At 31.3% G+C, this 69928-nt stretch overlaps 9 protein-coding genes across 18 annotated transcripts; 3 read left to right on the top strand and 6 right to left on the bottom strand.

The window, feature by feature from the left end:
• The first annotated feature begins 16959 nt into the window (after window positions 1-16959).
• On the top strand, window positions 16960-19768 carry LOC112802826 (RHOMBOID-like protein 2). The gene is made up of 5 exons (XM_025846182.3): window positions 16960-17462; window positions 17895-18058; window positions 18204-18367; window positions 18531-18781; window positions 19464-19768. The coding sequence occupies exons 1-5, from the start codon at window positions 17128-17130 to the stop codon at window positions 19576-19578; spliced, it is 1029 nt and encodes a 342-aa protein (XP_025701967.1). The 5' UTR covers window positions 16960-17127; the 3' UTR covers window positions 19579-19768.
• Window positions 19769-21974: 2206 nt separating this feature from the next.
• LOC112802825 (cytoplasmic tRNA 2-thiolation protein 1) lies at window positions 21975-24782 on the top strand. 3 transcript variants are annotated; one of them, XM_025846177.2, is made up of 7 exons: window positions 21975-22170; window positions 22823-23416; window positions 23490-23582; window positions 23708-23748; window positions 23837-23903; window positions 24001-24112; window positions 24424-24782. In XM_025846177.2, exons 2-7 carry the CDS (start codon window positions 22839-22841, stop codon window positions 24583-24585), a joined length of 1053 nt encoding a protein of 350 aa, XP_025701962.1. In that variant the 5' UTR covers window positions 21975-22170; window positions 22823-22838; the 3' UTR covers window positions 24586-24782. The 3 variants fall into 3 exon arrangements, with proteins under 3 accessions (XP_025701962.1, XP_025701963.1, XP_025701965.1); XM_025846178.3 differs by having other exon boundaries at window positions 21978-22170; window positions 22820-23416; XM_025846180.3 differs by having other exon boundaries at window positions 21996-22170; window positions 22828-23416.
• A 45-nt stretch (window positions 24783-24827) lies between these two features.
• LOC112802824 (protein IQ-DOMAIN 24) lies at window positions 24828-29618 on the bottom strand. Its single transcript, XM_025846176.3, has 4 exons — window positions 28975-29618; window positions 26226-26423; window positions 25871-25939; window positions 24828-25780 (listed from the first exon to the last, which is right to left on the bottom strand). Exons 1-4 carry the CDS (start codon window positions 29332-29334, stop codon window positions 25097-25099), a joined length of 1311 nt encoding a protein of 436 aa, XP_025701961.1. The 5' UTR covers window positions 29335-29618; the 3' UTR covers window positions 24828-25096.
• Window positions 29619-33123: 3505 nt separating this feature from the next.
• Window positions 33124-35067, bottom strand: LOC112802820 (probable methyltransferase PMT15). Its single transcript, XM_025846173.3, has 4 exons — window positions 34930-35067; window positions 33852-34656; window positions 33686-33763; window positions 33124-33530 (listed from the first exon to the last, which is right to left on the bottom strand). The coding sequence occupies exons 2-4, from the start codon at window positions 34121-34123 to the stop codon at window positions 33302-33304; spliced, it is 579 nt and encodes a 192-aa protein (XP_025701958.1). The 5' UTR covers window positions 34124-34656; window positions 34930-35067; the 3' UTR covers window positions 33124-33301.
• On the top strand, window positions 34918-42138 carry LOC112802823 (uncharacterized). 4 transcript variants are annotated; one of them, XM_072236381.1, is made up of 6 exons: window positions 34918-35107; window positions 35205-35768; window positions 35873-35980; window positions 36230-36317; window positions 40979-41090; window positions 41480-42138. In XM_072236381.1, the coding sequence occupies exons 3-6, from the start codon at window positions 35881-35883 to the stop codon at window positions 41483-41485; spliced, it is 306 nt and encodes a 101-aa protein (XP_072092482.1). In that variant the 5' UTR covers window positions 34918-35107; window positions 35205-35768; window positions 35873-35880; the 3' UTR covers window positions 41486-42138. The 4 variants fall into 4 exon arrangements, 3 of the variants coding, with proteins under 3 accessions (XP_072092482.1, XP_072092483.1, XP_072092481.1); XR_011881580.1 differs by lacking the exon at window positions 40979-41090 and having other exon boundaries at window positions 41501-42138; XM_072236382.1 differs by lacking the exon at window positions 40979-41090.
• Window positions 42139-44857: 2719 nt separating this feature from the next.
• Window positions 44858-47983, bottom strand: LOC112802818 (putative F-box protein At5g60060). Of its 2 annotated transcripts, none has more exons than XM_025846170.3 (2): window positions 47627-47983; window positions 44858-46291 (listed from the first exon to the last, which is right to left on the bottom strand). In XM_025846170.3, exon 2 carries the CDS (start codon window positions 46275-46277, stop codon window positions 45072-45074), a length of 1206 nt encoding a protein of 401 aa, XP_025701955.1. In that variant the 5' UTR covers window positions 46278-46291; window positions 47627-47983; the 3' UTR covers window positions 44858-45071. The 2 variants fall into 2 exon arrangements, with proteins under 2 accessions (XP_025701955.1, XP_025701956.1); XM_025846171.3 differs by having other exon boundaries at window positions 47634-47983.
• A 2174-nt stretch (window positions 47984-50157) lies between these two features.
• Window positions 50158-52870, bottom strand: LOC112802821 (uncharacterized). 4 transcript variants are annotated; one of them, XR_003202550.3, is made up of 6 exons: window positions 52421-52741; window positions 52069-52177; window positions 51265-51301; window positions 51082-51160; window positions 50702-50753; window positions 50158-50570 (listed from the first exon to the last, which is right to left on the bottom strand). XR_003202550.3 is itself a non-coding variant. In XM_025846174.3 (6 exons), exons 1-6 carry the CDS (start codon window positions 52621-52623, stop codon window positions 50552-50554), a joined length of 465 nt encoding a protein of 154 aa, XP_025701959.1. In that variant the 5' UTR covers window positions 52624-52741; the 3' UTR covers window positions 50158-50551. The 4 variants fall into 4 exon arrangements, 2 of the variants coding, with proteins under 2 accessions (XP_025701959.1, XP_025701960.1); XM_025846174.3 differs by having other exon boundaries at window positions 51082-51126; XR_011881579.1 differs by lacking the exon at window positions 50702-50753.
• A 1312-nt stretch (window positions 52871-54182) lies between these two features.
• On the bottom strand, window positions 54183-56330 carry LOC112802819 (phosphopantothenoylcysteine decarboxylase). Its single transcript, XM_025846172.3, has 4 exons — window positions 55978-56330; window positions 55507-55584; window positions 55209-55401; window positions 54183-54641 (listed from the first exon to the last, which is right to left on the bottom strand). Exons 1-4 carry the CDS (start codon window positions 56190-56192, stop codon window positions 54468-54470), a joined length of 660 nt encoding a protein of 219 aa, XP_025701957.1. The 5' UTR covers window positions 56193-56330; the 3' UTR covers window positions 54183-54467.
• Window positions 56331-56607: 277 nt separating this feature from the next.
• Window positions 56608-62899, bottom strand: LOC112802816 (probable methyltransferase PMT16). Its single transcript, XM_025846169.3, has 6 exons — window positions 62060-62899; window positions 58329-58539; window positions 57957-58242; window positions 57338-57730; window positions 57168-57245; window positions 56608-57014 (listed from the first exon to the last, which is right to left on the bottom strand). Exons 1-6 carry the CDS (start codon window positions 62801-62803, stop codon window positions 56786-56788), a joined length of 1941 nt encoding a protein of 646 aa, XP_025701954.1. The 5' UTR covers window positions 62804-62899; the 3' UTR covers window positions 56608-56785.
• Window positions 62900-69928: the final 7029 nt, after the last annotated feature.

Below are 69928 nucleotides of genomic sequence, written 5' to 3'. Positions count from 1 at the left end.
GGATAAAAACAAACGAAGAAATAGAAAAAAAATTAATTAATTATAATTATCATTATTATTATTATCATCAACAATCAAATATATATATATATCGTTTTTAAAGAAATCACTCATCAAATAATTTGGCTTATTGTGTGAAATTATTTAACATTATCAATAATCAAAATTATATTAAATAATTTTTTGTCATAAGCGATATCTTTAAATATTTGTTTATTAATTTCCGTTTAGGAGGATCATAATTCTTTGGAATAGTATAATCAACCTCAACAATTCCATGAATGATCCAAAAGCACTTCCTTGGCTTGATGATTGTTCAACACAGCATCTCAAATATCACAATCCAATTTAATGATTTATTGTTCAAATCTATCTATCTAACATGTTTAAATATATTTTTTTACCTATTTACAGATTAATTTTCCCTTCCCTCAGCTTCTTTTTTATAGATTTGGATCCTCTAAAATTAGAATTTCACTTTAGACTTTAGAGAGTAAAGTGTGATCTTTTACTCTTGAATAGTTTTTCTTTTATATTTATTATTAGTCCAACTTATGAAATTAATAATGAGAGATCATACTTTACTCTTTAAAATAAAATTCAGACTTTAAAAGATTCAAATCCCCTTTTTATATTATGGACTATGGAGTGTAAAGTAATAACTAAGCCAATCCATTTTAACACATGAGAACATAAATTAATAAGAATAATGCATGCCTAAAATTAGCTAATACAATAACTCTTACCTAATATAGACATACAAAACTGCATATAAAAAAAATCATAATATCAAAGAAACAATAATTTAAAATTATTTTATTTATATATAACTGTATATATGTCATAATTTTTGTATGATTACATATTTATTATGCCTAATATTATGTATTTATTATAACAGTAATTAATAGATGTAAAATACGATAATTTTGGATTGATTTTTATTATCTATTAAATATTTTTTTAAAAATAGAAATCGGTATATGTATGTTTGTATGTTTAATAGATAAAGGTTATCGCCTTCCATTCAAAAGTATCATATACAATTTTTGCATGATATGGTTGTGTATGTATATATATCTACTTTCTATTATGAACAAAACATTAGAATCTTTACAAGATAGATATATATATATGATAGAAGTGGAATATTCGGGTGTCTATATATATGTATACAAAAATTGTTATTTGTTTTTTAAAATTTAATGTTTTGTCAATTTTTTAAGAATTTATTATTATTTAATAAATTTAAATATCTATTTTTACGATATTAATTATTTAAAAATAAAAATATTTAGGGTTAGAGTTCTTGAGTCACACTCTAATACTACTGAAAGTTCTATCTATGATGTTACAAAATCCCTAATCTCTCACTCTGATAAAAAATAAATAAATAAATAAATAAAAATATGTTTTTATTTTTTTTAAACAAAACGTTATCATACCCTATTACTTCACAATAGTTAGAATTAAAAAGCATAATTATGATACACGACACAATATGATATACAATACAATATGATATTTTTAATTAAGATGAACTTTGTTAGAGAGACAATAAAAAATATTGACAATGTATACAATGCGCTGTAATTTTGATCCAATACAAAAAAAATAAAAATAAAAAATTTTCAAAGTAAACATCCCTAACCTTAATTTATCGGTACCATTTACCCAAGGATCCTCTTTCTTCCAAAACTGCCACCATCACCCTCAGCAATCATCTCACTCATCGGCGGTAGAAGCTCTGCCACCGTCAACCATCGTCGGCCCCCCGTAGTCCCTCCCCCCTCCCCTTGCGTCTCTCTGTCACCGGTAGTCGTCAATGCGGAAGGTAGGTCATCCCGCTCTCTACCGCACCAAAAGCCATCCTCGGGTCGTTTCAACTACCGCAGTATCTCTCTCCATTAGTCTTATTCCTGGTCGATTAATGCCTCAGACCAGTAGCTGCTACGGCACCCATCCTCGTCTGGCGTCGACCTTTCAGCAACCACGCGGCCAACCTTATTCGTGCGTCCCAAGTTTGGCCAGAAGCCCCCGCACCCAACGGCATCGCTATCCTCTTCAACGCATATCTACATCACCGCACAGCTTCTTCGTACCCACACAACTTTCTAGTGGCATTGCCGTCATTCCCAAAATTTTTCTATCAGTGGAGCTCTCCACCCTCATCGGTGTATCAAAAGGTTAAGTGGTGACTAAGAGTTTAGTTGATAACTAGATGTTTATTCAATGAATTTTGATGCCTTACTTGATTGTTCTGGTTCTGTACACCAAAATTAAATGTTGTTGCTGGTTTACTTGATTTTTGCTTAGTTAGTACAGTAATTTTGGTATGTGGTACGGACTTCTGAATACGAAGTCACTTAATTAGTTGACCGTAGTCAATCTTTGTTTGATTCAACATGGATGATTACTTTACTACGTATTCGGATGGTTAGTTTTCACTCTAGCGATTCCATTTTTTTTTGCATCATATACTCTATGGAGTGTGAGTTTGTTGAATATTTGAGCACATATTTAGTTTGCGCACAGATTACTAATTATTCTCTTAAATTGTTTAAATTGGTGATCGAAAATTCTATACTTGATGACTAAGGGTTTAGGTGATAACTAGATGTTCATGCAATGAATTTGGCTGAGTTACTTGATTGATATGCTTGTGTATACAATGATTGGATTTTTAAATATTGGATTTATGTCAACAGATTATGGATGTGGCTAGTTTCCTTCCTTCTTGTATTGTAGCCTTCAAATTTTTAAATATCGATTTAGTTAGTACCATAATGTGGATGATTACTTTACTATGTATTTAGATGGTTGGTTTTCATGCTAGTGATTGTTGTTTGTTTTGAATTGTGAGTTTATTGAACACTTGAGCACATATTTAGTTGAGCACAAATTACTGATTATTTTCTTAAATTGCTTAGATTGGTGATTGAAATTTTTTATACTTGATGACTAAGGGTTTAGCTGATAACTAGATGTTCATGCAATGAATTTGGCTGAGTTACTTGATTGTTCTGCTTCTGTGCACCATGGTTAGAGTTTGAAATATTGGACTGATTTAAACAGATTTCTCATATTAGTTGACCTAGTGAATGGTTATTCGAAATAAGACGAATGATTATATTACAATGTATATGGATGGTTGAGTTTCATTCAATAAATTAATGTTTGTTTCAGTTGAGTGATTGATCTTTTGCTTGTTTTACTTTATGGATTTGTGAATAACCATTGGTTTACTGAGCATTTCACTCTGTAGTTACTTTCAATTATGTGAAAATGTGTGAAATGAACATGTAAAGGAATTTTCTTGTCTTGTAAGTGGTTATGTTTTTTTTAGCTTAAATTATTGATTGAAATTAATTGTTGTTGATCTAGAGACAAGCTATATCTATATGTTTGTGAATTTGGGTTAGGTTTTGTTAATTTGGGTTGGGTTTTTTTAATTCGCAGGTATGGTTCCATAGAATTTCAGTAATTATTTCTTGGTATAAGATTTTTAATGGTCTCTATTTGTGAAAAAAAAGATGAAAAAGACAGCCTTTTGGTTCTTTTCTCTGGGAATTTATCTTCTCCTATTAGTGCAGTTGGAGAAAAGTCTGTTTCTGAACCAAGTATTAAATTTGATCAACATTCTGATGTAGTTTTATCTGGTGATACATGTTTTGCAATGCATTATGAATCTCCTGAAATTGATTACTGTGTCACAAGTGTATTATGTACCTAAATAATACTGACATCCGCTGCTACCCACATATTGTGGGATTTTTTGTTGGATTCTTCAATAAGTTATCTTTTTATAATATCAATTTTGAGAACTTTGCTTCTAGTAATACTTTTGAGGTTTCAAATATTTTGTCAACTTTTGGGTCACATAAGTTTGACTTCTCAAATTATTTTAAATTTGGTTCCTCTGATTCTGCATGCATTTCACTGGATCATTTTTCATTTGTTATAATTTACACTACTGACTTTTTTCATAATATAAAGTGCACTTATATATGCTCTTCTTAAGTGGAGAAAATATTTTATTATGGAGACAAAAAAATTAAAAGTTCCAAAATTAACATGAAACATGTCAAAATTTTTCCACGTTTCACCCTCAAAGTCCAGATCCAAACGTATGGATGCTTCATTATTTTTTTTTATTTGGATGATTTTATTGTTGCAAGATTAGACAAAATTATGTTAAATTCAGTCCAAATCAAATAAACATTTAAATTAGAATAAAAATAATCATCTGCCTAACTAGTAAAATGAACACCTGGCCTATTTTAGATTGACCACAAGTTCTAAACACACCAATTATTTTTTTTATTTATTAGACACTTAATTTAATAGTCACATATATTTTATAATTTATTAATTTATATTTTAAGAAAATGACTAACTTAAATAGGATTAAGCATGTTAGTGAAATTTCAGTTTATAATAGGCACCATGCTCACAATATTTTTAAACAAAATCTTCTAATCAAGCAAAATTATATTAAATTCAATCAAAATCAAATAAATATCCAAATTAGAATGAAACTAGCTATCAACCTACCTAGTAAAATGAACATCCGGCCTATTTTAGTTTTTCTTTTAATTTTTTTGTTTACATCAACACAGCAAGATAATAAATTGTATTACAAATAGTATATCCAAAATAATCATCTACTTTAAAAGAAAAAAACCATCCGCAATTATAGTAAAATGAACATCCGATTTAGTTTAAATGGCTTAAAAAAAATACAATTTAATATTTGTTTTACAAACCTAAATGTCACAAAATATTGTTATTTATGTCATTGTCTCAACCAACATAGAAGGAAGGAGCCAGTCAAGATCAAATGAGTATTTAATATGAATTAACATCAATATCACAGTATAAAATATCACATCAGAAAATGTTGAATAAATAAAATTAGGTGAAAAAAGAGTAGCCAAAGATAATTAACAATAAAATTAAAGATCAAAGTGCAAAAATATCACACTAGAAAAAACAATGTACTAAAATTAGGTGATAATAAATCTCATGTCTATATCAATTTGAATAGATCCAAACACAGAAAAATAACATGAAAAAATAATGTGTAACTATCTTAAGTGATAATGAAAATATAAACTAATTAGGACTGATTTTGTTTTCATGACACAAGAGAAATAAATACAATAGTCATACTTTATACATGTACATGAACACACTAAAAACAACAAATGATATGTTTATGTTCTCAACTTCTCATATTCTCTTGGAGAAAAATGTTGGTAACGAAAAGCTAATATAAGCTTTACATAAAATTAAATTGAACTAATTTTCGCATAATTACTTGGAATTTTTTGCTTTGAATTTCTCAGCTGCAGCTTTAACACCAGTTTTGGGCAAGGAGATAGGTTTAAGAACACTTTTAGAATTAAGAGCCTTCCTAATCTTAACAGCAGTCCAAGCAGCACTCAAAGCATGACCAACAGTACCAAACCCTTTTTTTGTCGCCTCAGCAGCCTGATCTCCATATCCGCAATATAAAAATGTCCAATATCACTTTTGAACTGTTAGAGAATGAATGAGAATTCAACCACACATCTAATGTATATTTATTTAGACAAAGTTTTGTATTATCTGTTGACTACTTACTAACACAATCTTCTTTTATGTATTATGTAAAAGTTTGCTACGAAATGCAACTTAAAAAGAGACATTAAGCATTAACTATAAATAATTCCCAATTGGTTTAGTTAGGGGTTATTACTTTTAGTTACTAACCATATTATTCTACCAGACAACTCTTGACGAACGTGATGTATATACTATCTATCTCATTCGCTCAATAAACAATCCATATTACTCTACACATGATTAGTTTGCAATAGGTATTTTTAATAGGTATTTTTAATGATTAGTTAATCGCTTCATCAATGAATATTCAACCATAAAATAAACAAACAATCCTGATTCGATACCTGTTGGAGACCAAGAGGATCCAAAGACCTTGACTCTTCTTCAATATCATCCCAAAAACTTTGGTCTTCTAAAAGCCACAAAATAATAGTTTCTATAAGTCTCATCTATGGGAAAAAAATTCAACATGAGTAAATTAAACACCCAACCTCATGAAAAAAAACCTCCAAAACATAAAAAAATACAAAATATCCAATACAGTTTTATTCAAACTTGAAAAATTAATGACACGAAGAACATAAAAATTGAAACAGCACTGCAAAGAGGAGATTACCGTGTTGGTGGGCATCAGTCGGGGAGAACAGGATCGCAACAAGTCCAGTAGCGAGCAGAGAGGAGGCGGTCGGGCAGTGTGGGGTGGCGAAGTTCAACGGTTGCACTAACATTGGCCGGTGTCACGACAGTATGGTGGAGGGCGACATGAGGGAGGACGCGCCCGTTGAGGTGCGATTGAGGAAGGCGACGTGAGGGGGGCTTGGTGCAATGGAGGGTGGCAATGCGAAGGAGGAAGAGAGGATGCCGGCGCTGAGAGGAAAGAAGAAAAAGAACGGCGCTGAGAAAGAATTAGAATTCAAAATGGGTAATTATTAAAAATTAATTAAATTAATTATCATATCATTTTAATCTCTTTTTTACCTTTATTATACACATTGTACACTAATATTATTATCTCTCCATACTTTCTCTTTTAAAATACATCATATAACATAAAATATCTCATAGATAATATTTTTAACAAGCAATCTTAATATTTAGTTTGAGTAAGTCATGAAATCTAAGTCAGTTGCTACACATCCATGTAATTTTGTATCCAAATTCATCTAAGTTGACGCAACACTAAAAAAATCCAATACCATTAAATGAAACGTGAAATACACGCGCCCAACACATACGAAATCGCTCTTGCCCAACGCTTCTTCTTCTTCTTCTTCTTCTTCTTCTTCTTCTTCTTCTTCTTCTTCTTCTTCTTCTTCTTCTTCTTCTTCTTCTTCTCATGCTCGTTGATGCACGGAGCGTCTTCTTCTTCTTCGCCTTCCTCCTCCTCCTCCTCCACCTCCTCCTCATTCCCTTCCTTCTTTTTCGCGTTCCTTCTTCTTCATGTGTTTTCTCTTTATCATCATTCTTTTGAATTGTACAGAATAGAAATGAACTGAACATGTTATTATGATAAAATAATTGTATAATACTAAATACATGGAACATTATCCATTATATAAATTCAAATTCAAACATCTTTCTGCATAATAAACCAAAACACGTACTCATGGTGAAATAATTGTATAGTACTAAGTGAATGAAATATAATCTATCATATAAAATCAAATTCAAACAGCTTTCTGTATAATGAATCGAACACGTACTAGTGATGAAACAATTGTATAGTGCTGAGTGAACGAAACATAATCCATTATATAAAATCAAATTCGAATAGTCTTCTGCATAATGAACTGAACGCGTACTCATAGCGAAATAATTGTATAGTACTAGGTGAACGAAACATAATCAATTATATAAAATCAAATTCAAATAGCTCTGCCTACAATTTATAGATTATCAATTCAATTCAATTCAATTCAGTACACATCCGTCCATTCAGTTCAAATTAGCAATTGCATTCCATTCAATTCGATTCAAAATTGAATAATCCAAACTTTGTTAGTTTGATTCGTTTCAGAAGAAGAATCCAAATCGCTCTCATTCAACTGATTTGAAGTTGAGTCATTCATTGTTTTGATTCAGAAGTGCAGATTGAAGAAGAAAACGAAGAAGAATAGAAAGAAGATAAATGCAATGTAACCAGATCGAAAGAAGTAAACGAGAAGATGAACGCGACCAGAGGAGAACGACGAAGAAAATGCAGATTAATAAGGAAGAACGCAAGCAGATAAGAAGAAGAAAATGCGAGTAGAGAATAAGGGTTACGTTGCAGCAAAAAATTTACGCTGAGCAAAGCTTTAGGTTGCAGCACGTTATATGTAGCGCGTGTTGTAATACCCTAACTTTTAGCAGCTCATGATCGTACTAAAAGTTCAGACGTTACTTACCTCTAAACCTTTTTTTTCTATACTATTTTTATTTAATATTGAGCATTCGCGAATACGAACCGAAACTTTCACCAAGAAAACGAAGAGTCGGTACTTTAAATCATTTAATCATAAAATTATATATATCCATGTAGCATTATATACATAAACTTACTCAAAGATCCTCAAGTACAATTTCTACCCCTCTAAAAACCAAAACAGTAAATGACGAGGGGAAAACAAAATCTAACAACTCAACTTGTAAACAGAATCTTCTATGTTCTTGTAGTTCTGCACTAAACCTTCGCACATGTAGCTGAAAGGGGGTGAAAATAGGGGGTAAAAATTGGAGAGTTCTTAATAGGGTTGGGGTTAGAAGTTTAATTCATTTTATATATACTTGGTCAGCAATAACAATCAACAAAAGACAATCTAATCCAACATTATAGAACACAGAATTCGAATAGCTATTTAGCACACCTACATTCATAGAAAATACACTCACAAATAAATATGCGCAAACAAGCATGATGAATGTCTATTCCTATTGCAGGCCATGAGCTCATGTGTCGGTTGACTACCTGCTCCCGACATTACCCAGACACAAGTCCTAGATATGGCTTTCCAGATGCATACAATGTGCATATAAGTCTTACGGCCAGGCCGCATACAATGTGACTTTTAAGTGTTTTTCAATATGCTTACATCTGGAAAATAGTTTTCAATGTGTGGGTGTCCCCACTATACATTTGGCACTAAGGCCCAAATAAGGTCACATATGCTCTCTTATGACAGACGGTCCTTTAAAGTTTTTTCTTTATCTTCGTCCTCTGTTCTCATGTGGCAGAGATCACTTTACTTAATACATTCTTTTTTTTTCATTCTCTGCTCTCCTATGACAAAGGTTTTTTAGATTCTTTTAATATTTGCTCTCTACTCTTCTGTGGCAGAGGTTCTTTAATATTTTTCTTTCCTTTTCTTTTCTTTCATCTTTCTTTCTTTTCTATAATTCCATAATATAATTTAGCTTCGCATTATTCCCTCGCCTTTCCCTAAGTGTCTTATAAAAAAGAATTATAAAATACTTTAATTAAATCTGCATTCTCTAAAGCTTTTAAGAATACTTTGCTTGCTTGCTTTCTCATTAATATTACACATTATAATATTCTTACAAAATAATACATTTGATAAATACTAATTATAATAATATTTTATTTTAATATAAATGAGTAATTTTAAAGAAGTATTTAAAATAATATTTATAATCTTCTTTTAAAACTTAGTTTATAAAACCTTATTTTTAAACTTTTATTAATTACTTTTTAAATCACGATCTTTTTAATATTCTATTTTCAACCTTAATATATTTAAAATTATATTTAAATCCTCACTTATTTTCATATTTATATAAAAAAATAACTTGAACTTTTATAAAATACCTATTTTACTCCTAAACTTTATTTATTACCCAAAATACCCGAAAACTTATACAATTACAAATTATACCTCAATTTTTATATACAAATACAATATTACTTTCGTACGAAATCAAAACGATAGAAGCTTCGAAAAAGTTTTCTGACCGAACTGCTGAAAAAAAAAATGTCAGAAATCACTTGTACCTCCTAAAACTCCAATTGACCAAACTCAAAGAGAAGAGGAGCTACGCCACAGTCAATTTCTATCAAACAAAAATGATACCAATACGTAAAAGAGGAAGATACGAACACTTTTATCAAATTAGATTTTTTATTAAAATTACGAATCATAAAAAATTGGAGTAAAAAACTCACGGTTTCCACGGAAGCATCATTTTATTTTTTTTTATTTTTTAAAAATAAAAAATAATTATTTTACACACATATATATATATATATATATATATATAAACAAGTCACGTTGGCTTTTTTTTTTCTTAATGGCTTAAGTCAAAGAAAGGAATCAAGGAAATTAATGTTAAACAATAATTATAATCAAAGTATCATAAATTAATAAGATAAAAGTGGCATGTGTTCTCATTGTATATATATTTATGGAAAAATTATCATTTGTACTCGTAAATTTTGCGAACGCTAACAAAAGTACTTATTAAATAAGAAAATTAACGTTGTACCTATGAAAGATGGGTTTCGTGTGACAATAGTATCCAAACCGTGATATTTTGTTGATTTTTTAATAAAATTCTCAAATTACCTCTTTTATCTTCTTCCGCAAATTCTAAATTTTACAATCCTCATCCTTCGTCTTCCTCTGCCATCGCCAGTCACCATTCCCTCCAGACCTAAGTACCTGATGTTTTCCTCCAACCTTTATCCTCAACTTCCATCTCTCTTTATTCCAATCCTAATTTGTTCTCCAAATCTAAATCCAAATCAACTTTAACATCATTACCCTTGTTGTTTCTTTCTTCTTCAGATGTAACAACAACACTAAGAAAGCACACCCTTGTCAAACTCTTCAACCTCTTCAACCTGAATATTGTTGTTCTTCTTATTCCAAAGCAATAAGTAGCAGAATTCAGCAACCAGAGCCAACAAGAGGCCGGTGGCCACGTTCTCTTTCCAACGGTGACTCCAAACAATTCAGCGCCATCGATCTGTAGAAAAAATGACTGCTGTTAAAGTATCTTCATGCCATTTGGTGGACTGATATTCACATTGCAACGGTGACTCCAAACACTGCTGAGTGCCGTCGATCTGTAGAAAAAGGGGCTGCTGTTAGAGTATCTTCATGCCATTTGGTGGACTGATATTCACATCGCAGTAGTCGCCGCTGCTCAGGCTAGGCTTTCGAGGCCACCGCAGAACTCTCTAGAAGGTTGTGGTGGTAGTAACGTTATTGTTGAAAGATCTTGTTTCACTTTGAGTACTGGAGAACAAGGAGGGATGATGGTGGCGGGTACATTGATGAGGATGAGCTTCTGAACATGCCGAGTATGATCGAAGACATGGCCAGGGAAATGTAGGGTGAAGAAGGACCCACATCCCAAGCAACCTTCGACGACGACATCATCAGCAAGTGCTGCTCCTCTGGTGAGTTCCCAACAAAGCTTCTCCTCTGCAATAAATGCGACCGAGACTATCTCATCTTCTATACCAGATCTACAAATCCATAATATTTGAACAATAACCTCAGATAATTAATAATCCACAGTTTTCAATCTTTTTAATTTTTGGTGGCTGACAGCAGCAGAAGAAGACGAAAGATGAGGGTTGTAAAATTTAGAATTTGGAGAAGAAAATAGAAAGAGTAATTTGAGAAAGAAGATAGAAGGGATAATTTAAAAATTTTATTAAAAAGTCAACTAAAAATCACGATTTGGTACTATTTTCACACATAATTCATCTTTTATGGATACAACGTTAATTTTCTTGTTTAATAGATACTTTTGTCAACATTCACAAAATTCATGAGTACAAATGATAGTTTTTTCTATATTTATACATGCATATAAAACCACATTTCAAAATTTTTTTCTTTCATATTGGCTTCCGCCAAGAATGAATACACGTTTTATATATATATATATATATATATATATTAGCCAAGTTTCAAATCTCTTTCTTCATTCCCTTAAAGGCTTCGGCCACTTTCTTTTCTTTTATTTTTTAACTTTAATAATAATAATAATAATAATAATAATAAATTTAATTTTTATCTAATTAAAATATATTTTGATAAATAATTTAAATTTAATAAAATAAATAATAATTAAATTAAATTTCAATAATCATAAAATTTTATGTAATTATTTTTATTAAAAATAAGTTTTTTAAAAATTACATTTTAATATAATATAATAGTTTATAAATAATTAATTATTTACTTTAAAAAATCCAAAATTTTACACATGTATAACAAACAAGTGAGAAAAGAAGAGAACGCGTCTGGTCAATATTATTTGAATAACTTAAATATATTTTTTATATAAATATAAAATATTATTGAATGTAATTAAGCTATATATTACAAGAATATATGATACGTGAATTATTTATTTAATTAATTATATTATCATTGGGGTCACAAATGGAGCAATAATCACATGCATGCCCAAATCATCAATTTGCATTGGAATATGGACGGAACTACTAATTTGTTCTCTATCATGTTTTAGAATGATAGTGTGATCTCTAAAAAAAGGATCTATTTCAGTTCTTATTTTTTATTTTGTGACACAACGTAATTTTTGTGATCGTTTCTCCGTCAACTCTAAACGAAAAATGTTAAAAAATGTTAAAAAATAGACGTAAACCTATTTATTTCTAAATTTAAATTAATTAGGAGTTTATTTATTTTTATTTTTTAAACAATATCTTTTTTAAATGATTTTTTTATTTATTATATTAATATTTTTTAATAAATTATTAAATATTTGGTATAATAAATACAAATTAATTAATAAATTATTCAAATTTAAAAATATTATTTATTATGAAACTAAATAAATAACTTCAAATATAATTTTTAAATATATAAATAATAAATATTAAAATATGGTTAATACATTAATAATAATTCTATAAGATTAGGGTTATTAATCTAATGCAAAGATATCAAATAGAATTATTAATTTAGTTTAAAGAGATAAAAAATTAAATTTATTATTACTCAAAATTTTTTTTACTATATATCAAATAATATGTTTATTAGTTTTTACTTTATTGTAAAAATTATCTACATCATAATACTTGATTTTGAGTAAAATATATGTAAATTTAATTGAATTTTAATATACGTAAAATTTTAATCAATCCACAGTATTCTTATATTGATAAATCTCTATCGATCTGTAGCCTTATGATGACAATATGTACTATTAATAGATTAATAATATTATTGATGCTTTAAGTTTATTGTATATATTTTCATTTCATTTAGTATTAGTAGCCTACTCATAGTATATTTTAGTACAAAAATATCAAATAGAATTATTAATTTAGTTTAGAGAGATAAAAAATTAAAGTTATTATTACTAAAAAAAATATTATATATTAAATAATGTCTTCATTAGTTTCTAATTTATTTTAAAAATACTCTAGATCATAATACTAATAATATATCATAAGATTATTATTATTATTAATGTATTAATTATATTTAATATATATTATTTATATATTTAAAAATTATATTTAAAAATTATTTATTTTTATAATAAATAATATTTTTAAATTTAAATAATTTATTAATTAGTTTGTATTTAATACCATATATTCAATAATGCATCTAATAATATACCCATAGGAGATCCAAGATTGCTCTTCACAATAATATGCACCTTACATCTTAATAATTAATAATAACCTGGCCTTGAATAACAAAGTTTCATCAATCTTATCTTGTATTTAAATTAATAATATCCAAAAATCTAATAAGAATACACTGTGAATAATCATTAAAAATTTTAATTCACCCTCTTAATTCAAGGTTATAACTCAAGTTAATAATTAATGTCCAGCAAAGATAAAGCTCTTTCTACTTTAGTTTGTAAATTCATGGGACTCAAACTTATGTTTAATTATTTAGAGCAAATAAGTAATTTATTTAAATCAACCAAATCTATTTAAAATCGTACAAAATGAGTAGTATATATATAATGTTAGCTAATTTTGCTGAATTAATCTAATTTTCATAAGTATTAAATTAATTTGTATCATTTATAATTAGAACTGTAGATGTTGCAACCTTTTTATGATAAAAAATAACAATTTATCCAATTATGACAAAAAAAAGTACATTAATTTTTAGAAATTAGATTATGACCAAAATCTAAGTACACCCCATCATCAAGCAAATGACAATGGTACCATGCTATTGGATGCAAGACAGAAGTTTAAGTTTCATAGTATTTCCCTTTGAAGAACTTGATCCACATAATTTAGCAAAAGATTTGGATCCTCTAAAATTTGAATTTTACTTTAAAAAGTAAAGTGTGATCTCTCATAATTCATTTCATAGATTGGACCAAGAATAAATATGAGAGAAAAACTATTCAAAGGTAGAAGATCACACTTTACTCTCTAAAGTGAAATTCAAACTTTAGAGAATTTAAGGCCCACTTTGGATAAATAACTTAAATAAGTTCTTTTGGAGGAAGAGCTTAAAACATAAGGACTTTTATTAAAAGCAATTTATAAATAAGTTATTTTGTGTTTGATTTTTTAGTTATAAAAGTACTTATTTTAAAGTTGTAGTGTTTGGATAAATAACACAAAAGATAATTTTTTTATAAAAGAGAATGAATATTAAAATAACCATGATAACAAATATTTTCCAATATTAAATGTTGATTTTATATAACCTAATCACTAATATTGTGTATGATATGGTAGGTGAAAATAAAAAATAAATATAAAATGTGTGTCAATGTATATTTTATTGCTGTTTTTTATTTTTTATTTTTACTCATATTAGAACTCTCTTCTCCTTTATTGAGGTCAAGAACTTGTTATAATTAACTATGAAAATAATAATAAGCTATAAAATTACATATGAAAAAATAAAATTAAAACTGAAATTTCATACCACACTTAAATACAAATTTAATAATAAAAAATAGTGATAAAATGATAAAAAAATACTTAGAATGAATATATACAGTAAGTTGTTCAGATGTAATATTGTCTAAAAATGTTGTGGAGGATCAATATTTCCATCAGATGTTTCATTACGTAAAAATGGTGAGACTTGGAATATTGCGTGAGAATGATGGTGGAAAGCCAGTATTTCTAGCAGACCTTGCGTGAAAATGGTGATGAAGGGTCAATATTTTTCATAAAGTCAAGAAGGAAAGTAGATTTTTTTTGTTTTAAAATTAATTTTTTTAAGTAAGTGGTAGAATGACTTCTATTTCAACTTCTTCAAAAACTACAAATTAACTTTTTGAGAAGTTAAAAGTTTTTTTTTAAAATAGTGCCAAACACATAGATTGTGACTTTTTATAATCCAAAAGTAAAAAGAGTAACTTCTGCTACTTTCCAAACGGGCTCTAAATTCTTTAGCAAAACATCATTAGAGAAACGAATTAATAATTCAAGTGGTTAAATTTTATAACAAGAATTATATATTTTTTTAATAGTATAAAATTTAATTAACTTTAAATTAATATAATTTTAATTAATTTTAAATTTAAATTAAATTAAGAAACAATTTAATTTAGATTAATTTGAATTTGCACCAACCACACCGAATCCTGTTTGCTGTAGAGTGAAAGGAGTTTTTCCTACACTTTGATTAGAATAACAAACAATGTAGCTTTCCCGGAAAGTGAAACACATTACAATCTCTGTTGACGTTGTTACACTCAACAAACCTCCAAACTTGAACCCAATCACCATTTGCCACGTCACTATGATGACCAACGAAGACAAGGACTCCTTAGTAAACACCACAAATCCTCGTAAATAATTGAAAAGAATAATTCTCTAAATACAAACATTTTTTTTATATAAATCTTTATAAGTCATTTATATTAATGCGTTTTGAATAGTTACTGTACATTTTTATTATATCTTCTTTTTCTTGTTGCACGTTATTCTTTCTCTTTCTTTTTCTCTTTTTTTTCTTTTCTTTTGTTTCTTGTATTTTTTTTTCTTTTTCATTTACGCATTTTTCTCTTTGTTTTATTTTTTAGTTATTCTCGATTTCCATTGTTTTTTGACATTAAGATCTGAAATTATTTTTGAAGAAGAAGAAGCAGCAGAAGATGAAGAGGAGAAATAGAAAGAGTTCTGAATTATGCATAAAGTGTACTTCAACAAATTTGAGGTGTATTTCTTAAATCTTTTGGCTGTAATTTTGTAATCTTTGGGTGAATTCCTGTAACCGTTTGGGTGTATTTCTGTAATTCTTTATGTGTATTTCTATAATCGTTTGGGTGTATTTCTGAAGTTCCATTATCTTTAAATTTGGCAAGAAACTCGTTTTGATGGAGGAAGAAGAATAAGAGTCGTTCATAATGCATGGTGAGTAGGGCGTTTTGGAAACATGAAGTGGTTGAATAATGTGCATTTATTTACTCTTGAATGTAGGAATATAATGTGTGTGTTTTATTAAACTTGTGCCAACTTATAAGACTTATAAGCCAAAAAAACTTGTATATATAATAGAGCTCAATTGAAAATTAGTCATCTAAGCCTCTGTTTGGAACGAGAATTAAGATGAGATAGGACATTGAACTTTATGTCTAAAATAGAAATCTTAGCATCTTCCTTTTTAAATACAACTGAAATATTATATTTTAACTAATTATATATTTAAATACAACTAATTATATGGATTTTTTTCAGAAATAAAAAAAATAAAAATTTATATTTCTCTAAACACTATTTTTAAATTTTAATTCTCCAAATACGAATTTTTTTTTTGGTTTAGAGTAAGTTTGTCGTATCTCAACGAATTCTATAAAAATTATAGAGTTTGCTTTATTCCAGAGAATTCCCTTTAATTTTTTTTGAATCTTGCGTTTTTAATCCATTATCATTATCTCCAAATAGTATATAAATCTACAAAGTATATAAGAGTACATAAAAATACATAGATAACAAGTATGACTTTTTTAAGGATTTTTTTAATTATACATTAAAAAAATAAACCATATTTAATTATTATCATCATCTTCAGAAATACACAGATACACCGAAATAAGCCATATTTAATAAAAAAATTTTAATTATAAATCGTATTATGAGTCATATTTGGAGAATTAAAATTCAAAAATTGTATTTTATAATGTTAATAAACTAGAATTATAAATTAAAAAATAATAGCTTGAGATGGTTCAATATATTAGTTTGAAAATTTTGATATATTATCAACTTAAAATAATTTTATATGTACATTTAGTTATATAATAAAAATCAATAAAAAATTAATTTTTATATTAATTACATAAATAATTATTTAGAAAAATAAATATAATTACACATTTCTATACGGTTAGTGTATTAAAATTTGAGTGGAGTGGAGCACAGCACACAAAGCCACACACGTTTCTTAGAAGGTTTGATTTTAGTTACTTAGTTAATAGTTAATGGGGTGCAAGTTACAAACTTAACTAGTAAATAGTAACTCCCCCTCTTCCTCCAAATCTAATCTACCTCTACTTCCTCTTCCTCTCTCCAAATGAGAACTGAAAGACAACAACTTTAACATGTCTGGGAGTTACAGAGATCTAGAAGCTGGTGGGGCTAACAAGAACAACATGGCACCGATACGGAATTCCAACAGGAATTACTACTATGCTGCTCCTACTACTTCTACTACTGCATCTCATCTTTATCATTCAGAATCCACTTGGACATCCTGGCTTGTTCCTATCTTTGTTCTTGCCAATTCTCTTGTTTTCATTGTCGCTATGTACATCAACGATTGTCCCAACAAAAATTCTGCTATTCCGGTTCGGGGTCATTGTGTGGCTAGATTTCTCGGTAGATTCTCCTTTCAGCCTCTCTCTGAAAATCCATTGTTTGGACCTTCTTCCATAACGTAACAACTCTTATCACTGCTCTTCAATTTCAATGCTTTGTTCTTTCTCATTGTTTGTTGTTATTATTATTATTATTTTGGGAATTGTTGTGTTTTTGTTGATGTTGGTATTAATCTCATGATCTCAATTTGGTAGTATAGTCTAGCATTTCAGTTTAGATACAAGTTCCTCTGGTTGTGTTTTGGCTTTGAAGTAAACATTATGTTTAAGAGTTTATTAGTTTTCCCAAAATAATGGAATGTTGTCTTTTGCTGCTCAATCCTCTTGTGAAAACTTGAACAAAGAGGATTGGAATTTTCATGGCATAATAAGTTGCAGTTATCTGAATTACTGATAATAGTAGTTGTGGAGTAGTCTAGTTATCAGCTAATCATGTTCCTGAAGGACTTTTATTGATTGAAACTACTTTGTTTGCTTTTGATTTTTTGAAGGTTGACTAAGATGGGAGCCCTTCAATGGGATAGTGTTGTTAATCATCATCAGGGATGGAGACTTATCACTTGCATTTGGCTACATGCCGGAGTTATTCATTTGGCAGCAAACATGTTGAGCTTGGTCTTTATCGGCATTCGCCTCGAACAACAATTCGGGTTTGGTATGCTTCCTTTTCCCGAAAGGGTTATTTTGATCATCATGTTTCTAAAGAAAGACATAGATAAAACCATTGAACTTTAGTTTGTGTTATTCAAGATCAACACTATAGATGACTATATCCAACATTTTCATTTATAATTTCGCAGTGAGGATAGGAATCATTTACCTGTTGTCTGGATTTGGTGGGAGTGTACTCTCTTCTCTATTTATTAGAAACAATATTTCTGTTGGTGCTTCTGGTGCTCTTTTTGGACTTCTAGGAGCAATGCTTTCGGAACTTATTACTAACTGGACTATTTATACCAACAAGGTGATCACATTGGTCCCGTCTTATTTATCTGTTCTCTATGCTTAGGAGTTCTTTAATTTGAAGAGTTAATCAGATTTGAAGGACGTAGTTTTGAAACAATACTTGATTCTGTTTATAGTACAGTAAGCTCAATTTCATTTCTGACTCACTTTTTTTTTTGTAGGCTGCTGCATTGGTCTCACTTTTGGTCATTATTGTCATCAATCTTGCCATTGGCATTTTGCCCCATGTTGATAATTTTGCTCACATTGGGGGATTCCTAACAGGATTTCTCCTTGGCTTTATCTTTCTTCCTCGTCCTCAATACGGTTGGCTAGAGCAGCAGCGTCTTCCTTCTGGTGTTCGCTTCAAGTCAAAATACAAGGCTTACCAATATGCTCTATGGCTTATCTCTCTTGTTCTATTGATTGTTGGGTGAGCTCGTTTCTAAAATACTTAGCAATAATGTTATTGTTTTTAGTGGTTTAGGCGATATTACCTACAACATCGTTCTCTTTGGAAAAATACACACTAATCTCCTTAAGATTTAGGTTATAAAACACTTGGTACCCTTTTGTTTTGTAAAATATGACATTAACTTGCCTAATGCATGGCCACTACGCAATGACATCTTTGGATCTATGTAAAGTTGTGTTTGGCCTGCTACAACTAACGCAAAACTTCGTCACTTTCCAATGCATGGACACAACGTAGTGACGTCTTTGGTCCATGTAGCCGATGTCACTTAATGGGAAAAGGCTTCCCTAAGAAGATGACACTAACTTGCCCTCCGGTAAATTAGTATAGGCATGACAAATCAAGGGCAGTGCATGTAGTATTGCCTAACTTTACAAGAGATTAATGTAGTTTACCCATATTTTTATTTCTTTCTTGGAAAAGGAAGAACAAGTTCTATTTAGTAGAACATTGTGAAAGCTTGTTACTTGTTGCTTAATGTACTTTCTACCAATCAATGCTGATTCCATCATTGGCTTTGCTGTGATTTTAATAGTTTGTGATTGATCTAATTCATGCGCTTCTGTAGTTATATCACAAGTGGTTGTATTGTTATCTATGATTCTATATCTAACCATTGAATTCATTGGTTGGATTGCAGGTTATTGATTGCTTTGGTGATGCTATTCCGGGGTGACAATGGCTATGATCATTGCCATTGGTGTCACTACCTAACATGTGTTCCAACTTCTAAATGGAAATGCAATGACAGTTAATAATGAAGGTTGAAGGGGCATGATCCTGTTTCTGTTCTTCTTTGTATAGTTATATTAATAGCTTGGGAAATTCGTTTATTTTATTTTCTTTGCTAATGTCTTTAAAAATTGACTAATGGTTTGACTATTTGGACTTATGAATACTTCTACTCTTCTATTTTATATGCAAAGAAATTTATTTGTACATGAATTCATTTTCCAATAGTCTTCTGGGTCTTTAACTACAGAAAGCTGAAATTTACACTAGTAATGTGTATAATAGTTTTTCAGTTTGTTACTTAACAAGTAACTTAAACTTAATATCATGTAATCCAAGACTTATAACGTGTATGAACTTAAACAATCATGAAATCATGTCACCCTAAATTTATTACATATGTGAATCTTAAAATCGAACTGAATTGCACAAAATTCAAACCATAATAATCGATTCTTAAAACCAAAACCGTACACTACACTATAATTCGAATGTGAGTGTGAATGGTTTTGCTTGAAAGTGTGAGAGGTTATATGAGAGGTTTGGTTCAGTGAATGAAGAGCCTCTATTTTTTATCCCGTGTGAAATGAAGACAAGATGCTTGAATTATAGCCGCCAAAATATATCACTATAAAGTGTAAAAGTTGTGAAATATAAATAGGGTTTTATGTTTCAGGCTATATGTTAAGATTATAAATTAATTTTTTTCTTGTTAAAAATATAAAAAATATAAATTTTTAATATATTTATTTTATATTTATTAAAAAAAATTTAAAATTTTCTACTACTAATAAATTTATCATGTGTCTTTGAGACACGTATTAGTTAAATTCATATAAATAAAAAAAATTACATATTAATTTTATTGTTCTAAAAACTGAACCGAACTAGCCGGTTCAATCGGGTTAACCAGTAACCGATCACTAGGAAGCTGTGTCGTCGTGTCGATGCTTTGTGGCCGTCGTCGTCTCCTCTCTTCGAGCGCTCTCTCTCTCTGTTCGCAAGCTTGCTTCTGTTTGGATTTTCAAGAATAGGAAGCATGTTGAGATTCAGTGTAATAATTGGTACCTGAGGTAAGAAATTTAACAGCAATAGCAAAATAGAAAACAGAATTGAAGAGTGGATCAAAGTGATTGAAGGTTTAAAATCTAATAAGTGCATCTGTTGAAGAATGTTTAAGACCTTAGGCAGTGGTTGATAGCATAAAATGGTAGCATTATCTTTGACGTTCTAGTATATTGTCACCTATGTTGTATATATAACTATAAATATATTCAAGTCATACCATTCTTTTAAATGTTAATCAGAGCTTCTCTTGCCGAATATTTACTTGAAAGTTTTCCTTGTGCCCAAAAAGGGTAAGTGCCTGCATACCTAGGACCTTTGCTGTTGTTCAAAAGTAAAAGATTTGATTAATTGTCATGACTCCATGATTTAGGAATCCTATATTATACATCTTTCATGCATTGCTTAGTATTTTCCAACATGAATTGATGGTGCCTGCCTCACCTTATGCATTAGATTATGCAGTACTGATAGAGATAGCCATTGAGAATAATCATATGGACAAAAAGTAGACTCACCAAGTTGAGGTAAACAATAAAATAAACTACATTGATGAATGCGAGTAACATTTACAATAACAGAAAGTCATTAAGCAATAAACATGGACTGACTTGATTAAATTCAACTTAATGCACCAAATTGTTTATGCTGGAATTAATTCTAAGTTGTTTATGCTATGATTCTGATTTTAAATTGTTTATGCTGATTTTTCTGATTTGTTGATTCTGGTTGTTTATTTTTCTGATTTGAGTTGTTGATGGTGCTATAGTGCAGAGCTTCACTCTATTATTTATGTTGGAATTTTTCTTTGTTTATTCTGATTGAGTTGTTTATGCTGATTTTTTTTATTTAGATTTGTTATTTATGTGTATTTTGATTTTTATTAGTTATAAATTTTGATATTTAAAGATATTTGTGAACTTTTAATGATAAATTATGGATAATTAGGTAAAATTGTAAAATTTTAAATTTTATCAACTTAAAAATAATTAAATTTAAATATTTAAAATTATATATTAAATTTTTAATAATTTTATTTTATATTTAATTAAACCGGTTAAATCTCAATTGAACTTCGGTTGAACTTTTGAACTATTAAACCAGTCACTCTAAATTTATTGACCGATTCAGTTATCTCAACTTTGACGTTAAACATTAATGATTAATTATTGACAATAATTTTGATGGTTCTCAACATTATTCAATTATTTAACCTAATATATAGGTACCTTAACCATAATTTTCACATAACTAACAATGCGTTTAGTTTGTTTTTTTATTTTTTTTGTTATTATTTTTAATTTTAAAAAAAAAATAAAAATAATAAATTTCTGTTTTTTATTTTTTATAATTTGTAAAAAAAAGTAATGAAATTGAAAATAGAACGGACCAAAGGAACTCCTTTACTCTCTCTGAAGAGTAGAGAGTAGAGACACGGAAAAGAGAGATAACAGTAAGGATACTCCAGCAGCCTCGAAGAAGAAATCCAAAGCTATTGAATATCCTGAAGCAAAAGCAACACACTGCGTTTCATTCTTTTTCGATTAAAGGTCAGACCATCTTATCCTTCATGAATTCGTATCTATAGTATCCAATTTCTGACTAGGTCTGTCTTCGTTCCATGTTTTATATTGGGATGTATGTAATAATGTGCAGTATCTATAGTATCCAATTTCAGCCTCTGTCTTCTATAGGCAAATCATGTTACTCAAACTCCTTAGGAGTTAGTGTTCATGTGCAGTATGATGTATGTAATAATGTGGAGCAACTTTTTTACAAGGGGAGAATCATAATCTGATAACCTAATTTGTCTGGTGTAAAATTTATTAGAGGATAAGATATGGGAATAAAATTTTTCAACAGCTAACTTAACTGTTTTTGTTAAATTTATTAATGAGCAATGTATATGATCAACATATATTATCATTTTTACCAGCACTGGCCTGCAAAAATTTGCACCCTTATTTACATGAATTTTGCACATAAGAAGCGTATAGTTTGCACCTATATTTACCAGAGTTTGCACACATGAATCAATACAGTTTGCACACATGAATTAATAAAATTTATTTGTTAAAGACAATTTAGTATTTGTGCTGGTCAAATGATGACTAAAACTATTAAAGATTGCTGGCCACCAAGAGTTTCTCTTTATTAATTACTCTTTCTCATGATAATACACATTTCTTTGGTTGAAAGTAGAACAGAAGTGAAGAGTATGGAACAAGAAAGGGAGAGAAATGGGCGATTGTGTTGCCTGTGCAGTGGGAGGGCCGCCTTGAGAAGGCCGAAAACCCTCCAACAGTTATGCAGGGAGTGCTTCTTCCGGGTCTTTGAGGACGAGATTCACCAAGTCATTGTCTCCAATGGCCTCTTCACACGTGGGGAGCGTGTGGCAATTGGTGCTTCAGGCGGCAAAGACTCCACAGTCCTGGCCTATGTGCTAGCTAAGCTTAACCAAACCCATGACTATGGCCTCCATCTCTTCCTGCTCTCTGTTGATGAGGGCATCACCGGCTACCGTGACGACTCCCTTGAAACTGTTCACAGAAACCAAATTCAGTATGGATTGCCTCTCAAGGTTGTCTCTTACAAGGACCTCTATGGTTGGACCATGGATGAAATTGTTGCCACCATTGGTAAAAAGAATAATTGTACCTTCTGTGGTGTCTTCCGTCGGCAGGCCCTTGATCGTGGTGCTGCACTCTTGAAAGTAGATAAGCTCGTTACCGGTCATAATGCCGACGATATTGCAGAGACAGTTCTCTTGAATATACTTAGAGGAGATATTGCTAGGTAGCTTCTTATCTTAGCTTTTCCCTTTGAATTCATGCCGGTCTTTGTGATGCTTGTCTCTCTTTGTGATCAGATTGAGTAGATGCACTTCCATAACCACAGGTGAAGATGGGCCCATTCCCAGGTGCAAGCCTTTCAAGTATACCTACGAGAAGGAGATCGTAATATATCCTTTTAATTAGTTAGTTGAACAAGCTAATCTTATTCGTAAAAATATTTGTTGGTTCTTGTCACCTTTCTCCAACTGCAACGCAAAATTGCGAATCCTTGACTCACTTTGATGTCTCTCACGTATGCATATTTCAAGAGGCTCGACTACTTTTCCACTGAATGTAATGTTTATCATTCCCTATCATAGTTAGTACCATTCCCGATTAAACTCTATAACATAATACTATATATTCTCTCAATATCCCACAGGCATCTATTCTCCAAATGCTTATCGTGGTTTTGCCCGAGAGTTCATCAAAGATTTGGAAAGACTCAGGTGGGTTTATTGTCTAGGTTGCTGCTCATGCTTGATAGGCTATGTTTTCTTTCTTGTGTTGAAATTGGAATATTAATGGTTTCCTCTTGAAATGTAGACCTCGGGCGGTTCTCGACATCATTAGATCAGGTGAGAATTTCAGGATTTCTACAACTGCAAAAATGCCAGAGCAAGGAACATGTGAACGGTGTGGTTATATTTCTAGCCAGGTATTACCTTCAGTGTGCCCCATTGGATGAATATCGGATCTCAGGGAAACTTGTTTCATATATAAATGATGCATTTCAACAAAACCTGATGTTTCTTTTTGTGATATTTTAAGTACTAAGATATAGATTGATCATAGAATGGACTAACCTCCACTCTGCCCAACTTTCTTTCACAAAAAAGATATACCTGTTAGATATAGTTGTTTCCTTTTATATTGTAACATTCAATTTTCAGTTTGTTTCATATTTGGATTGCCTAGATGTTTGGGTTTTCACTTTATCAGCTGATTGACAATATTTTTCATGTACAGAAATGGTGTAAAGCTTGTGTCCTTCTTGACGGATTGAATCGAGGTTTGCCTAAGCTTGGAATTGGACGAAGTCATGGTGTCATTGGTGCATCCAGGGATAGAAATGAAAGGAATGGTGGAAAGACCATTGAGAGTAAACAATGTGGAACTCTAGACTTCTAATTTTACATATATGACTCAATTTATCATGTATCAATGAACAAATTAAGAGCATGGAAAAAGTATCTAAGGGGACAGGATTATAAGTTAGGCCTTGCATATCTGAAGTTATAGATTAATCCCTTCATAAAATTACATGGTGGCTATGATACGTAGTTTTGGAAGAGAATTTGAACATGATTCAAGTGTTTTTTGGTTAATAGTGTGGAGATTAATGGCAATCATCAAGAAAGCAAGAGAGATGGTTGGTAAAATAAAAAAAAAAGTTATTTGTTCATTTTTGAGGATTTTTTTTTTCTACAAGAGTACAAGTCAACTATTGAACTACTTACAATCTAAAACCACTTGTCATACAAATAAAAACCAACCAAAGCAAAGCAAAACAAAACAATGCCTCTCCTTTCTTTCTTTTCTTTTCTTTTCTTTCTTTTTTTTTTTAAATGGGAAAAAAGAGGGGTAGAGATAATAAAATTCAACCATAAAACTTGAATAATCTTAATTTGGTACTCCCAAATCAGTTAAATTGGCTTGAGGCAGAACTTGGATTAGGCCTTGCATCCCAAGGATTCTGAAAACTCCTTCTTGTTGAACCATATCTCTCAAACTCAAGCCTTTGCCTTGGAGCACTTTGTGACCTAACCTTAGCTCTTGAAGATTCAGTGTTAGCCATGTAGCTTGGGTGACTAGTATATCCATTGAAGAAACCCCAAGAACACTCACTCTTTGTTGGTGTAAAAGGGCCTCTCCTTCCACCATTACTGAGCCTAGATGAGGCCGAAAATGCTTGTGGACTATTCTCTGCGGTTCTTGAAGCCATCACCACTTCTTTTCCTTTGTGGAATCTAGGAGAACCTAAGGGCAACACTTCCCTAGATGAGAAACTTGTATTTAGCGCTTTCGAGGAACGTTTCGATGGAGATTCATATGCCATGAGAAAGTTGTCGCTGTAATCTGGAGCGAAATAATGTTGTGGTGCCTTGAATGAGCTGCTACTGTTATTGTGAGAATTCATGTGTGGCTTCCAAGTATCAACTTCAAGAATCTTGTCACTCTTCTCGTCATCTATGTGCCCGTTTTTCTTTGAAGCATTGCCAGTTTGGCTCCATGCACTTTGTTCCATCCAACTGTCTAACCAACTGGAACCGAATCGGGCTCTCTCTAACTCGATGTCCCTAAAATTTGAATTGGAACAACATCTCTGCAAGTCAAAATGGCCAATTCATCATTCTAAAGTAGTACAATAGAAAACTTTTGGTTACTTAAGAGTTCCCTATAAATTTTTGTGTACCTTGAGGATAGAAGATCCATCAAATTTTGTACTATAGGCACGAAGTGGATACTCATACTCTTCAGGAACCTGCAATTAATCATGAAAATGAAAAACCTGAGAGATTGTGATATAATCATAAGCTATTCTTTGCATAGTAGTTCTCCTCTCAAAAGATACGCACATTCCAACCTAAAAGCCAAATTTTACATTAACCTTTGTTTGAAACATGCAGTTTGTGACAGGGCATAAAGTAAAGTACATTGTTAAGGAGTTAAGGATAACATAAACAAGTTAGCAACAGCTTGTTAAGATAAGAAAAAGGACAACAATTAAGAATAATTATAAATAAATAAATAAACATGTTTAGGCTTACAGGGTAATGAGAAAGTGAAGACTTGAAAGAAGGCATGTTGTCAGACAAGTGCACGCGACTCGCACGTGCACGAGCCTGGAGGCGCACCAAAGTTTGCATGCGCCTCAGCATATCCGCACTCTGCTTCCTCACAATGTGGCCTCTCACCAGTGCTTGTAACTTCACCAATGCTTTAAGTGCTCTCAATGCCCTTCTTGCCTTCAACATTCAAAAGATCAACACGAAGAAGAATCAACATGAAGCATAATTCAAAAGATCCAAGAAGAAATGAATAACCGAATTAGGCAAATTAAGTATAGGATTAACAATATCATATTTTAATTAAATATATATATCACTACCATGAGTCTAAAACAATAAGATATATAAGATAGGGTACTATAGGATAAGCATGGAATGTCAAAAAGGTATAGAATATTAAAAGCAAAGGAAAAGGACATTAGAGAGAGAATGGTGGGTTAGGGGTTATGGAGGTAATGATTAAGAAACACAAATACATAGTGTAAAGTCACCCCTTATTGATATATCATTCCTTGTGTCACATTCCCCACCTTGACATGACACGAAATAATGAGCATGATGGCAAAAGGAGAAGACATATATAAATAACTAATGTTAATTAACATAGTAGCCTTGCTATGTTTGAACACTATAAGAAAGAAAGTAATGCTTTACAGCCTAACATGTTACTATAATAGTATCCTTAACAAGTGTTTACTTCGTTCAAGTGTCACGTGAAGGTTAGAACATCAACTTTTTTTTCACCTTCAAAAAAGTAAGTAAATTAGTAAACCCTTTTGGTTTTCACTTGTCAAATGACAAGAAACAAGTTGTTCACAAATCACAAATCACAACTCTTTCATACCCCTTACCCAACCAAAATGAACGGTAGTTAGTAGTTACCATCATGCACGTGAATCTCCTATTCTTACATTCACTTATGAGTAAAAGACCAAAAATAACACATAAAAGGCCGAATGTATTTGTCAAGTATGTTCCAAAAATGAATTCTGGTTGACATATTCATCCGATCAATAATTTAACTTTGTGTATAAATCAGACAAATATTCAATTTTTCATGGATCGATTTTCCTTATCGTTCAATAAAATTTTAACACTTCACTCTTTTATAATTAGTAAAAGAGAAATAATATTCGTATCTACATTTCTCTTGTACACTTTTCTATACACTTATTTTTAACTAGGTAGCAAAATTGGCCCATGAGCTAAGACATGGATGATGATGCATGGGTTGGCGCATGGTGGGCCACTTCAAGTTGGGTGTTATTTTTGGGTACAAAGGGACATTCTAATTTGGCAAAAGGAAAGTAAAGTATCATAAGTAGCCAAGTATGTGGGGCCAATCTTAACTAAGATGACAATATTCACACACAAGCCTCCCATTTTTCCCAGTTAGATTTTATTGGCTTCACCTACTCTACAACCCCTTTTGCTATGAATGAATCATATAATTCCTAGATTTCTATCACACAATCCTAATACTAGTAGTAGTCTAGTACTACTCTCTTCCCATTTCTCACTGTAAAACCATGAGGACCAACATCACATACAATGGGGTCCCAACTCCCAAGTACAGGACACAGGGCAGAACAAAACCACAATACACGAAATAATGCAGCTAGCATGTGACAACAACACATGTGGCACTCAATACTGTGATAATTGTTTTCATTTAATGAAAAAAATTAAGATAAATTAAGCACTACTAGTCTTCTCATAATCCCATCTTCAGTAACTGTGGTCCCTTTTGAGAAAGAGACCTTACTTCACTTCAATTCCTACCAATGCTCATCTTACAACAATTAGTATCACTTGAACCCACAGTATTATCTTTGGACAAGGGTTTAACTTCATCACCACATGATAAGATAAACCAATGTTTTATATATTTTAAAAATTTTAATAATAATAATAATAAGCACAAAATTTGTCGGCGCATCAGAAAGCGCGGACAAACAAAATGAACTTTCCAGAATCCAAGCATCAACAAAAGTTTTATTCAAAGCATATTGCTTAAGAATAAAAAAAAATATGAAAAAAAGTTATTAGTAACACATTTTTTTTTTAAAAATAAATTTCTATAAAAACACTTTTACTTATTATGCATTTTTAACCAGCAATTTCTGAAGGAAGTTAAGGGCCTGCCTAAGAAATAAGAAATAAAAAGTAAAAATAAAGTTGATTGAATGTTAATCGAAAATAATTGGATACTAGATTTCTTCTGAGAAAATAAAAACTCTTATCTAACAAACATCAACAATTAAGAGAATTTGGTATAAGATTTTAACTTTCTCCGAAGCAGGTAATTATTAACTTTGGGTCCGTTAACTTTCTCCCAAGATAATAATAATATTCGGAAAAACGAAGATAGATGTGACATTTTGAAATTTGATTATCGCAGCCACAGAGAAACAGTTTAAAAAATATATAAAATACGATTATACTAATAATTATTAGAAACTCATTTCAATTAAAAAATTAATTAACAAACGAAAAAGTGAGCATACATCATGATTCACAGAGTGTGTCACTATGTTTGAAATTAGTAGTCGCGCTAAGAACACCGAATAATAATAATAATAAAAATAAATATTATTTTGAAAAAGAAGAAGAGGTGAATCCAGAAAACCATGCAAAGGAAAAAACAAAAAAACTCAGCATAACAACATTATTCTATGTTCATGATTCCGAGGACATTATGGTAAAAAAAATAAAAGCTGTAACTTACCAAGTAACCACGGAACGCCGACTGTATTTTCACGGCGGCGATTTCCTCCGCCAGCCGGAGTTGAACCTGCGACGGCGTGGCGGCCCCGCCGCCGCTGGTGAGCCTGACAACCTCTGCTGCGGCATGTGCGGCTGCGAGAGCTGCCTCAGCTACGGCGGCGGTTGCGGCGGCGACGGCGATGGCGTGCCTGTTGGGGTCCAAGTTGTCGGTGAAGTTGTCATAGCCGTTATTGTTGTTGGATTTGTTGTCTCTGGTGCTTTGTTTCACAAAGCTCCAGCTCCGTTTTTCCTTTCCCGGCGGCGGAGTATGGTGGTGGTTCTTCTTTCCTCCGCCGCCGAAGAGTCGCCGGAGAAACCCCATAATGATATGTGTTTTCCACTCTCAGCTCATTAGTAGTATATTGGGTTTTGTAGAAAATTTTGACTCAGAGAGAGAGAGAGAGAGAATTTAGATTTTAGAATGAAAGATTATTTACTTTTTTGGAGGGCAAGGAGATTGGAGATAGAAGAGTTTGGGGAAGTGTGGAACTCTTATATGGAGTTTTGTGTGTTTTCTTTTTGCAGAGATTTGGATTTGGGAAGTGGTATCATGTTCAATGGTGTAAATCCACGCGCTATTAAAGAGTTTGGTGCCACGCGCTGTTTGAATTGGGAATTTACTGTGCTGAATGCTGATATCAAAATGAAAGCTTTTTGGTTTGGCCACTTTGGAGGAATTGAATAGTAATGGAGTAAAGCAATAGGCTTTATATGTGTTATACTTCATTCCTTCCAAATAAGCATAAGGAATAATCAAAGAAATCCAATTGGCAAGAAACATGTCACTTGAATAGTAATAATACTATAGTTTAACGTAAATTAAGTGAATCTAATAAAATACTAGTGTTTGTTTTGGTTCATTGTAAAACTAGCACTTGAAAGTTTAATGGACACTGAAAAAGTCTTAATCTACTCCCTAGTCTCTACTATGATAAATTTAGAGTCTACCCAGGTCTATAGCCGAAAGGCTTTATAGTTACATCCATACTGAATTGTCCAACATTCTCATATCTTAAATTTAAGCAACATTAATTTAAACCTTATATTAAAATATACTACAATGTGGTGAATTGGTAGAGTAAAAATGTCAAACCCATCAAAATCATCATCATCATATATATATACAAACATCAAAAGAAAAAAGATGAAAGCTTTTAATATATCAAGTGTGGACTTTTTAATTCATTGCAGAGTAGTAATTGAAAATCCAACTTTTCTTGCTCATGCAATTGACAATTAAACTTGATGAATACTTCAATTGTCATGGCGTAAGTGGGGCTATTTAGGGTGGTAGAAGAACCGGACCTACACACATTAAATTCATGAAAAACAACAAATAAGTATTAAGTCAGGGTCCAATTTTTGTACAGTGCACTCATCCATCAAGATGTAGCATCCCCCTGTCCCAACAAGGAAATTTCCAAATAATACTTTCAATATGATAAAAAAATATACGTGGAAGAATTAGTATAGTTTTGTTTTTGGGTTGGGTCAGTTTTATCATTTCCCAAAACAACAATAATTATGTCAATGTTTATATATGTCACAGCCCATCTTATTATCATTGCTAAAATGCTAATTGCCTAATGCTATTTTATGTACCATACTTATACCTTTGATTATTTTAATAAATGAAATAAAATATCTCATTCATTGCTTACTCTTGTTTTATTTATTTACTTCTTATTACATTTTTCATAAATGATGTTATAGTATAGTCCTTCAAAAGGTACAAGAAGAAACTATCTTAACTTGTTGGATAAAAGATTACAGAAATCTTCTTTGTGTTCATTGAAACATTAGGAGTGGAGAAAATAAATGGCTTCTATTCTTCGGTCATTAATGGCTTCCCATTTCTTGGTTGAAATTTGTGACACCCTAAATCATAAGGAATCTAAATGTGGCATAGCCCCACAGGTACAACTTTGCAGAGCATGGAATTGCACTAGTTTTTCATGTACTAGACCCTTAAATTGTACTCTTCCATTAAGTTAAACATTGAGGGGGCCTAACATGGTATTTAATATTGGACCCAATGCTTCTTCCAGGTACAACCTCACATACCCTACTTTGATTAGAAAACAAGCTATTTTTCAATCCACTTGTTTAATGACCCAAATAAAACAGACCAAAAAATCGTGATAAAGAAAAAAACAGACCAAAAAATAACGATTTTTTGTCATGCTCGTATATAACTTCAGTTAATAATATTATTAACTAGGATTTCGTTAATAATATTCTTATTATTATCCTTCGTTAATAATAATAAGTTAATAACAATGTATAAATTACCAAAAAAAAATTAAAATATAATAAGTATTAGGATTTTCAATTAAACTTTTAACCTATTTTTTGAGAGTTTAAAATTAGGAATTATGATTTACAATTTAAAATAAAAAATAAGTTAAAAAAATTAACTGACATTAATTAAAAAAGTATTTTATTTTCTATTTAAACTTAAATATAAAATATGGTGACCGATATGATTTTTTATTTTTTTAGTTTTGATCATATTTCGTTTCATTTGTTTGCGTCATTGAGAGAATGCGCTGACATGCAAATAATTATCGATCCCAAATCATATTGATATGGAAAATCATATATTATTGCATTGTTTCCCATAATGTATTATGTTTCTAACAAAGTGTGCAATTGCTGGAGACATTAATCTTCATAATAATCTAAATGGCTCAGATTCAGAACGAAAACTTCAGCAAAAATCAAATAAAAAAAAAAAAACAAGTGTCAAGGGTCTTCAGCATTATTAATTCTCTCTTATAATTATTATTCATCTCATTGCATGCATGCATGCATCTTCATATGCACTAATTCGCACCTACAAAATACACGAGACATGAGTGAGATCGATTAAAAAAGTTGTATACGTGTATTTAATTACTTAGAATATGTAGATACCTTATTAGAGAGAGTGATTTAGTTAATTAATTGGCGCAACCAAGGGGTGGAAGATTACACTTAGAGCGCAATTGAGAACCAATCCTAATAGTGCTGCAAAGACATTCAGTGTCAACAGATCCGAGAGCATTGCAGCACCCAGCATTTGGGTTTGTGTTGGATGAACCAGGCACCACAAACGGTGCACAAACGTTTAGGTTACTCAGCTCGTTCGAGCATGTACCGCTCTGTGCCTTGGCCATTCCTCCTGTGGCCACAACCAAGATCAACATCAATGCCATTTTTGACTTTAGAGACTCCATGCCTAGGTTTGCTTTGTGACTCTTAATTGATGGGATTTGATGTCTCAATTTATAGTGTTAAGTTTGCAAGTTAATTAAACATTGGTGTTATGTTTCATGAGTCACCTACCTAATAAGAGGATATTCAGTTACACAATTCAAAACATACAATATTGGTGTTTTCATGGTAGGTTTTGTGGCATGATATAGACTTCTAATATAATAATTTTTCATGGTATTTGTATATTTAATCATTATTAGTTTAAAATGGCATTGAGTTAGGACTTAGGAATCAATCATCTTTCTTTTGAAGTGTTCTTTTTGTTTTTGCCATCGATATTCAATTTTGCTTATTCCATATTAATTTTAAAAATAGAATAATTGAGAATATGATGAGTTTATCTATCATTCCACTAATCAGCTCTTAATACTTCTTAAATGTTACTACAGTAAAGGTCTATTATGCAATGTATATTTGTTGAATTCTAATTTAAAATTAAATACACAGGGAATGAGGGAACACTAATTTATATGAACCCTTTTTGTAGGTGTTTTATAAAGGGGAATGATTTTTTGTGAAGTTCAACTGAAAATGTTACTAGTAGTTATGACTTTTATTTACAAACAAAAAAGCTAATGAACCATGTAATTTTAAGTAATCATTACCACATAGAAATATTTAAAATCTGCAAGAAAGTTTCAGCAATGGATTATAAATGAATATTTATAAATTTAAAATATTCTTGCACAAAAGACTTGTGGATCTAGCATGCATTACTTTTATAGGGCTATTTGTAATTATGACTGCTCCCTAAAAGTTGATGACAAAGTAATGATAACAGAGCCAATTAAAAAGCATGTTGGATTAGGTGCTCAAACCCTTGAATTATTGAGCAAAACATGACAAGGGTTACTTTACTCCTGAATTCGGTGTATGTTCTGCACACTTTGAATTTGCATTTAATGAAAAGTAATGAAGAAAGATACAAAAGAATACCAACAACTTTGAGATGAATAAACAAAAAGAAAAGCACTAGAGAAAAGAAATTAAAGGAGGCTTTAAAAACTAAAAAGACCTTAATTAATATTTAACTAACTACCGTTTGAAGCTTTAGGAGCTGTCCAATAATTCTTCACAGCAAATAAAAGTTTCTCTCTTTCAAGAGGCCCATCTTCATGGTCAACAATTTGACTTTCCCAATTCAAACCGTTGACTATACTCTTTACTTTTACTAATATATCAACATCATCTCTGATTATCACACTTCCTTCTGGCCTAAGAATCCTATCCATTTCTAGCAGAATGTCTTCTAATTCACATCTGCAACATACAAGTAGGTTAATCAGAATTTAAACAGTACTTGAATCTGTTAGATTACTTCAAACAATGAGCCATATTTCCAAGATCATTTGTTAAAAAGGGACAAATTATGTGTTAATATAGTGTATATGATATTGAATTGAATATATAAATACCTTTGGTTGTAAAGGCTGAAGACTGAATCAGCATGAATTAAATCATAAGTTCTAGGATAAGTGGACATTGCTTCACACCTGCAACGTAATTTAGGCCACAAGCAATTTACACAATGAAGAAGAGAACATTATGTTAAGGAGATAAGGAAAAAAATAATGTGCTAACCAATTATGGTATCTTCCAATCAATCCCCTTTCATAAATTGCTCCAAGTGTGTCAACCTTGGCTTGAACAGGAACCACATTCATGACCCAAACAGGGTACTCAACAAGAGAAGCAGCAAATCCACCCAAGTAAGCATTCATGTCAAGAAGGTTTCTGTATCTCCCAGCTTTACCTAGCTGACTGTTAACTTTCTTATAATATGATATCCTTTTCTTCCATAATTGATTGCCCTTTATGAAGGTTGAAGGTGTAACCCCTTTTATGGTCTCCATTTAAATCCTTGGTAGGGTGGCTGTTGTCTGAATTTTTTGGTTATGGAAGCTGTGTATGTGTTGTGCTTGGTTATGGATGTTGGAGGTGCTAGACAAATATGGGGGACAGCTTTTGCTGCATTTTGGTGTGAAGAAATCGGACCATCCGATTTCTTTGGGTGAAAAATTTTGTAAACCAATCAAAGGGTCTGTTTTCCATGGAAGGGAAATTTGAATTTTGATGGAAGCTAATCGGACCGTCCGTTTTGTATATGTAGTACTTTTTTTTTTATTTTCCAAAAACCGTTTTGTATATGGAAACTAAGTGAACTAGTAGATTCTAGTATCTGTACATATAGTAACTAATTTAACTGTCTAAAAAGTAAATACAGAACAACTATTATTTTGCTACAGTATGCATAAAATTAGACCAAGCAAAACACACCAACTCACGTGGTAATCCAGCTGAGATAACATTCCCATGCAAATGCTTCTGTGCATATTCTGCAGCCAACCGTCCTCCATGCCCATCATAAATTGCAAAATGTGCACACCTGAAAACCAAGCTCTCATAATCATTAGTAGAGAACAGAAAGCAAAAAATCAAGAGATGAATTTGATTTCAGGAACAGGCAACAAATTATCCACAAATCACACCATTTATTTGTTAAAAAATAAAAGAGGGACAAATACTAGTGATAAATCAAAATGATTATTCATCATCTATAATAATAATAATAATAATAATAATAATAATAATAATAATAATAATAATCATAATAACTTAATTTTTCAGGGTAATCTAAAGTTGCGTCTAAGAGAACAACCCAAGCATCTTCCATTGTGTGCCTAGAACCCTTATCCTCAGCTGCATCAGCATTAATTTCGAAAGAAGCTTCGACAACCGAAGAATCTTACGTCTTTGGCTTCTTTGAGGGAACATCAACAAGATCGTCGCTTTCCGAATCAGCTTCGCGCTTTTTGGGTTCAACTTCCACCGTTAAGGTTTTGCCCTCTGTGGTTTCGTCCATTTTCGCTCTTACAAATTCCAATCACGACAACAAAGGGTTGAAGGTTTTTTTTTTTTTTTTTTTTTGGACAGGGATCCGGGCCCACAAAGAGCCCAGATCCAGAACAGAGATCCATGCTACCCTTGACCGACCCGTTATACCCGGGTGCATGTTACCCTTGCCGCGAGAGAGAGAGTTTCGAATGCTCTCTTGTTCTTCGTCTTCAACAAACCTGAAACTGAAATACTCTCTGCATGTTGTTGACATCCTCGGAAGGAAGGCTCGCCGGCCGGAATTTCCAGATCTTGGACGCCCTCTCTTCGTCTTGTCGCCGTCTAGACCGCAGAGCCCGAAGACAGCCCCTTCCTCCCCTGTAGCCAATAACAAATATCTTCATTACCTACACCGATTCGGAGCGGCCAGAGACCCACGCCAGATTTCGTTCAAGGCCTAGCCTGGGTGTTCGTGACTCTTTGCCATGAACTTATCCTCCGTGGTCGCCCTTGGTCGCCGTCGCTGAGTCTGCCCTGTTCCTCCTCTGTCTCTCGTTCCCGCAGCGGTAACTTTACAACATCATCCCATCGAGTTGCATGTTAATCTGCTGTCTCAGATCGTTGACGATCTGGATAAATCTGCCTTCTCTGTCTTTTGACCTGGTTCGAGCCATACCTCTTTGTTTTGTCACAGATTTTCTGTTCTTCTTTTTAATTTTTGCTTCACTGATGCATCTCTTTTCTAATTATGTTTTGTATATCTTCAGGTGGATTGATGCTCCAGTTTGCTCGTAAAGTGTCCGCTTCTGCTGCTTTTGTTACTGCATGGGCCAGGCGATTTCCGTTTCTGGGGGTCCAGGTTAATCCCTTTTCAGGTAACATTTCCATCAGAATTCGAATGTCTTGGATTATGGCCAAAGCCTCCCCTATGGGTGTATTAGATTTTATTGCTTGAACTAGCTTTAAGTTATCAGATTCTATTAGAGTTTTATCCATTTGTAGGTTGTTCACTATGATTAATGCTTACCTTATCGCTTGAGCTTCTGCCGCAATACTTGATTTGGTTTGAATCTTTCCTGAGAATCCTAATATAATCCTCCCTTTATAATCTCTGATGACCACAGCTATTGCGCCTGTTCCGGTTTCCTTCCTAAATGCTGCATCGACATTAGCTTTCAGCCAGTTCGAAGGGGGCGGCCTCCATTTCACCAGGTTAGTCTTACTATGATTTCCTTCTTTTTTGTTAGGCTGCTGCGTATCTGCTAGTTTCCAATATATTGCCTCTAGTATTTTTGCCCTGCAAATTGTCCCTCTAGGATTTACCTCTTGTTGTTGAAACATCTTGTTATTTCTTGTTTTCCATATCTCCCACATAAGAAATCCTAGCTTGCTGATTCCCCTTTCCTGGTTTTCCCCTCCCCCTGCTCTCAACTTCTTTATACATTCGACTATCCAATTCCCGATTGAAGTAACTGTTTTAACTGTCGGGGTCCATTGACCTTCCGCTCCGAACCATGTTGCCCTGGCCCAATCGCATAATAATAGTGCGTGTTCAACTGTTTCTGGACTTTTTAAACATATTTGGCATTTTGGATCTGATGCAATCTTCCTTTTATATAAATTCGAACCTACTGGTAATATGTCTTGACACGCTTTCCATAAGAACATTCTTATCTTCTGCGGCACTTCCATTCTCCACACCTCCCTCCATATCTCCCTTTTATCTTCGCTTGTTGATGGGTTTCTATGATTGTCACTCTGTTCTGTCCTTCTCGCTGCATAGTATCCCGTTTTAATTGAATAATTCCCATCTTCTCTCCAAGGCCAATATAATATGTCCTCTTTGTTCATCACACTTATAGGGGTGCTAAGAATCTCTTTGCAAATTTCTTGGGGAAAGTTGCTTTCAATCTTCCTTCTGTCCCACCCTTCCCCTTCTACAATGAGATCCTTGACCCTGAAATCATTTGTGCTGTTTGAATTTAATGGCTTGCTTCTCCCAGTGATCCAGTTATCTTTCCATATGCTAACTCTTGCGCCATTTCCTATGCTCCATTTTGCGTTTTCCTTTAAAAGCTGTCTCCCTTGTAATATACTTCTCCAGACCCATGACGCTCCCTTTCTGCCCGTCGCTGTCCAGAAATTTCCGTTTGGGAAATATATCGATTTCAGAACTTGTACCCAAACTGCATTCGGGTTCTTCAATGCTCTCCATGCTTGTTTTGCAAGGTAGGCGATATTTTGTTGTTCCAGATCTTTGAACCCCAGCCCCCCATCTCTCTTACTCGCTGTAATGATGTCCCACTTTTTCCAATGGATCCCCCGTTCCTTCCCCGAGGCTGCCCACCAGAATCTTGCAACCTTTGCGCAAATTCTTCTACAAAAACTTTTAGGAAGCTTTATGACATTCATGATGTATGCTGGCATTGCCTGAATTACCGACTTTATTAGCGTTTCCTTGCCTGCTTGATTCAGCAACCTTTCCTTCCATCCTTCTAGTTTATTCATAATCCTCTCTTCAATCCATCCTAGAGCTTTGTTATGTGATCTGCCCCAAATTGCTGGTAACCCCAAGTATTTTCCTGGTGTATCCCATGTTTTCATCCCTAAAATCTCTTCAATATCAACTCTCGTTTGTATTGGCACTTGGCTTCCAAAGGAGATTCCAGACTTGTTCGTGTTAATTCTTTGTCCTGATGCCTCTGTGTACTCATTTAATATGGTTATAATCTGAAAAATCTCCTCCTCCTTCGCCTTCGCAAATATGATGCAGTCGTCTGCAAACAATAAGTGAGTGAGTGCCGGAGCTGATAGGGCTATCTTTATTCCTGTTATGTCACCTCTCTCTTTAGCCTCCTTCATTAAAATCGTAAATACCTCAGCTGCTAAAATGAACAGGTATGGGGATAATGGATCTCCTTGCCGAAGACCCCTCTGAGGCTTTATCTTCTTTGATAATTCGCCATTGACCTTTACTCTATAATTCGCACTTCTTACACATTTCATTACCAAGTCGACCCATTTCTCGGCGAAGCCAAATTTCAAGAGCACCTTTTCAAGGAAATCCCATTCAAGTCTATCATATGCCTTGTTCATGTCTAGCTTGATCGCTATATTTTGTGATCCCTCTCTTCCTTTCTTATTTAGGCTGTGATAAACTTCTTGAACAATTACTACATTATCTTGTATGAGCCTTCCTCCCACAAATGCACTTTGGGTAGGGGATATTATATCCTCAAGGAGTCCTTTCAGCCTCAAAACTATGATCCTTGTTATAATTTTGTAAATGAAGTTGCAACAACTAATTGGCCTTAACTGATTAAGTTCCTCCGGATTCTTCACTTTTGGGATTAGAACCACTATGGTTTCGCTAATTTCTTCCGGCATAAATCCACTTCGAAAGAATTCCCTGACTACTGCACATACCTCCTTCTTAATTATCTCCCAGTTTTTCTGATAGAATAGGCCGTTCAGGCCATCCGGTCCCGGAGCCTTAAGACTGCCCATGCTGAAGACTGCTTTTCTGATTTCCTCTTCTGAGACCTCTGAGATCAGCACTCTGTTCATGTCTTCCGAAACTCTCGCTGGAATTTTATTTAATATTGATTCACAATTTCTTGTGTTATTGGAAGTAAACAGCCCCTCAAATTGTTCCTCGATGTGTTTCATGATTCTTTCCCTGTCCTCTATCCATAACCCTGCCTCATTTCTGAGTTTGTCAATTCGATTCCTTCCTCTTCTTTGAATAGTTGTGGCATGAAAAAATGATGTGTTCTTGTCTCCCCATTTTAGCCATTTCAACCTAGCTCTTTGTCCCCAATACTTTTCTTCCTGTTTCCATAGAGCAGCTATCTTCTCTTTTATTTGCTGTATTCTCTCCTGCTTCTCTTGTGATAAATCCGAGTCCTGTAGCTTCTTTAATTCCTCCTTCAATTTGCATATTTCTTTATCTGCTCGCTTTAGTGTCTTCTTGCTCCAATTTGTCAACTCCTCTTTGCAGTTTTCCATTCTTCTTGTTATTCCTTTCCATACGCAACCTTGGATGTCTTCCTTTTCCCATCCCTTTCTTACTATATTCTCACATTCCTCATGATCAGTCCAAAATGCCTCGAATTTGAAGTTCTTCTCTTTCCTTTGAATCTGATTCATGTTCAGAATCAATGGGCGATGATCTGAACTAATAGCCGGTAGAGCTTTGAGTGATGCCTGCGGATACAGTGCCCTCCATTCCCAATTGACCAATGCCCTATCTATCTTTTCCCTTGTGATGACTCCATTCCTTGGATTTCCAAACCATGTGAATCTTCCTCCTTTTATATCTAAGTCCATGAGATAATTCATGTCTACGAACTGCCTAAATTCTCTCACCTGACTTTGTGGCTTTGGGTGTAGGCCAATTTTCTCTTCTTGGCTTAAAATGTCATTGAAATCCCCTATGAATACTTGTGGCTCCCCCCTGTTGCTATTGTTCCTTGTGATAGCTCTCCATTGTTCTTTTCTTCTTCCAAAACATGGATTTCCATATATGAAGTTGCACTCCCATATTTTTCCTTTTCTATCATCAATGCGGGTTTTTATATGATTTTCACACCAAAAGTAAATATCAACATTATATATTTCATTCCACAAAAGGCATAGCCCTCCGGACAAACCCCGGGGTTCTATGTAAAATACATTTTCAAAATGTAACCTTTTTTTCAACTTCTTAATGGTACTCTCTCTAGCTCTAGTCTCCATAAGAAATACTATTGCAGGCTTCAATTGTTTGCACATACTGTGCAGTTCAGAAACTGTCGCGGGAGCCGCTACCCCGCGGCAGTTCCAGCTTATGATACTCATGGTTGAGTTAGGGGCATGTGTAGGCCCGCCTCCTCAGCCATGAAGTCATCAAATTCCTCTCTGATCAGTGATCCTTCCTCATGAGTTCCTCCTTCTGTTAGCTTTCTGTTTCCTCTGTTCTTCTTGTTGGCCCTCCACATCTGCATGTCTTCCTCTTCTTCTTTCCGGGATTTGGCAATCTGCTCCTGTTGATCCTCTTCCCTTCTTCTCTTTAGCTTCAGCTTTTCGTTCATCCTTTGAATAAGCTCTGTCTCGTATTCCCTTGCCACAACTATAGCTTTGCTGTTAGTCTGTTCTATTTCTTCTTCCTCCTCTGCTAGTTCTACATAATAGAATCCTCCTTCGCTCTCTGTGATTATTTGCTTCCCTTTCTGTTCTGTTCTATCCTCGTCCATGTTGTTCCTTTTCTGGGCCACCTCTTCTTCATTTTCTCCGTTGTTTTTATTACCTTTCTCTCCAGCCATGTTTTTGTTAAATTGCTCCAGTATTTCTCTGATGGTAAGATTCCTCCCTTCTTCCCCTGGCCCACTTATAATTTGTTGTTTGTTGTTATTGGGCCTTTGATTGATGAAAGCCCATGTTCCTCTTCTTTCACTATGTATTTTCCTCCTGCTTGGCCCACTTTTTTCTTTCTGCTTTGTAGGCATCCTGCTGCTTTCCTCGTCATTCTCGTCTGTTTTTTTTTCTTTTTCCTTGGCCTTCTTCACGCTTTCCATTGTTACTGACTCACTGGCTTGCTGCTTTTGTGGGCAGGCCCCTTCCTTTCTCCCTTTTCTATGATTTGCTGTCCTGTCATCCTTTAATGTGATTATATTATTGTGCTTCCCACCGCTTCTTCTCTCTTCATCAGGTCCCTCATGTTGATCTTGCATTTCTTTTGCTGCCACTTGTCCCTCTCCCACTTGTTCTTTTGGATTTGCTATTCTGTCCCAAGATCTGGCAGATGCACTTGCTTGAGAACTTCTTGCTCCCCCTATCCCTGACTCCCCTCTATCTCTCTGCGTCTGTCTTATCAGCCTCTCCCTTCCTTGCAGGCTTCTTTCACGCGCCTCCCACAGCTCCTCCACCCAATTGTTTTGTTCCTCCTTCCTCCTCCTGATGCCTGCCTTTCTTGCCTCATTTTCTATCGACCTCAGCCCTGCCGTTGTAAGTTCGGGCCCATATCTGGGAATTTCTGGATTCACTGGTGACCTCACTAGCTCTTCTTCACACCCTCTTTTGTCATGCCCAATTCTCCCACACTTATAACAGTAATCATACAGCTTTTCATATTTAAATTCAGCCCAAGAATGGCTTCTATCATCCCTTTTAAACCAAAACCCAGTTTTCAGTGGTTCTTGAACATTTATCTCCACTCTGACCCTCAGAAAGGATCTTAACATGTTTCCTTCAACAAAAGGATCTTCAGCACTTATCACTCTTCCTATTATGGCTCCTATTTTCTCCGCATTTTTAATATTGATTTTATCATAAGGTAAACCATGTATCTGAACCCAGATCGGAAGTTGATTGTAATTTACCTCATTGATTGACAGGTTTGATCTCCACCATTGCAGACTCAGCATGTGCCCTTCAATCCTCCATGGTCCACCTTCATATGCTCTCTTAGCTTCCTCCTGACTTTTGAAGTTCAAGATGAAACAATTCTGTCCTGCATTGGTGATCACCAAGCCCTGTGGATCTCCCCACATATTGCAGATCGTTTTGCGCACTGTGACCGTGTTTAATATCTTGTCCGTCAACACCCTGCCAACTAGCTTCTGAGCTATATCTCCGTGTTGAACATGAGATGCTTCCAAATCTAGAACATCTCCTTCCATGATTGTGTTTTCTATCCCTTCCATGATCTGCCTTGTTGAGTTGTGTTTCTTGCCTGTTCTTGATCTTGTATTTGAGATGAATTAGAATGATTGTGGTTTTAACAGCTTCACTTATCGAAGCAGTGTAGCTCCACTTCTGGAGAGTATGAGGCTCCACTCTTGGAGAAAGAAGTCCGTGAGCACTACTTTTTCATGGTGATTACTTTCACAAAGGGTTGAAGGTTAAAATCGTTGAAAGTGAAAACCCTAAGCCTACTACACTGATCAATCTCTGCTACTCACCTATAGTCTACAGTAGTAATAATTAATAAATAAATACTGAAATTTATTTAATTCTAAATAATATTTATCTATCTACGCCTGCATTTATAAAATTTTGTTTGTCTTTCAATTTTTTTTATATTTCTATTCTAAAATATTGACTAAATAGAGTCTAGCTTCTAAGATTTTGTTGAATGAAGCATTTTGATATTAAAAATAATTTAGAACTTAATTAGAAAATATTTTTCCCCTAAAAATTTAAATACTTTTATAGATTTCTTTGTTTGGATGTATCCATAATATTGGAGGATTATCCTAAAAAAATTATAACGTCTGAAAATAGATCTTTCAATTTTTTTAATTATTTTATTAAATATACTTTTTATTATTTAATATTTTTTATATATATTTTTTATTTTTACTTAAAAAAATATAATAAAGGATCATACTTTATAATAATAATTGAGAGAAAAATTGAAGAAAATCCAATTTCTAATGTCTAAGGGTTGCCTCCTAATATTTTAAAATTCTCTATATTTTTTTTTGAAAAAATAAAATACAAAAAATAAGATTTAATTATAATTTTATCAAATTTTTAATTAAATTTTTATTATTTAAAATTTTGTAATTAAATTTTTATGCTGGATAAATATTTTTAAGTGGGGCATGTGCCCCCCACGTGATTCTCTCTCTTTTCTTTTTTTTTTATTTTTTTCGGTTACTAGATACTGAGTATCGAGTGGTCGAATTTAAAATATTATGTGCATTGTTGTCAAACTGCAACCGAATGTCCTTGGAGTCTCCGTATAATCCTTCGATAGAACTTCAGATACTAGTGAGGTCAAGTTTAATTGTGGCGTATTTACTCATAATTTTATATCTGGTGTAGTTTCCAACCATGAATATTTTCCTGAGAAAGGTCCAGAGAATTGGTGGAGCGCATACATGTTTAGCACTCACTATATCTTAAGGCTATCGACAGTTGGACAGCCTCATCTGCAATATCATCCTATCATTGATACAGTCCAACCCATTTGTCAGCATTCTTGTCCTGCAGGGTATAGTTCGGCAAAACTATCACTTTAAACCCTCGTATAAAAAGGTTTAGATGGCGAAACAAAACGCAATTGCATAGATATTATTATCCTAAACAATATGTGAGCTTAGGGCATAATTAATTATTTGTATATTTAATCGTTATTAGTTTAAAATGAGATTGAGTTAGGAATCAATCATCTTTCTTTTGAAATTTGAAGTGTTCTTTTTGTTTTTACCGTCGATATTCAATTTTGTTTAATCCATATTAATTTTAAAAATGGGATAATTTAGTTACTCAAACATCAAAAAATTAAGAATATGATAGTTTATCTATCATTCCACTAATCTAGCTCTTAATAATTCTTAAATGGACTACAGTTAATGTTTATTAGACAATGTGTATTAGTTGAATTCTAATTTAATACAGTGTATTAGTTGAATTCTAATTTAAAATTAAATACACAGAGAATGAGAGAACACTAATTTATATGAACCCTTTTTTAGATGTTTTATAAAGGGAAATGAGTTTTTGTGAAGTTTCAACCGAAAATGTTACAAGTACTTACGCCTTTTATTTACAAACAAAAAGGCTAATGAACGATATAATTTTAAGTAATTATTATCATACAGAGAATCTTTCAAATCAACTCATAAATATTTTTAACTTAATATACAAACTCTTTCAAACTAAGAATAAATCTTTTAAAATCTATAAGAAAGTTTTCAGCAATGGATTATAAATAAATATTTAAAATTTAAAATTATATATCAAAGTATGTTTTTTAAAAAATTTTATTGGACATTTTCATCCTTAAAAAAAATTGATTAAATTAAAATTCTTAAATTTTATAAAAATAAAATATATAAATTTTTGCCATAATTAAATTTATTGTTTTTGTTTGAACAAATAGATTTTTAAAAATATAATAAAAAAAATTTATATATCTTAGCTTTGTAAAGTTTAAGAATTTTAGAACAATAAATTTTTTTCACAAAAAGATCTAACACAATTTTTTAGAGATGTATTTAAGTATATACTCAAAATTTAAAATATTCTTGCACAAAAGACTTGTGATCTAGCATGCATTACTTTTATAGGGCTATTTGTAATTATGACTGCTCCCTAAAAGTTGATGACAAAGTACTGATAACAGAGCCAATTAAAAAGCAAGTTGGATTAGGTGCTCAAACCCTTGAATTATTGAGCAAAACATAACAATGGTTACTTTACTCCTGAATTAGGTGTATGTTCTGCACACTTTGAATTTGCATTTAATGAAAAGTAATGAAGAAAGATACAAAGAATACTAACAACTTTGAGATGAACAAACAAAAAGAAAATCATAAATAACCTTAACACTTTAACACAAACTTACTTTTCATATAAAGACTACTAAACATAAATCACCTTAATACAAACTTGCTTTTTTATAAAATTAAGTTTACAAAATCAATTTTATACAAATTTTCATTTATAAACTGTAATCCAAACACACAAATATAAACTATAATCCAAACACACACTTAATATCTCGGCTCATGAGACTTGTAATGATACAACCCCTTATTTGATATTCCATAAATAACTCCTCACATCATCGGGTTTGACATATACCAAATGAATTTTGAAAGGACTTTTATTAAGATATAAGATATGAGAGTTTTTTAAAACAATAAATGTTGAATCTCTCACTCTAGCATCCCTCAAAAAAGTTATACACCAGTTTAACCAAGTCCGGCATTTTCATTTCATTACAAATGTTGGCTAAAATTAATAAAATTATACTCGCCCTCTAATAATTCTCTAAATTAAATATAAATCTGAATAACGCACAAACTAGTGCGTTAATAATAATTTGAAAACATATGTTCACCATACATGGAGAATGGTACAGTTAGAATTTGAAGACCTAAAATTCAAGGATATATAACAAATCGTCTAAACAAATTAAGAGACTTGAAATTTGAAAAGATTAAAGTACAAAGACAAAAGCTTAGAGAGTATGAATTAGGGCAACAACCAAACAGGAGGACAAAGGAACTTCACCGCTAACAATACTCTATGGAAACTTCCATGGTCCAAGTCAAAGATGCCGATATCTTGAGCAACAGGACCGTAATATAATGATAGGTTATCCGTAAACCATATCTGATTTCCTTTGCTTAGATAAGGCACAGGAATTTGAACAGAAGAATTAAATCCAATCACTAGTATATAATTACCTAAATTATCTAATGTTGACCATTTTTTTCTGTTTCTTTTTAACTCATAGATATCGAATTTAGAAGTTTCAAATTCTTTGCCTTTTTTCTCTATATGTCTTACCAACATCAATAAGCTTCCACTGGGGCACCCAATAAGATATTTATGCCTGAGAGGGCTTAAGAAAATTTTAGATGGAGGTCTGGTTTCATGGATTCCTCCCTTGAGCCCTGCTCTTGTCTTTGTATCAAATTCATATAGCTGCCCGTAATTGTTTATGGCATATATCTTTTCTTGGAAAAATATTACGTCATCAAACCACTTATCTCTTGTCGGAAATTCTACCCATCTCATATTGCCGGGCTTGTAAAAAGCCAGTCTCCGGTTAGGTCCGAATATCACTACCGCCATAAAATTTTCAATGTCATGCTCAGGAGATGAGTTTATAATAACCTTATAAACATGGCGTCTATGCACTAAATCTCTTTCCATGGTGCTCCTAATGTCACGAAAATCCCACAGTGTGTATTCATCCCCATGATTATCAGGCTGGTAATCAATTATATCAGGAAAAGCTGAGACTGGAGGAAGATACGATCTACGATTTGTAAATGGATTTAACATTTGCATAGTGCCATCAGATATGGATTGGACAATAAACCATCCATGACCAGAACCGCGGATGAACTTGTTGTACGACTGCATCTCTGGCAGCATGACATGGTAAATATCTCTCTCTTCAAGGGCGCAAATATCAAGAGTTTCATCATCTGCAGCAGCTAATTGCATGAGATGATAAATCTCCTCGTCTTCGTATGAATGATTCTTGACAGTTTCGTCAGGTAACAATAACCACGGAATTTTGTTTCCATTGGGAATCTTTGGAAGTTTCAAGCTCCACCCTTTGCAAACCAATCGAAGTTGGATGTAATCATCGTAGGCATGGAACCGTTTTGAAATCTCTTTCAACAAATTTTCATCGATGTCTGCCCATCGATTAATCTCGTCCATGTCTCTGACTCGAGCTATGTTGAGTTACAAAGAGTCAGATCCAAGAATTTGAAAATTCATAGAAAATAAACATCAATTCACTCCCACCCACAAATAAAACTACAAACACGAAAAAGGATTCAGAGCTTATTTGGGTGAACTTCTAAAAAATATCTTTTTTTCGAGTTATTTTTTTTAAAAGATTTTATGGAAAAGTAAAAATAATTTTATGTTTGGATATTTCATGCAAAAAGATCTTTTTATCTATCAATTATGTTTGGATATAACGATATAAAAGTACGTTTTTGATTATTTAGGGCTTGTTTGGGTGAACTTCTAAGAAAAAGATCTTTTTTCGAGTTATCTTTTTTTAGAAGATCTTATAGAGAAGTAAAAATAATTTTATGTTTGGATATCTCATGTAAAAAGGTCTTTTTATCTATCAATTATGTTTGGGTATAACAATATAAAAGTACTTTTTTGTTTATTTATTACATGAAAAACATCTTTTTTTTAAAGAAAAAAGATCTTTTAAAAAAAGATGTAAATTACAGCTTCTCAACAAAATCTTTTTTTTTTTATTTTACTAGTGCTTTTACTTTTACTACTAGAAATTTGCCAAACACGTTAAAAAATAAAAAAAATCTTTTTTCATTGAAAAAAAATCTTTTTTTTAACAAAATAATGGCGCCCAAACATGCACTTATTACATGAAAAACATCTTTTTTAAGGAAAAAAAAGATCTTTTAAAAAAAAGATGTAAATTACCGCTTTTTAAAAAAGATTTTTTTTATTTTTCTAGTGCTTTTACTTTTACTACTAGAAATTTGCGAAACACGTTAAAAAATAAAAAAAGATCTTTTTTAATTGAAAAAAAAAATTTATCAAAATAATGACGCCCAATCAAGCACTCGTAATAATCGTCAGAACCAAACCCTAGAAAAAAGTCACTCTGTGCTGCATCAAAGAATCATAACCATAGTTCAACCAAATCATATATCCAACGGAATCATAGGCATAATTCAACCAAATCAAATGAAGCCATATAGGAAATTCAATTCAGAATTGTGGCAATGTTTTTATTTTGAATCAATAACAGCAAAACAACAATTCACCAAAACAAATTCAACATATTGGATTTAAAAATCAATCTCAGCAGAATTAATAAATTAAACAATTGAATTTATAACTCAATCTCAGCAAAATTAATTCAATATCAACGGACTCAATTCAAATAAAAATTCAAAACATTAATATCTCGAAATTCAGCAGAATCGTAATAATACATCATATGCATGTTCAGAATAAATTTCAAATTTTAGAGGGATAGAGTCAGGGAGATAGAATCAGAGAGAGTTAGAGACTGAGACCTGAGACCTGAGAGGGTTGAAGCAGAGACTAGAGACTCCACGCCTGCGAGGAGGGGAGAAGCAGAAACGACGCACGGGGAGGAGGGGAAAAGCGGCGACGACCCACGGCGAGGAGCAGAGAAGCGGCGACTACCCACGGCGAGGAGCAGCGACAGAGAGAGCTCGGACAGAGAGGGCGACAGAGAGAGAAGAGAGAGAAGGATGGTGGCTGTTCTTCGTATTCGAAGAGAAGATTAGGGTTTTCTGCTGGGTGCGAGAGAGTGAAAAAGGGTTGGGGGTAGGGGTGTTATGCGCTGGGTTTTCTTTTTTAAGAAAAAAAAAACGGCGCCGTTTCAAAGATTTGCAAAGAAAGATGTCGGTTTGATTTCGGTTGCTCAAAGATATATACATGTGTTTTGAATTATTTAATTTAAAATTGGTGATTAATATGATCTCTAAAAAATAGTATTTAATTTGTTAAAAATTAATATTTAATTTAAAAAATATAAAAATATTTTTTTTAAATTTAAAATTTATTACAAAAGAAGATAAATTAAGCAAAATTTAAATTAACTCATAAAAATTATAAAATTAACTTTTAAAATTTAGAAATTAATATCTTTTAAAATGAAGTTGACAAAATAATAAAATAAAAAAATTAATCACTTTTAAATTAAGATAATTAAATAAATATTTTATAAAAGTTACAAAATTAATTATAATTAATTTCTTATTTTATTAATTTTTTATTTTAGAATTTAAATTTAAAATTTAAATAATATAAACTTAATAATATTATACATCTAAATATTTAAATAATAATATTAAACAAAATTTAAATATTAACTCATAAAAATTATAAAATTGACTTTTAAAATTTAAAAATTAATATCTTTCAAATTGAAGAAATTGACAAAATAGTAAAATAAAAGAAAATCACTTTCAAATTAAATAGTTAAATATATATTTTATAAAAGTTACGAAATTAACCATAATTAATTTCTTACTTTATCAACTTTTTTATTTTAGAATTTAAATTTAAAATTTAAATAAATATAAACTTACAATAATATTACACATCTAAACTTTTTTATTAACCAACTTTAATTAAATTAATCTAATATAACAAAAATAATCCCTTTTTTTTTTCAAAATCAATGATATTTCATTAATAGAAATAGAACCAAACAGGTGTCTATATTGGGATTACAATTTACAAGGACCCAACAAAGCAAAAGAGATCTCCCAATAATCACGAGAAACGAACAAAACGTGAACTCGAACAGGAGAAGTGAACATCCTATATCGGTATATCCTATCCTATATCATTATTATAAAAGACAGCATGTTGTAGGGGAATTCCAAGCTGTCAACCCTCCTAAGTATGGTGACACTGTTCGTGTCATGTTTATCATTCCCCGTGCCATACCATGGTATATACATGCATAGGAATTGGCTACCAACATCTCTCAATATCATAATACTCACATATATCATGTTCAGGTGTACACCGTACAAAGATTTCTAGATGTTTTTCCCTTACCCCAACTTTTCAGTCTGAAATCATATACATTTTCCTCATTCACCCCATTTTCATCCCATATTTTTTAAATTTTGTCCCTCATTTCAAAATTTAAAGTTTTCCAGGATCATTCTTTCATATATTATTCCCTCACATTTATATAATCCCTTGTGCGCATTGTTCATTTTAATCGCGATGCAAAGACGTCCACTGCGGCAACGACGACGATCTCCCCTCAAGTGTACTCAAGGGATTAGGCAAGAGCCATTCAAGAGCTATGACAGTGGTGGTGGATACAGAGGACGAGGAGGAGGAGGCGGCGGCGATGGTGCTTGCTGCAGCTGCAGTGGGATGGGTCACATGGCCAGAGATTACAACCACGGAAGAGGCGGATGCCGTTGTAGGTACGACGGCGGAGGCCGTGGTGGAAGCCGCAACAACTGTGGGTATTCTGGCTTTTGCAAGGGACTGCCCAACAAGCTCTCGCTGAAAAATGTTAGTATAATGCTTTAATTTCTCTGATCATTACGTTGTGTTTCTTGGGGTAGTTTTTGGATTTTAGTTTTGGAGTTTTATATTACGGTTTTATTTATTTTAATTTTCGAGTTTTTGTGTTTGACAAGGAAATATGTGATTGAATATTTTCTGTTCTGTCTCTTTTGTTGATAATTTAACTTCTGAACAAAATCAACAGCATCACTGGGACCAAATACCTAACATCCGGAAAATCTCATTTCATTTCATTCATAACAGTTAATCAAACCAGCAAAACAACTAAATAGGACAATGATGGATCCTAGAAAGTTACGTAACCAACAATTCTAAATGTAATGCATCACAGATAATGAATGCTTCAAGGGACTAATGAAAGTTCTTCAAAGCACAGCTATACACAGACACATAGACATACAGTCGTGGGCTTCTCATTTATTCAAATTTTGAACTAGTTTGAATTTGACACCTTACTAGATAATCTGGTCCTAATAAGATTGTGAACCATGAGTTATTAAAGCTTCTGGCAACATAAGACTGAATGCTAAATCAAAATTCTTATTATGGATGCTTAACTTTATACCAGAATGTTGCTGTGTCCAATTATGTGTGAAAAGGTACATTAGTTGGAAGAGTGTGGAAAGTTCTATATAAAGAGATGGATATGGTAACTTAAGTTTTTTGCATAGAGCCAAAAGTTATAGATCAACTGCACGTCTTGAGAACTGTCAAGTAACAGGTATATATAAACCCAAAGATCTAACCAATCATCATTGAAGCATTTTGAACCTTCTGAATGCGTGCGCATTCCTGTGGAAAGATAGGTTTGTGCTCTCTCGTCAAAACAATAGCCTTTAGTGCATGGGCTCCATCAGAATTACCTTGGGATCCATCACTTATAGTTGACCGAGCCAAAACTGCTTTGGCATCTCCTATGTTTGCAACGAAAACCTAAAAACAGTGGTCAAACAGTGTTAAATAATTGGGGAAAAACAGGTTATGAATGAATTGGCAGAATACTGAGAAACCACGAGCAGACCCTATTTGGATGGCAAATAGAGAATAAGTAAACACAAGCTTACTTTTTGTCCCAATACCCAGACAGAGACAGCTGTGGCACCATCCTGCCATCCCCTGGTAGCAGTACATAGACTCATAAAGATATAAATAACATGAAAGAAATCTCTAAAGATTATATTAATTATTATTAATTAACTTGTATCGAAATCTATAATTCAAAAACCTAGGCAAGTGGCCTGCAGCATAGTGTGATACATTTCCCTTTTTTAATACCAAGGGAAAAAGTACATTGTACTGCTAACCAATTATAAAACAAAAAATCACATGGACTTCAAACCAATAAACTTTAAAACCCCAGTAAAAACTTGATTAACATCAAAATTTAAGCACAATCTAGCCACCTATAACGAGAGATTAACAAATCGAAGCAATCAAACTGTACCTTCAGAACTTTCTTGAAGAAGAGACTCATCGGTTTTACGAAAACCTAAATCAGAGTAAAAACATCAAATGAGAACATTCTGTAATCAAAAAAATAGATGAATATAAGTATTCGTCCACAATTCAGTTTTGCAATAAACAAATGGGGGATTGAATAACGAAAATCATAAACTTGAATGCTTACCATCAAGTATAGCTCTTTTAGCTGCCTTTACATCCAACTGAAACAAAGCAAAGCAACCAAGATATTAGAGGCAAAAATATATAAAACTGAGAGCAATAGAGGGAAAAGATATCAAAGACTACGGAAGTTGAAAGCAATATATTTTTTATTTTGAAAAAGAAGAAAAAGAAATTGCCCAAGAAGACCAGAAGAATTCATTTTGATAGAAACATCCATTTTACTTATGAGCTTATGGTCAAGAAAACTGGCTTTCATGTTTCCCTTAATTGTTTTATTGACTATGGAGACTCATCTCATCAACTCAACTATACAAATCTGCTGTAAAAGGCCTAACAGACAATATATGGGTTCCTCTCGTGCCCCATCATGTTCTTCAAAATAAAATCTCAGTTAGAACAAGGGTACACACCCTACGGTTCAACAGCTTTCAACAAAACTTTGCAAAATGATACTGATATTTTTGCTACTTCATAACTATCTTCCTTGATGATTCAGTCAACCAACAATAAGAATGGTTGCAGTTGAATAGTTTCCCTTAACTGTAGTTAACTTCAACTGTATCTCATGACAATCGAGAAAGAAAAGAAGCCTGATGAGGATCATAGAAGTTTGTAATAAAAGAGTTTGAGTTACCCTGTGTGTAATGTAGTGTTAACTCTATCTAAGCAACTGAGCCCTAACTAAGTGAACTAATAGATTCTAGTATCTGTACATATAGTAACTAATTTAACTGTCTAAAAAGTAAATACAGAACAACTATTATTTTGCTACAGTATGCATAAAATTAGACCAAGCAAAACACACCAACTCACGTGGTAATCCAGCTGAGATAACATTCCCATGCAAATGCTTCTGTGCATATTCTGCAGCCAACCGTCCTCCATGCCCATCATAAATTGCAAAATGTGCACACCTGAAAACCAAGCTCTCATAATCATTAGTAGAGAACAGAAAGCAAAAAATCAAGAGATGAATTTGATTTCAGGAACAGGCAACAAATTATCCACAAATCACACCATTTATTTGTTAAAAAATAAAAGAGGGACAAATACTAGTGATAAATCAAAATGATTATTCATCATCTATAATAATAATAATAATCATCATAATAACTTAATTTTCTAGGGTAATCTAAAGTTGCGTCTAAGAGAACAACCCAAGCATCTTCCATTGTGTGCCTAGAACCCTTATCCTCAGCTGCATCAGCATCAATTTCGAAAGAAGCTTCGACAACCGAAGAATCTTCCGTCTTTGGCTTCTTCGAGGGAACATCAACAAGATCGTCGCTTTGCGAATCAGCTTCGCGCTTTTTGGGTTCAACTTCACCGTTACGGCTTTGCCCTCTGTGGTTTCGTCCATTTTCGCTCTTACAAATTCCAATCACAACAAAGGGTTGAAGGTTAAAATCGTTGAAAGTGAAAACCCTAAGCCTACTACACTGATCTCTAATCGCTGCTACTCACCTATAGTCTACAGTAGTAATAATTAATAAATTAATACTGAAATTTATTTAATTCTAAATAATATTTATCTATCTACCCTGCATTTATAATATATTTCTTCTAAAATTTTGTTTGTCTTTCAATTTTTTTTATATTTCTATTCTAAAATATTGACTAAATAGAGTCTAGCTTCTAAGATTTTGTTGAACGAAGCATTTTGATATTAAAAATAATTTAGAACTTAATTAGAAAATATTTTTTTCCTAAAAATTTAAATGCTTTTATAGATTTCTTTATTTGGATGTATCCATAATATTCGAGGATTATCCTAAAAAAAATTATAACGTCTGAAAATAGACCTCTCAATTTCTTTAATTGTTTTATTAAATATGTTTTTTATTATTTAATATTTTTTATATATTTTTTTAGTTTTACTTAAAAAAATATAATAAAGAATCATAACAATTGAGAGAAACATTGAAGAAAATTCATTTTCTAATTTCTAAGGATTGCCTCCTAATATTTTAAAATTCTCTATATTTTTTTGTGAGTAAAGTATTGTTTTTGTCCCCAACGTTTGGGGTAAATCCTATTTGTGCCCCTAACATTTAAATCGTCCTATTTGTATCCTTAACATTTGTAAAAGTAATTCAATGTTATCCTGCCATCAATTACACATCATGAACGCTTTATTTTGAGTTTTAAAAATCTCTTCTTGAAGTTAGAATACAAATGTCTAGGATAGAATCGATTATCCACTCCGAAAAATAGCTCATCAAAAGTTGAAACTAATTCCTACAACATTTACATAATTCACTTTTTTAGGGACATAATTGAATCTAAACGTAAATAGTTGGTATAATATTAAAATCGAACACATCTAAATGAGACCTAATTGAGAATGAATACATCCAAGTGAGAATAATTGAAAAATATAATCTGATTTGTTAGTATAATTGATAGTAGGATAATATTAAATCACTATTATAAACGTTAAGGATACAAATAGGACGATTTAAATGTTAAAAATATAAATAAGACTTATCCTAAACGTTGGGGATAAGAACGATACTTTACTCTTTTTTTTGTTGAAAAAATAAAATACAAAAAATAAGATTTAATTATAATTTTATCAAATTTTTAATTAGATTTTTATTATTTAAAATGTTGTAATTAAATTCTTATACTGGATAAATATTTTTAATAAGGATTTAATTAAATTTTTTTATCAAAACCAAGAATTTAATTATAAATCTCCAAATATAAAATCTAATTAAAATTTTAGTAGAATTATAGTAATTACTTGCATGGTTGATAGACAATATATTATCGTTATTGTCCTTTTTTGAAACTCTTTTTAAGAAAAAAGTTCAACGTGTCCTCTAAAAAGTAATTTGGTCATAAAAATTTTGGGCAACATGTGCAAAATTCTAGATTTAAATCCCCTTGTCACTATTGAAGGAAGAAAAGAATCGATTTCAACCAAAGAAAAAAAAACATCGATTAGGAAGTTCAAAACATGTGTTCTTGGAAGTATTAACAAAGTAAATTCTAGAAAGTTGAAAAACTTTCCCAAACAATGTGTTATCCACCATGCATCAAGCAATTGAATTCAGCTACCTTGCTTACATGCATATCACGTTTTACAGTTTTCAAATCTAAATCCATTAAATTTGTCTCTAAGTACATATATCTGAAATTTGACTCTCACATTCTTCAAAAGCATCATGTATTCTCACAAATTTGGAAATCTCATCAGGCTCAGGCATTTCCCCATCTTGCTTCTGAATTACCAGTGTGATTATAGTTTCTCAATGTGATATAATTTTCCTTCCACAAAGGGTCCATGCATGATACTACAAACAATGGCTTTTTTGCGCAGTTCCATGCTCTCACAACACTTGTTAGCAAAGTGTCACAATATCCTCCCGCAAACTACAACAACAGCAATATCACACATCTTTTATATTTTAAAGTTAAAAATGAAACATGCAATTATGCAAATAACTCTTTTTTAAGATGCATACATAACATAACAACTCAACTTTATACAAGTAATAAAGATAGACCATGCAAATAACTAAGGGTAAAGATTCATGAGAATGTTATATAATTTGACATGTTTGATAAAATTATCATCTAATAGTTTTTAATTATTAACTTTACATGAAGATAATTTACACGGGTTTCTACCATAATTAATATATGTTAGACGCAAACATATATACCAACTTAACATTACATGATTCTTAGTAACTAGCCATTGAGGTAAAAACTATTTCTACCAAACACAGATAGTCGAAGCAAATTAGAATGCTAGCAACACTAGGGGACAGCATGAAGCGTGTCTCCGAATCAAAATCATCAAAATCTTGATACAGGATTGGTCGACATTCCTGGTGAAGTCGAAACCAAAATCCAACCAAAACACTAGGAGAACACATATAGCACATTCATCTAAATTACATATAAAATCTGAAAAATTGAGCAGCTTATTGATACCTTTCCAAGGGCATGTACAGATAATGGAGCAATGACCACGGCATCAGCCCACATACAAAGCTCAGCATGAAGGCATAGAACCTCTTTTTTCTCCCACAAGATCCACTGATCATCGTCCATATACACGGCCACCGCTTCGGCGTATGTTTTTCCCCTCACAATATCTGATGAGGCCATCACACTGAGTCTTGTTCTGCAAGGCACAATATAGGCCACAACTTTGGTTTGTACATATCTAACAAAATGTATAACATGATAAGACTTATGATGCATGAAAGAAAGATTAAAGAAAACGAACCTAGATTCAATATCAACGGCGGGGATGACGCCTGGCTCTCCGCTGCGGTGGCTGCCTAAAAGGAGCCCAGTAAACGCACTGAAAAGAATGAATCAGATTCGGTTACAGAATTTTTTCTGCACATCTTAAGCTCAAAAAATCTGAAAAAAAAAATTATGATTCACAGTGATCTTAAAGAGGGATTAATGTGTTAACAAGGGAATATGTATCAATCAAGTTGGTATCGCACACAATATTTCGATCACTATTTTCTAGCACCAACATCAATTCACACCAACTCTGTGTGGAGCACAGTTGAACCATGAACTTTTCTGCACTCCCTGAAATCTATACACCATTTTTATCACGAAGAACACATTCATACTTGATTTTCTTAGAGTTAGGAAAAACACTTCCGTCACAATTAATTTTTACAAATTCAGTGTTCGGTTAGAAGAGATCGAACAAAAAATTGGAAAAAATCAACGTTACCTCAATTTTATGTTGATCGAGTGAGGAAGAGGTCTCGAACCTATTCCCGCATTTGATGCAAACAACTCTAAATTTGAAATGTGCATTATTCGAATGGATCTCCAAGTCAATCTTCGTGGTGAATGTGGCATAACAGTTGACGCATTCAAAAATTCCAGCTCCGTCTTCCACACCTCCGTCTTCCACACCTCCGTCTTCCACACTTCCGTCTTCATCAGACATGCCAATTCGAGACTATATACTCGAGCGCGAGAGAGAGAAATAGAGAGAATTTGAAATTTGGAAGGTGAGTGAAAGGTATAGGCCTCAGAGAGAATTCAGAGAGAGGAGAGAAAGAGGAATGGGGCTAAGAGCATGTGTGTATTGTAACAATCTGAATAACTGAATACTGGCCTAGAAGCTTCTGCTGAGTCAGCAGGTCCACTAACTCTAACAGAAAAATTGAATCACAGCTTACTAGACTAAGAAACTAACTGAAGCAGAGTAAGCAGCAGAGGACGTGGCAGAGCAAGCTATTTGCTCAACCCCTAAAAGTTGATGACAAAGTAATGATAACAGAGCCAATTAAAAAGCATGTTGGATTAGGTGCTCAAACCCTTGAATTATTGAGCAAAATATGACAATGATTACTTTACTCCTGAATTAGGTGTATGTTTTGCACACTTTGAATTTGCATTTAATGAAAAGTAATGAAGAAAGATACAAAAGAATACTAACAACTTTGAGATGAACAAACAAAAAGAAAAGCACTAGAGAAAAGAAATTAAAGGGGGCTTTAAAAACTAAAAAGACCTTAATTAATATTTAACTAACTACTGTTTGAAGCTTTAGGAGCTGTCCAATAATTCTTCACAGCAAATAAAAGTTTCTCTCTTTCAAGAGGCCCATCTTCATGGTCAACAATTTGACTCTCCCAATTCAATCCGTTGACTATACTCTTTACTTTTACTAATATATCAACATCATCTCTGATTATTACACTTCCTTCTGGCCTAAGAATCCTATCCATTTCTAGCAGAATGTCTTCTAATTCACATCTGCAACATACAAGTAGGTTAATCAGAATTAAAACAGTACTTGAATCTGTTAGATTACTTCAAACAATGAGCCATATTTCCAAGATCATTTGTTAAAAAGGGACAAGTATGTGTTGTATAGTGTATATGATATTGAATTGAATATATAAATACCTTTGGTTGTAAAGGCTGAAGACTGAATCAGCATGAATTAAATCATAAGTTCTAGGATAAGTGGACATTGCTTCACACCTGCAACATAAGTTTAGGCCACAAGCAATTTACACAATGAAGAAGAGAACATTATGTTAAGGAGATAAGGAAAAAAATAATGTTGTGCTAACCAATTATGGTATGTTCCTATCAATCCCCTTTCATAAATTGCTCCAAGTGTGTCAACTTTGGCTTGAACAGGAACCACATTCATGACCCAAACAGGGTACTCAACAAGAGAAGCAGCAAATCCACCCAAGTGAGCATTCATGTCAAGAAGGTTTCTGTATCTCCCAGCTTTACCTAGCTGACTGTTAACTTTCTTGTAATATGATATCCTTTTCTTCCATAATTGATTGTCCTTTATGAAGGTTGAAGGTGTAACCCCTTTTATGGTCTCCATGTAAATCCTTGGTGGGGTGGCTGTTAGCCTCTCTGGCCAATTCTCCAATGCCCCTCCTGCAGTTTCATCATTGTCTGACACTTCTGGCAGACGACTCAAACATGTCTTCATGTCAGTGTACCTGAAAACAAACAACTCACCAAAATAAATATACAAAACACTTAAGAAGTAAATCACTATTATTATGCTGATATATAATAACAGCTCACATGAAGTTGTTTTCGTGTGAAGATGATAAGTAAAAATTATCATTTAACAGTTTTCAACTATGATCACGTAAATACAATTTCATATGACATGAAAGTAACTAAGAATAAACTAAAAGGTGGAAAATTGAAGCAACATACCATGCCTTGTCAGGGTTATCTTGTGGGTCGCAGAAAGGTCTACTATTTTGGGAGCATTTCAAATGGTGTTTGGGTTTCTGCCAAATAGCAATATCACCCTTCTCTACAAGCTTCTTCCAACATAGACTTTGAGCCACCTTCTCAATTTTGGTCTGCTCTTCATTCAGATCCTCCTTTTTTCTTTCCCAACCTCTCCAATATCTCTTCCAATTGATGGGTGGCCCGGACAGGATCCAATAGCCTCCGGGCCGCAGAATCCGATCAACTTCGTTTAGATAAACCCCATCTAATTCAACATTTGAAGGGAAATTAAAAACATAAACACATGAAACAACATATCTTGAGAGAGTTGTGTAATAACAAGGTACGAACCATATTGAGCCCATGGAATTAGGCAGCGAGAGCAATGTGCCATGTCAAAAGCTCTAGAGGGAAATGGGAGCCTCTTAGATGCAAGAACACCAATAATGGCGGGAACACCTCTTTCAAGAGCAAACTGAACTTGTGCTTCGTGTGTGTCTCTTGGTGCTATTGACATTGTTATTATGTCACGGGATAGAAGATATGCTCCCCAACTTGCAACCTGAACCAACCATGCATAATTGCATATGCTAACCACATTAACCTTAAGATTAATTATGCAATTAATCTAAATTTGTCAAGAAAGTTAGTATAACGTGGTTAGTGGTGACCAACTAGACAAATGCCTCGTTCGTGGCAAGAATAATACTTGCTGATTATTAAAAGGTGGGTACTCCCATGAAGATATTATAATTGTCTTCATGTGATGATTTTTCTTTTTGACCTTTAGATGATGGAGTGTAGGGTTAGATTTTGATATGTTATAAAAGTGTTGTTTTTATTTGAAGTGTGGTCAAATCAATAAATCACACTTTTATACAAAGCATCTTCATAAAAAGATGTTTTTTGCATCTTCATTTGAGTAGCTCCCTTATTAAAATATTCACCCTTCACATGTAATAATTAATTTAGTCAAAAGTACAACTATTACTAGAAATTAGGAGTGTGGAATCCTATGGCTTAGGTGGTACAGTATTATAGTAACGCCAGCCAGGTTCATTTTTATTTTTTAGAGGGAAATAATAATTAGGTTCTGAATATTTTGATAATGGACTAATTAATTGTTTAAGAAAAAAGTTATTAATTTAGTCTTTTATAATAGCAAATAATAAATATATTATATTATTTTATTAATTTATCATGTAAAATTTAATAATAAATTATTTATATGTATTGTTAATTACTATAACATATTTATTTATGAAAAATAGTCAGGTAGATAAAAGATTTTGGAACGAAATTTTATCTATTTTAATAGGATTCGTAACAAATAAAAATAGTTGATAAAAATTATATAAAAATTTAAAAAATAACAATATTTCACTGTTTAAAATTACATCCTTTTCATGTTCATGTGGCAACAATAAAATATTTATTATTGTAGAAAATAAAATATATAAACAACTTTATTTTGTTTTAAACTATTTATTAATAAAAGAATATACATGTCTATTATTTATTATTATAAAAAATTTAATTAATACTTATTTTTTTTAAATTAATTAATCCGAAATCAAAATTTGTGAGAATGTAATTGTTATTTACTTTTTAATAAGAGATAAAAAGGGACGAATTTTCCAGTTAAATTTCGATTTTATATTTTTTCTAAAAGAGACCATTATGGATTGCACACATTTCATGGCAAAAACACTCCAATGAAAATAAAAAACAGTATCATAATTCATAAGCCTTGCATACTTTTGTGCTTCCATGTTCCTTGGCCATGAATGGCCCCAAATATTAAGAAGAGTAAAAAGTATTGTTTTTGTCTTTAATTTTGAGATAAGTTTTAAAATTGTTTTTAATATTTTAATCGTGTTTTACATAAGTCTTTAATATTTTAAAATTGACTCAATATTTTTTTTTTGTTAGGGATCTATTAACAAATTGATGACGTGACAAGATTGAGACAATTTTGAAACGTTAGGGATTTAAATATGACGAAAACGTTAGGGACAAAAACGATACATAAAAATAAATTTTAGTTTTATCTTTCAATAAAATTAATTTTTTAGTGTATATAGTATTCAATTATTTTTTAATCACATCTAAATAAATTATATTTAATCACATTATTTTCATTCTAAATAATTTTTTTTATAATTTTATACTTAAAGGATAAAAAATAATTGAATATTATGTACAGTAATAAATTGATATTATTGAATGATAAAATTAAAATTTATTTCTATGTATCATTTTTGTCTCTAATATTTTCATTCTATTTAAGTCTCTAACATTTTAAAATCGTCTTAATTTTGTTTCGTCGTTAATTTTATTAACTAATCCCTAACAGAACATTGAATCAATTTTAAAACATTAGAAATTTAAATAGTATAATTGAAACATTAAAAATAACTTTTAAAAAAAAAATAACTTAGACGAATAGTAGAAAGTAGAAAGTGCATGCCATGATGCATATTAAAGTAATATTTTTTTAAATATTTTTTAATTTAAAAATTAAAAGTGAAAAATAGTAAAATACTATAAAAATATAACTTTAATTTTAATCAAAATTATATAACCACCTTAGTTACCGTAATTATACTTACTAGTTCAAAGGAAATAACATAGTACTGGCGGAATATTTGGCTTTTTACATAAACCATGGGTATGAATGATTAACTTTTGTGCTTCGTTTTCATTTCTTTTTCATGTGATATAATCTTTTTTAAAAACATACACAAAATCCATGCTGGCATGAATCATTATTCCCCTTATGGAAAGCCATGTCTTCAGAAGCCAGTTACTGTTTTGGATCCACTCATTCATGTCAATAAAATTAAAACTGGCAAGTCCTTGATATTTGTGTGAGAGAAAAAATAACAAATGAAATAACGCTCGATTGAAAATATTAAAAAAATAGATAAGTTATTATTATATAAACTTATTTAAGTTAGATCTATATGTAAAACCTTGCAGAAATCTATTAGTTTAGTCAAATTCTTAAATAAAAATTAGATTTGTAATATATTAATTATTAATCTGTTAAATTAAAAAATGATTAAGTTAAAAAATTAATATTTTTATTAAAATGTAGTCCGTATTTAATTAATAAAAAAAAATTTATATTATTAAATATAATTTTATACTATAATTAATTAAAAATTACAAATCATAAAATTTGATAACTTAACACTCCGATCCTTTTAAAGAAAAAAAAAAAAATATATATATATATATATATATATGCAAAACCCTCCCCGGGTGAAGACAAACCGAACGCCCTCAGAATTTGAATTTTGGAATCTATATAGCATTTAGTATTTGAAATATATTTTTAATTATTAGTCAAATAATCCGTCCATAGTCCCTTCCCTTAAGTTCCAAAAATAGTGAGGAAAACTGGAAAACGTTACAGTCTCAAGTTGAAGACCATGACCCTTTCCTTTTCACAGTAAAATGCAGTAAAAGCCCCATTCAGTCCCAACTAAATTCTCTCCTACCTCCTTTCAGACCTCATTTTATTTTTTATTGTTTTAATAACAATATATATTTAAAGAAAGGAAATCTTTTGCAACTATATAAAGTAAAGTGTTGGTAACAAAAATTAAGTACATTGAATTTCCAACTCATTTCTTATTTTGACAATGTATAATATATACGCGTGTTTCCCATTTTATAACCTCAAATCCGCATAATTATCTTCTATCTATGTATCAAAAGTCTATCTAATCTTGTTTTTTTGGTGAAATTGCCGTAAGCTTTGGCTGAAATTGATGATGAAAAAAAAAAGAGAATTTTAAATAGTACATATTATTATCAGTATATATATTTAAGTTGTTTTCATCAATAAATACAAAATTAAAAGTTGTTATTTTTACTAAATTTTTTAATAAAATGAAAAATTGTTTTCTATCCTATAAATAAAAAGAACAAGAAAATGAAAGTAAATATATAGAGATAAAAACAAGACAAGTTTCCTTTTCTTCTTCGAAAATGTTTTTCTCACCATGATTAATGAAAAAACGTATTTTTCTTTTAGAAAAAGTTAAAAGTAAAAAAGGGTAGCGTGTACGTACCCCACAGCCAGTATCAACGGCGGTGCGAACGGAACCATGTTTGAGATCAATCAACTTTCCAATGTCGTCAATGTACTTATCGGCGCCGTTGGGGAACATGGTGCCGCCGCCGGGGAACCTGAACTTGTCGCCGTCGTAACGGATCCAGTTCTGAACGGCCTTCTCCACCGTGAGCTCTCTGTGTGGCACGTTGGCGTACCATGCCACGTCCCTGCTCGAGGGCCATGGAAACGGGTTCTTGTAACCGTGCGGCGCCGGAATGCGACACTTCAAGACTTCCTTCTTCGAAGGGCAGTGTCTCTCTCTGTAAATCATCTTGTCACGGGGGAAGCGGAGAGAGCGAGTGTGGTCCTCGCAGGGGGTGTATTCGCTGAGCTTCACTGGGCATGACGGGTAGTGTTTCGAGGTGGTGGCGGCGGCGGTGGTCGTGGTGGTTGTGGGGAAGGTGGCGTTGTGGTGGGAGGTGAAGTCTAGGTGGGTGGGTTTTCTGGGAGTTGTTGAGGTGCGGCTGGTGGTGGTTGTGGGGTTTTGGATGCAGGTGGGGAGGGTGGTTTTGGTGGTGGTGGTGGTGGTGGTGGCGGAGGAGGAGGGGTTTTGTTGGTATGAGCCGAAGAGGTAGGAGATGATGCAGAGGAGTGCTACGAGGGTGTAGAGGTTGGTCTTCTTGCAGGTGGTGGTGGTGGTGTGTTTGGAAGGTTTTGAGGTTGGGTGGTAGGGCGGTGGCGTGGAGTCACCGCCGGCCATGGTGGTGGAGATATATGTATGTGTGTTAATGTGCGTGTTAGCGTATTACTAACTTACTCTTTATATTGGGAGCAAATGGAGATTTGGGGAAAAAGAATAATATATACAAGGGAAATCATAAAATATTAAATACTATTTGTTTATTTCTATTTTTGTTAATATTATCTTATATAATTTTTTCGTTGTATATTTGTATTGGATTAGAAGTAACAATAACTAACCAACTTGAGTTAGTTGAGTGGTCAACTCACTCATCTGCTTAATTAAGTGTTCTTTTGTGACGATTTTTTTTTAAATAAAAAAAAAACTCAACACACTATAGTGGAGCAACAGATAAAGCAGATACACTAAAAAATCATGAAAACAAAACCAAACACCAAGGTGATCAATTCCCTGTCATTTTTGACGTAGCCATCAACAACCAAAAGAATCAATACCAGCCCACTCCTTATAGCTGAGAAATATTCTCCTTTGAATGACCTCAACACGTGCTTCTCTATTGTTGAAAATTCTGTCATTGCGTTTCATCCAAATGTTCCAAATCACTGAAAAAAATCCAGTCAGCCACCTCTTCTGCTCCTCTTTTCTATTAAGCATGCAAGTCCAATTCTCAAATAGACCTTTAATGGTTCGTGGGACTGCCCAATTTTTATGAAAGCACCTGAACCACACACACCACACAAACTCACAAAAAAGAAACAGATTATGAATAGATTCTATCTCTTTTTTACACAGGACACAAATATTGTCACTCTGCTGGATGATGCATAATCTACTCAACCTCTCTTTAGTATTCACCCGACCAACTAGAACAAACCATCCAAAAAGCTCGATTATTGGAGGTACCAACTCTTTCCAAATAACACTTGTGAAACTATAGCTCGTAATCACTTGTAAAAGAGTCTCCGATTAGAAAAAATATATTTATTATCAAATTTTCAAACAAGATTATCCTCTCTACCAGTTGATAGCTTCACTGGCCTTAATCTTTAATGAAGTTGATGAACCAGTTCCAACTCCCACTGAAATAATTCTCTCCGCTACTGAAAATTCCAAATCTACTCTAATTCATCGCAAAACTCACAATTTTCTATCACAGATCCTTGTTGATTTGAAACAGAAACAAACCTTGAAAAATTCGCCTTCAAAAAACCGTCTTAAATCTAATTATCTTTTCAAAACATAATTTTCCTACCATCTCTTACTTCTGTCATCATGCTACTAATAATTTTATCTTTCACTTATTGTTTTTTTTATATTCAACTGATAGATATCTTTTTACGGACCACCCTTGCAAATTAAAGGATATTATGAGAAACCTCCAAAAAAAAAAAGTAACCATAACTAATTTAAGATTTATTATACTTCTTTTTTCTTATCAGTCGTATGCCTCAAAGAAAGCCTTTAAGCAATACAATGACCATGACTTTTTTTTCATTTGGATTATAGAATAGATTATATTTTTTTTAAGATAGAAAAATTCGAATTTATAATCTCTAAGTGAATATGAAAAGAAAAGAATTTATAATTATATGACAATAAAATAATACATATATAACCATTTAAACAATAATAACAAATTTTTTGATTTTTTCTTCTCTATGTTTTCATTCACAATTTTTTAAATAATAATTATAAAGAAATAGTATTCATATGATATATAAAAAATTGTTAAATATTCATTTATAAATATATAGTAAAAAATTAAGTATAACGTGTATCATTAATTTGTTATAAACATTTTAACATTTTATTAGTTTGCTTTCTTTTCATTTTTACATGGGAATGATTAAACATATTAAACAAAATTAAGATATTATTACACTTATGTTTAATTTTTATTAATTATCAGAAACTATTCTAACATGATATATAACTTAGTCAAAGTATATATGTGAATTGTATTTTTTTTATTAAAATTACATTGTCTTCACTGACAATGGTTTTAATTTTACTTCAAATAGTTTTTCAAGTTTATATATCTAGCAATTAAATACTTAATATAAGATTTAAAAAAACTAAATAAAATTAGATTGTCCAATTTTTACAGTTTAATTTATTTTATTTTATTTATTTTAGGTTTAATTAAGATTTGACCCATTTTTATTTTAGTAAACTTATGAGTTAGGGTCTAAACTTAAAAATTATAAAAATCTCTAAATTAATCTTGTAGTCACTTTTTTTTTTGATAAATCAAATTTTTTTTTAAATTTTTTTGAGAAATTTAGGTGTGAATAAAAAAATAAAGTAATTTTCTTAACTGTTGCATCAAAAAATCGTATTGAGATAAACAAATTTCTTTCTTTAATTTTCATCTTATTTTGGATTCTAATACTATTTATGTGATAATTATTGTAAATTTGAGACTCATATAATACTTTATCTTTTATTTTTAAATATAAAATATATAAATACAAAAATATAAGTATTTTTTATTTATTAAAATTAAATATTATACAAGAAAACTTTTATAATATTAAAAAATATATTAAAAATATATTTTAAACTACAACATAAAAATATAAAATAATTAAATTTTATTTTATATTATTTAACGAATAATTAGATTATTATATTTAAAATTTATTAACTAACTATAATATAATTTGTTACAAAAATATTTGTAAAAAAATAATTTATTTAAAAATTATATATATAAAAATATTAACATTTTTGTTTTTTCAATATTCTTTTAAAAAACTGATTAAATAATATATTTTTAAATGCATGCCTACCAATTATATATTCACTTATAACAGTAGAATTTAAACTAATGAAACTTATTACCTAATTAAAAAAACTATATACAAAATTAGGTTATTACAAAAATATAATCACACATTTATTAAATAATTGAAAAAATAATTATACTAATATATATGGGTTTGTCTAAAAAAATTAAAAAATAAATTTTATTATTTATTTAATTTTTTTAAAAAAATAAAAAAAATTAAAATTAAAATTTTCATATATTATATATGATTTTTAAAATAAATCATATTTTAATAAATATTTTGTTAAAAAATTATATTATATAATAATATATTTAATAAAAGTCGTTAGTTAATAAATTTTTTAAATATAATAATTTAATTGTTTATCAAATAATATAAAATAAAATTTAATTATTTTATATTTTTATGTTATTGTTTAAAATGTTATTTTAATATATCTTTTAATATCATAAAAATTTTCTTGTATAATAATTAATTTTAATAAAAAAATACTTATATTTGTTGTATTTATATGTTTTATATTTTTTAGAACAAAATTTTTACTTTCGTATAATGAAATAAGTGATAACTTTTTAATATGTATATTATCTATGAATTTTTTATATATTAAATAATTATTATAATAATAATATAATAATATTAAAATCAAGTAACATATTATGTTTTACCCAAAGATTTAACAAAATATATTTTTAATAAACTATATATGATAAATATTTTTGTAAAAGATATTTGTATATCATTTTTTAAATATATATGTATATAAAAGTCTCGTTAAGTTAAAGAATAAAAAATTTAACTAGAAAAATAATAAATATAATAAATATTTAATTATAATATTATATATATAATTATAAATATTAAATTTAAAAATAATTTTAAATTATTATCTATTTAATATTATCACAAAATGAATAAGAATAAAAAAAAAATTATATTAGAGAGTCTAAAGAATAAAGAAGTATACATCAAATCAATATTACATATATACATATAATATATATAAATACGTAGTTGATACATATTATTTATTTTATTTTTCTAAAAAAATAAAAAACAAAAAGTTACGATTTTTATATATTATATATATTTAAATAAATTATATTTTTATAAATATTTTGATAAAAAATTATATTATATAATAATACTTTTAATAAAAATAGTTAATTAATAAATTTTAAATATAATAATCAAATTATTCGTCAAATAATATAAAATAAAATTTAATTATTTTATATGTTTATGTTGCAATTTAAGATATTTTTTAATATAATTTTTAAAAAAATTGTATAATAATTAATTTTAATGAATAAAAAATACTTGTTTTTTATATTTATATATTTTATATTTATTTATTAAAAATAAAAAATTATATTATTATTTAAATATTATATATTAAAAAATATTTATTTATATATTAAAATATTTTATATTTGTTAAAATTTATTAATATTCTTTTTTTATATTAATTTTAATTTTTCTTTAATAAAATTTAATAGTATATATAAATATAACACATTCAATATACACGTAATTATACTCATGTTAGACATTCTCTACATATTATTAAAACTTGTTAATTTCTTATGCTAATAATAAAGAGGAGGTCAGAAGGGTACGGGTATGTGAGCAAGTGAGCTATGAAATGGAGAATGCGAGGGACCACTTCTAGAGAAAATAGAATGCAAGTGGGTGTTGCCTAATCGGTGACTTTCAGATTTCTTTTGACTTGAGCTATGTACAATGCTATTTTCTGGGAAAAAAAATGATCCTTTTAATTTTTAAGTAAAGAATTGCGTATATATACTAATATAGTTTTGGAAAGTTATCAGGTGTACCTAGGAATATCGGTGTTTCAGTTGTTTTAACCGTTGATTTTAATTAATATATATTATATATATTTTTTATAATTTAAATCAATGGTTAAAACAACTGGAACACCGATGTTCCCGGTACACCTGATAACCTTCCTATAGTTTTTAAATCTATCTTTAGATTGAACAATTCCTCGTAAGTAATTGGTTAAGGATTCGATTAAATTTTATTGGGTGTATAGAAAACAATACGTTGAGAAAAATATTCTTACTTAACAGCTCTCTTTTCAGAAATTTTTTAAAATAAATAATTTAAATATTTTATTTACGAATATAAATAGTTTAAACATAATTTATGATTTTATATCTTATTATTTATCTTGTTATAATATAAATAAATTAAAGTCGGTGTACAAAAGGTATTTCACAAATTTTTGACAAATTATAGAAAATAGAGTGCGAATCCTTTTGTTATTGATGGTAAATACCGGAGATAATAATAAGGATCATGTTCAAATTGGTTTTTGTTGTTTTTATTGTCTAAGTACCTTTGTTTCTTGTCGCTCTATAATTGTGTTGAGTTCGTTTGTTCAAAAAATTTAATTATACATATATCTAGTTTATATTATAAACGAAATAAAACATATACATCTATGAATATATCATAAATACACTGTATACACATGTTTGTAACATTACTTTTTTCATTTAGACGGTAAATGAAATATGTACATAATTTATTTATATTTTAAATAAAAAAATTCAAATCAAGTCTATATAAGAAGTCGTTTACAAAACGCTTTTCATTTGTCATTTTTAACACTATGTCACTTTTTTTCTTTTTCTTAAAACTTTTTCTTGACATATTTAAATTAGTTGCATATTAAAATATTAAAATATATGTAAATATACAAAGAGACGACATCAACAGACTTAATGTGACGTGGCATATCGTTGAAGTGATCAATTTTGAAATTATTATTGCTATTTTCTTTTTTTAATAAAAAATCCTATAGTTATTTTAGTTAGAGTAGTTTTTTTCTTTGGTGACTATAGTTAAAATAGTTTGATTGCTTTATGATTGCAAGATACATAATCTAAAATAGATATTGTGTTAAGTACATCATATAGGGTAGGTTAATTGTTAGTTTAGTTTTTATTAGTTGTTGGTATTTATTTTTGGTAATCTGTTTTACTGAATATTGGCTAGAATTTTTTTAATAAATAGTTTAAATATTTTATTTAAAAAACAAATATATGACAATAGATTTATTATATTTTAAATAATTATTTAAAATTTTATTTCAATATGTATGCTAAGAATTAAATTTAATAATTTTATAAAAGATATTAAATTATGACCTTTAAAATAATTGTTTATTATATTTTAATTTTTTTATTTGTAATTTAATTTTTTTATTTTTAAATATCTCATTTAATTTATTTTTTATTTTAACAAACACCTCAGCTTTTACTTTCTAAGCGAGTTAGCCACGCTCTTGTATCATCGGATGCCATTCTCTCTTATTTCAGAAAGACTGATTTTGGCAGCACGATGCAGTTCAAAAATTTTGTATTTCACAATTTTTTGATTTCTGTATTCGTGGAGTGTTGATACTAATTCTTCTATCAACCTTATACAATCTCTTAATTTTAACTCTGATTCCTTGTATGACAAGTATAATTCTTTTTCTATTTTTCATAATACTATTACTTCTGATGCTTCATTGTGTGATAATTTGTATATACCCGCGTCTTTTGTTAAGAATTGTGCTCATGCTTCTGTTGATAAATTTCATCATATTCATGATAGTTCTACCAAAACAAAAGAGGCATCTAACAATTTGCATTATAACTACATTCTTATTGCTTTAAATACTCAACATAGGCCTATCCTATTTACTGAACTATGACACAAGAGTTTTGGCCATAGCAATCTAAAAATGTCCAAAAAGTCATGTTCTAATGTAATATTCCTTTTTTTAAGTCTGATTTATTATATCAAGTTTGTGAATTTTACACTATGGCCAAAATACATCAGTTACCTTTTAAAGACTCTGGTTCTATTTATAATAATCCTCTAGAACTGGTCTATGTTGACATTTGGGAGGCCAGCTCTTTTTATTTCAAAATCTGATTTTAAATACTATATGTGTTTTCTTTATACATGTATAAAATTCTCATATATTTTTCTTCTTGTTAACAAATCATAGGCTCTTGTTGTTCTTCTTCAAAATCATACATTATGAAAAACCAAACCAACATGAAACTAAAAAGTATTTAAAGTAATCTTGGCATGGAGTCTATGTCAAAAGCTTTCACATCATTTGAGAAGAGTATGATATTTTTTATTGTCTATCATGTCCCTACAGTCACCAACAACAAGAGAGTGTAGAAAAGAAACATAGACATATTATTGAGACTGATTTATCTCTTTTGGCTACTGCATCTATGCCCCTAGAATATTGGAATATTGCCTTTACTATGGCGTGTTTTCTTATAAACAGATTATCTATAGCAAAACTAAATTTTCAAAGTCCTTATGAAACTCTTTTTCACAAATCACCAGATTATAT

The sequence above is a fragment of the Arachis hypogaea genome, chromosome 5 (genome assembly GCF_003086295.3).
Source record: "Arachis hypogaea cultivar Tifrunner chromosome 5, arahy.Tifrunner.gnm2.J5K5, whole genome shotgun sequence".
NCBI classification, from domain to species: domain Eukaryota; kingdom Viridiplantae; phylum Streptophyta; class Magnoliopsida; order Fabales; family Fabaceae; genus Arachis; species Arachis hypogaea.
Note: the sequence above shows the minus strand (reverse complement) of the source record. Positions and strands in the feature narration are given on the sequence as shown.

Coding starts and splice junctions, on each gene's coding strand:
- LOC112802826 (XM_025846182.3), top strand. CDS start 17,128: ATGTCTGGGAGTTACAGAGATCTAGAAGCTGGTGGGGCTAACAAGAAC. Junction 17,463..17,894: donor TTTGGACCTTCTTCCATAAC/GTAACAACTCTT, acceptor GATTTTTTGAAG/GTTGACTAAGATGGGAGCCC. Junction 18,059..18,203: donor CGAACAACAATTCGGGTTTG/GTATGCTTCCTT, acceptor ATAATTTCGCAG/TGAGGATAGGAATCATTTAC.
- LOC112802825 (XM_025846177.2), top strand. CDS start 22,839: ATGGAACAAGAAAGGGAGAGAAATGGGCGATTGTGTTGCCTGTGCAGT. Junction 23,417..23,489: donor CTTAGAGGAGATATTGCTAG/GTAGCTTCTTAT, acceptor CTTTGTGATCAG/ATTGAGTAGATGCACTTCCA. Junction 23,904..24,000: donor AAAGATTTGGAAAGACTCAG/GTGGGTTTATTG, acceptor CTTGAAATGTAG/ACCTCGGGCGGTTCTCGACA.
- LOC112802824 (XM_025846176.3), bottom strand. CDS start 29,334: ATGGGGTTTCTCCGGCGACTCTTCGGCGGCGGAGGAAAGAAGAACCAC. Junction 25,940..26,225: donor CTTCACTTTCTCATTACCCT/GTAAGCCTAAAC, acceptor GATTAATTGCAG/GTTCCTGAAGAGTATGAGTA. Junction 25,781..25,870: donor ATGGATCTTCTATCCTCAAG/GTACACAAAAAT, acceptor TTTGACTTGCAG/AGATGTTGTTCCAATTCAAA.
- LOC112802820 (XM_025846173.3), bottom strand. CDS start 34,123: ATGGAGACCATAAAAGGGGTTACACCTTCAACCTTCATAAAGGGCAAT. Junction 33,764..33,851: donor ATTGGAAGATACCATAATTG/GTTAGCACATTA, acceptor ATTACGTTGCAG/GTGTGAAGCAATGTCCACTT. Junction 33,531..33,685: donor TTCAGCCTTTACAACCAAAG/GTATTTATATAT, acceptor TGTATGTTGCAG/ATGTGAATTAGAAGACATTC.
- LOC112802823 (XM_072236380.1), top strand. CDS start 35,881: ATGCTCCAGTTTGCTCGTAAAGTGTCCGCTTCTGCTGCTTTTGTTACT. Junction 36,318..40,978: donor GGCGGCCTCCATTTCACCAG/GTTAGTCTTACT, acceptor CCTTCCTTGCAG/GCTTCTTTCACGCGCCTCCC. Junction 41,131..41,479: donor GGGAATTTCTGGATTCACTG/GTGACCTCACTA, acceptor ATTGATTGACAG/GTTTGATCTCCACCATTGCA.
- LOC112802818 (XM_025846170.3), bottom strand. CDS start 46,277: ATGGACGAGATTAATCGATGGGCAGACATCGATGAAAATTTGTTGAAA.
- LOC112802821 (XM_025846174.3), bottom strand. CDS start 52,623: ATGGACGAAACCACAGAGGGCAAAGCCGTAACGGTGAAGTTGAACCCA. Junction 51,127..51,264: donor TAAAAGAGCTATACTTGATG/GTAAGCATTCAA, acceptor ACTCTGATTTAG/GTTTTCGTAAAACCGATGAG. Junction 50,754..51,081: donor TCTTCAAGAAAGTTCTGAAG/GTACAGTTTGAT, acceptor TACTGCTACCAG/GGGATGGCAGGATGGTGCCA.
- LOC112802819 (XM_025846172.3), bottom strand. CDS start 56,192: ATGAAGACGGAAGTGTGGAAGACGGAGGTGTGGAAGACGGAGGTGTGG. Junction 55,402..55,506: donor GCCGTTGATATTGAATCTAG/GTTCGTTTTCTT, acceptor TGTGCCTTGCAG/AACAAGACTCAGTGTGATGG. Junction 54,642..55,208: donor CTGTACATGCCCTTGGAAAG/GTATCAATAAGC, acceptor CTGTTGTTGTAG/TTTGCGGGAGGATATTGTGA.
- LOC112802816 (XM_025846169.3), bottom strand. CDS start 62,803: ATGGCCGGCGGTGACTCCACGCCACCGCCCTACCACCCAACCTCAAAA. Junction 58,540..62,059: donor CCGTTGATACTGGCTGTGGG/GTACGTACACGC, acceptor TGGTTGGTTCAG/GTTGCAAGTTGGGGAGCATA. Junction 57,731..57,956: donor GATAACCCTGACAAGGCATG/GTATGTTGCTTC, acceptor GTTTGTTTTCAG/GTACACTGACATGAAGACAT.